Raw genomic sequence first — 72,089 nt, forward strand, 5'->3', positions numbered from 1 at the left:
GAAAACTGCACAGCCCACGGACTCAAATTTTTGAAAGCTGTTTTCTCCCACTCCCCCCGACCCACCCCGAACCCTCCCCTTCCTCCCTGGCCCCTCAGTTCCTGTATTAGAAAAGCCCCTCCCTCCCCGCTCCCACCAGCCACCCGAGGTTAAATAGATAGTGCCACATTCTAAGAGTCATGCATCGCCGCATTTGGGATTGCACACATTGCAGAGAAGGAGACGGTTGTGTGTGCGCCCCCTCTCTCTCGTCCCCTCCTCTTCGGCCCTCAGATTCCTGTGCTCTTCCCACTCTGCCCTCTCCCAGCCTCCCCCCATCCCAGACCCGTCACTGGTTATGGACATCCTCCCTGCGGACGATCTTGTAGATGATCCAGTAGAACATGTTGAAGATGAGGAAGGCCATGGGGAAGCCGATGCGGGAGATTTTGTCAATCTTCTTGGCCCTCTGGATGAAGAGTTTTCGCATCTCCTCCGGGGACTTAGATGGCGCAGGAGGTGGGTTGGTGGCGGTGTTGTTGTTGGCGCCCTTGACCGAGATGCCATCCTTGGCCTGAAGGCAGGCCGGGCCCATCCCATAGGCAGAGAAGTTGAAGCGGCCCTCTCCGGCCTCATCCTCCTGAAACAGATTCAACATGGGGCTCTACTTAAAATAAGATAGGGGCTGGGCACCCTCCCTGCAAGGCACTCCCCCGGGGGGCCAGGCCATGCCCATCTGGCTTTCCCTGCCTCCCGGACGGCACCATTCCAGGCTCCTGAAGGCTCTTTGGCTGGCTGGGGAGTTATGCCTTATAGAGGGGCGCCACTCACGTGCCGAAACAGATGCAAACCAGGGGATAGGAGTGCGGCGTGGAGTCTGGAGACCTGTGTTCAGGTCTCTGCTCCATCACTTGCTGGCTGTGTGACCTTACGCAAGTCACTTCCTTGGAAGACTTCCTTCTGTGACTCTCAAAGAGTTTTTTAATTTCGTTTTTTCCTTTAAGTGGGGATAAGATTCACTCCACTATTTCAAGGTGTTTTTCGACCATCAGAGGTTATAGGTGAGCGGATACTCTGAACGCTGTTTTGTTAGAAATCCAGGGGACAGTTTGGAGAGATCCCCTGCTTTGCCTCTGTTGCCTCCTTGCCCTCTTCCCCCCACCCCATTCCCCAGTTAATGTCTTCTGTGCGTAGGTTGGGGGAGGGAGTGAACGGCCCAGGAGGGAGCAAGGGCTGTGGGCCTCACCTCCACTCACAAGCCAGGGCACCACAGCTGCTTCTTACCTCCATGTTCCTGTATCCCTGCCAGGTGTGACCTCAGACATACCTCTGGATTTTTATCAAGTTATCATTCAAGCCCTTCATCATTTGGCTCCGACTTAACTTTGCAGATTTCCCCCTCTCCCCCACCCTATGCTCTGCACCCCTGCCTGTTGTGTTGCATGTTCCCCCCTCCCTGCCTCATGCTCACTACCCAAATGTCTGCTTCCCTGACCCGCCTCGCTTTTTCTTTTCCTCATCTGGATCGTGGAGACACTCTTGTCTGCTCTCATTATGTCCGGCTTTGTGGTCCTTCCTTGTGAGTTCTGAGGCACGCTGAGAGTCTCAGCTGGGCTGCTGGTTCAGTGTGTGGCTCTGGGGGGTTTTATCGGCTCACTCTGCCATCCTAGAGAGCGAGAGCTCTTCGGGTAGCCTCCCTGTCTCCTGCTTGTTCCTGTGAAGGGCAGGGCCGGCAGAGAACAGGAGGCGGAGTCCAGGGGCCCCAGTGCCTGTCCAGCTCTGCTCTTGCCACTCCATCCTGGCTCCCCATCTGGGCTTGTTGTGATGACGTCTAGCCTAGTTTCCCTCCTGCCTCCCCATCTCCCCCTGAGCCCCCTCCAACCCATCTGGGTTGTTACGACATAAATCTTATTGGTCATCTTTTGCTTAGAACTTTTTAATAGGCTGCCACTGACTTGAGGATAATTAAAACTTTTACATGGTGACAAGGCCTTAGACGATTTGGGCAGTCCTGTCTGCGTATCTCCGTCTGGCATTCTGTGCTCCAGCCACCCTGTGATATTTCCATCTGTTGGAAAGTGCTGCACTCCTCTTTCACTCTGGCCTCTGGGAAGGCGGGTCTCTCTGCTGGAACACTCTCCCAGCCGCACCCCTGCTTCCATCTCCTTCTCTTTCCCTGAACTAATTCCTACTCAGAGGCCTTCCCTGAGCCCGAGGATAGGCTAGGTGTGCCTGCTGTGTGCTCCATAAGCTCCCTCTACATCCCTCCTTCTTTTTCCTTTTTTGTATTTTAAAGCCCTTATCCCATTGTTTTCCTTGATTAATGTCTGTCTCTTCCATTAGACTGTAAACTCCATGAAGTCAGAGGCAAAGTCTGTCATGAATATATTTCCTGGGCAGAAGTTCAAAACTCTGCAAATGTTTGTTGACTAAACGTTTACTTGTATATCCTCTCCAATCCCAGCTTCCCCACCCCCCACCCTTTTTTTAAAATTTAAATGCGGTTGTATTCCTAGCACCAGGAGGATTTTTTTTTTTTAATTGGAGTATAGTTGCTTTACAATGTTGTGTTAGTTTCTGCTGTACAGCAAAGTGAATCAGCTATACAAATACATATATCCCCTCTTTTTTGGATTTCCTTCCCATTCAGGTCACCACAGAGCATAGAGTAGAGTTCCCTGTACTGTACAGTAGGTTCTCATTAGCTATCTATTTTATACATAGTAGTGTGTGTATGTCAATCCCAATCTCCCAATTCATCCCACTCCCAACCTTCCCCCCTTGGTATCCATACGTTTGCTAGCACCAGGGGGATTTGACACATATGATGAATGCTCAAGAAATCTTTTGCAAATGACTGAATCTGGTCCAACACCCATGTTGCAGAAGTGAGGGAAAGAAGATGGGCTCCAGTGCCTGGCAGATCGGTGCTCAACAAATATTTGTCTATGGGCAGGACAACTAGAGGGTTTGTGCCAGAGCCGAGGAGAGGAGTTGGGGGAGGCTGGCCAAGTCACTGGACCCTGTGCCTGGAAGTGGGCTGGCTCCGACTCTGTTGCTTATCAGTATAAATCGCCCCCCCCCCGCTGTGGTGGGGTGGGTGGGAGTGGGTGCTTGAAAATGTTTTCTCGCAGGGCTCCAGTTATGCAGGGGGAGGCCCAAGTTAACTCTCTGTATAGCTTTGGGAAATTATTCTCTGCCTTCTTCATCTATTAAGCATGAGAGGGGATGGGATGGAGGTGTGGAGGCCTCATCTGGTGAGAAGATGATCAATTTCACATTGTATCCAGGAGAAAGGAAATTCCCTAGAAGTGACTGGACAAAAGCTTGCTATTCCTATTTGAGCCAGCAGATGGCAGGAAATGAATGCCCAACTGCACCTGGAGCTGCGTGGGGCTGGAGCAGGGGAAATCTGATAGTTACTCTAGAGCCCAGGGAGGTTGGTAGTGTGCCTGCCCAGTGAGGCTCACAGAGGTTTCCTAATAATCTGACTAATGAGGCTGGCCAGGAAATTCGAGGACCAGATGCTTTCTGCCCAGCAAATGAGGTAACATGGGAGGATGGTGGGAGTTGAGGAGCCTGGCCAAGAGCACAGGCTCCGAGAAACTCGGGCATATAGCTAGTTCCTCTTCACTCACCATCTGGGGCTTAAAACCCCCTAGGGCCCTGCGGTCCTAGCTTGTACACTGCCAGTGTACAAGCCGCATCCAGAGGGCCTTACTCCAAGGAACCTCTTCTTTATGGTGAGCCCAATTCTGCGTCCTTGTAGTTTCTGACATTTGTGCCAAATTCAGAGCCCATGGGCACAAGGAAGGTCACGCTAATTAAGATGCACACCAGGGGCCAGGCAGGAGAAATGAGTGATGAAGTGAGCCTGGGGCTGTGGAATGCATTCCCTACCTAAAGGCATTTGCAGTGCACTTGTACCACGTGGGATTGTGAATCCAGTGGGACCAGAGGCTGCCATGTTTTGAGTGAAACTAGAAGGGTGACTTTTGAATGCTGGCACTCACTTCCAGATTTTTAAGACAGTGCTTAAAAACTTAAAGATATTTGCGTGGCAAATTTGACCTTCTAGCTACCAGTTTTTGACCTCCGCCTTGGGCTAAATCTTAGTTCCTATTTAAGATCTAATAAATGCAGGACTATTTTTATCTGCTTCAGGATGGAAACATTGATGAACAGATAAGCAGCAGCTGGTGGTATATGGTCAGTGTTTTGAGAATAGCCATGGGTCTTGGAAGGCCACCTTGCCTTTGCCATCAGTGTCTCCAGGATCCTGGTAACTTGCCCTTCCTCTTTGTTGTCACCTCACAGGAGGAGTAGACGGGATGCTCTCTGAGAGCTCTTCCAGCACCAACGTGCTGTGAGAGAATGAGGAAGGAACCAAGCAGAGGAATCTGATCAAATCTGCATAGTGGCCTTAGGCACACTTTACCTGGCCAGAGGTAAAACAAAGCTTTTGTTTTCCTCTAGTGTATAAAACTGGTAGGCATTTGGCAAGGGTGAAGGCAGCCCTTGGAAGTACTGTAGGTCCTGCATATTACATATCTGCAAGGAGCTTCATTCACATTTTCATCTCTGTAAATGCTGCCCCCTGGAGTTGTGCAGGGCACAGTCTAGTGGGCTGGTGCCAGTCAAATATTTTGGACGTAGTCTTCCCAGATAACTGTCTCTGCAACAAATTTTTGAACTTCTTTTAGCAGAGGGAAATGCAGAAAACGCTAGCCTATGGGGGAGAAAGGGAAAATAAAAAGTAAATCCCAGAGATAGTTGTGTTTGGTCAGTTCCTTGTTTAGACTATGTTAAGAGACAGAGGCTAGGTATCTGGTGGACAGTAATGGAAGGACTAAAACTAGGGTCTTTCAAGAAGTCCTGTCTGGCTCGCTGCACCCAAGATGGTTTCCTCTTCCAGCGCAGGTTATATCCTAACTCCCATGGGCATCTTCTGTCTCGGAACGTCTGCCTGCCGCCTGCGGTTAACTGCTAGAAGTTAATTGAATCAGATTGCTGGTGTTTAAGAAACATACTGAGGGAAATTTGTGCCTATGGAATCATTTTAATCCCTGACACTTGTGTGGCAGGAACAAAACTTAAAGCTACTTTGGCATCTGATTTCATCTTCACCACAGTCCCCCATTATACCCACTTAGTCCATTTTACAGATGGAGAAGCCGGGCCCCAAAAGAGGCTAGCTGAAAATCACATACCAAAGAGGCAGAGTCCTTTGTCACAGCACCTTGTAACTCGGTAGACAGCTGTTTTCAGTAGGTCAACCTAAAGCAGCTAGGGCCTTGGTGTGTGGCAGGTATGTGGTGTGGCCTGACAGGTCAGAGTGTATGAGCCCCTGGTTTTCCTTAACCATTGCTGGAAACACTTCCAGGTAACCTCTGTGACTGGCAGGTCTCCTCTTTTTTCATTAGGTTTTTTATCCCTTTGTCCATTTGTTCAACAAATGCCTATTGCATGTTCACTGTCTATCAGGCCTTGTGTTAAGCACCAGGGATGTAGCACTGAGCAAGAGGAGACAGGGTCTCTGCCCTGAGGGAGCTTATCATTCAGTGGACGATGCGCATTAAACAATCACATGATTGAGTGCATAATTATAACCCAAGATAAATGTTCAGAAGGAAAGAAACCGAGTTCAACTAGAGTATGGTCTTCGTTGGCATAAACAGTGTCTTTGTGCAAATTAGAAGAAAGGCATCCGCCTCTTGGGGTGTATGAATCGAGATCCCTTCCTCTGGCTGATAGAGTCCACGCCGGGGCAGGATTTAGAGAAGAGCACCTCCTTGGCTGGGGGCCCTTGTAGGATACAACCTGCACGACCATACTTAACAGCCTGGCATACACACCTCAGTACAGGACCTAACCTTGACTAGGATATCAAGGAAAGATGCCTCAGCCGAGAACTGGAAAATGAGTGGGTTCATAGCAGGCAAAGTACACTGGAAGAGCAACCCAGGAGGAGAGAACCAGATGCCTAGCGTCCTGTGCGTGTGCTTGAGGAACTATGAAAAAAGCCAGTGTAGATGGTGCTCGGAGAGCAAAGGAGGAAGTGATGTGAAGGTGAGGCTGGAGAGAAAAGCAGCTTCTCTGATCTGCAGGAGAAAGTCTCCTGGGGAAGTAGTTATGGACCAGGATGTGGAGCCAGTTTTCTCCCACAGGCTGCATGCTCCCCAGTGGCGCTTGTTGGTTGGGACACACACAACCTCTGAGTTAACAGAGGTTGGTGACTTTTCAGAGGTGGTGTGCCAAGTATTTCTTTATTCAATTCCTCATAAGGTGAGAGGATCCACTCTGGGGGAGAATCTTGCTGGATGCCCTTTTCTTGGAAGTAGGAAACAAAGGCCTGGAAACTGGACATTCTACTCTAAGATCTCACCTTTTGTGGTGCAAATCCCTTCTGGAATCAGGCCCATTGAAATAATTGAAATGTTTTCCACCCTGTAGAAAACACCAACAGACACCCCCTCTGCCTGCCATGCTTTGGGTTTACAGCTAGTTTCTATCTTGACACGGTCAGTGTTTGCTCCATCAGTTCTGTCTTCGGGTGTAACCTGATAATTAGTGTTACTATCTGCCTATAGACCCAATCAGGGCATTGTGTGTGGGAGGGGAAGCTAGGACTTCCAGAACTTTGACCCCCTATTTTGTGCCTGCTTTACCCACTGAGAAGGATGGTCCAGTGAAACAAGTATCACAAGACAGAGCTGCCTGGCACTCTTCCGTTTGCTGCCAGCAGCGAGCCAAAGGCCTACCTTGTGATGTCTTCGCTTCCTCCTGAATCGGAGCAACTCTTTGTGCTGCCGAGACACAAAGTTGACAGCGGCGTACTCGAGCAGGGCTGAGAACACGAAGAGCAGGCACACGGCCATCCAAATGTCAATGGCTTTCACATAGGACACCTGGGGTGGAGGTGGGGGAAGAGCACAGGGGAGTGAGGAGAGAGCAGAGGGAAGTCTTGAGTACCAAGGAATGTTTGCTGCTCCTTAGGACCCCCTCCCCCATCACTCACTCACTGCTGTCCCCTCTCAGCTGGGATATTAGGGTGGAAGGTGCAGAGGGAAACAAGAGAAATGCATCAAGAAGACAGGACAGAATATTGGGGAAAAAAGAACATGGTGCCTAGAAGAGCACTAAAGAGAGGGGGACGGTGTGTCTAGCATGATTGTTAAGTGGAACAGAATGTGGTATTTAGACTAAAGCTCTAAATAGGAACAGAATTTGTACCTAGGGTTAAAAGTAAGTGGAGGATGTCAGTGCGAATGGCAGAGTAAGATCTTCAAAAACTCTCTCTCCCCATAAAAGCAACTATCAAAAATGGTCAGAACCAGCATTTTTTCAGAACCCTGTTAAGTAATCAAAGTCTAACAGCAATCCTGTGAGCATTTATTTAAGAAAATCAGCTGGATCTCAGCAAGAACATCAAGCTTCATGGCATTAAAAAACCCCCAGCTTTATTGAGATATAATTCACATATCATACACATTTAAAGTGTACAATTCAACGATTTTATACATTCACAGATATGTGCAATCATCGTCACAGTCAATTTTAGAACGTCTTCATCACCTCAAAAAGAAACCTGCTATCTTTTAGCTATCATTTCCTTATTCCCCCAGTTGTCTTCTTCCAGTCCTGGACATTTCATATGAATGGAATCATACAATTTGTGGCCTTTTATGACTGGGTTCTTTCACTTAGCATAATGTTTTCAAGACTCATCCATCTGGTAGCATGTGTCAGTATTTTATTCTTTTTTATGGCCAAATAATATTCCATTGTATGGATATAACACATATTGTTGATCCATTTATCAGTTGATGGACAGTTTGGGCTGTTTCTACCTTTTGGTTATTATGAGTAAAGCTGCTGTGAACATCAGTGTGTAAGCTTTTGTGCGGATGTACGTTTTTATTTCCCTTGGGGCTTTGTGGTGTTTTAAGTTGCCCTATTCCCATCCTCTCATCCCCAGCTCTGTGCTAGCTTTGAAATCCAACAGCCTGCAAGCATGGTGAACACGAGTATCCTGACAGCCACTGCATGGGGCAGAACAGAGTAGGAGCTTCTTTAAAGCTGCATTCTCAGGGAATTGTTATTTGACCAGTTTTGTGGTTCTCTGAGAGATCCCACTCACAAGGCTGTTTTTATTTGACCTGACTTGGAGCTGGTCCAGTGTGAACAGCTTTTTCCTTGAGGGCATTTGTTGAAAACAATCATTGGCAAGTGTTGAACATTACATCAGCCCCAGGCAGTTGGTAACAGTTGAGGCAAACAATAGGTTGATCAAAAAGTATAAAAGGAAAATCTGGGGAATGAGCTGTCCATAGAGGGCTTTAGGAAGCTATGATATATTCCTGGGAATCTATGCACATTCTTAGGCCTGTGTGTATGCTCAGGGAAGACCCGAGAAGGCTCTTAGCACTCAACTCTGAATAAACAGGAAGTAAAGGCTAAGGCAAAGTTGTAAACTGCTTGGCTGAGTGTTGAAAGTATATCCTAACACACACAGAGCCCCTAGGCAAAGGCTGGGAGATTTATTGGGTGCAGGCATTTAAGGAAATCTCTTAAATTCGTAGCTAACCACTAAGCTAACTGTAGAGACTTCAGTGGTCCCACACAGCAAAGAATACAGACATTACAGAATTAGTTCTGTAAAGTTATTAAACAAACAAACAACAACAAATCCTGAGGAGGGAGGAGAATCTGATTTCCAGAGATGCCACATTGTATAATGTAAAATGTATAATTTTCAACAACAAATCTAAGACATACAAAGAAACAAGAAAATACAGTGAATGCAATGGACTGAATGTTTGTGTCCTCCCAAAATTCATATGTTGAAATCCTAATCCCAATGCGATGGTATTTGACGATGAAGCCATTGGGAAGTAATTAGGTCATGAGAGTGGAGCCCTCATGAATGGGATTAGTGCCTTTATAAAAAGAGTCCAGAGAGCTAGCATACTCTCTTTCTGCCATGTGAGGATACAACAATACGTCAGCAGTTTGCAACTGGAAGAGGATACTCACCAGAACCAGACTATGCTGACACTCTGATCTCAGACTTCAAGCCTCCAGAACTGTGAGAAATAAATTTATGTCGTTTATGAGCCACCCAGTCTATGGTACTTTGTTATAGAAGCCTGGACTGACTAAGTCAGGCCCATACATAGGAAAAAAAGCAGTCAAAAGAAGCTGTGCCTGGACTTCCCTGGTGGCGCAGTGGTTGAGAATCTGCCTGCCAATGTAGGGGACATGGGTTCGAGCCCTGGTCTGGGAGGATCCCACATGCCACGGAGCAGCTAGGCCCGTGAGCCACAACTACTGAGCCTGAGTGTCTGGAGCCTGTGCTCTGCAACAAGAGAGGCCGTGATAGTGAGAGGACCGCGCACCATGATGAAGAGTGGCCCCTGCTTGCCGCAAGTAGAGAAAGCACTCGCACAGAAACGAGACCCAACACAGCCAAAAATAAAAAAAAAAAAAAAAAAAGGAAGCTGTGCCTGAGGAAACCCAGATGTTGGACTTAACAGACAAAGACTTTAAATCAGTTACATTTTTAATATGTTCAAACAACTGAAAGAAACCTTGTCTACACAACTAAAGTATGAGAGGGAATTCCCTGGCTGTCCAGTGGTTAGGACTCTGCATTTACATTGCAGGGGCCACGGGTTCAATCCCTAGTCAAGGAACTAAGATCCCACAAGCTGGGCAGCCTGGCCGAAAAAAAAAAAAAAAAAAAAAAGTGTGACAACAAAGTCTCACCAAGTAGAGCATGAAATAGAAGTTACAAAAAAGAACCAAATAGAAATTCTGGAGTTAAAATGTAAAATAACTGAACTGAAAATTTTACTAGAGAGGATAACAGCATATCTGAGTAGACAGAAGAAAGAATTAATGAATCGGAAGAAGAATCAATGAACTTGAGGTTATCCTGTTTGAGGAACAGAATGAAGAAAAATGAACAGAGCCTCAGAGACATGTGGGGAACCATCAAGTGCACTAACGTATGTTTGATGGGTATTTCTGAAGAAGAGGAGAAAGAGGCAGAATATTTGAAGAAATAATGGCAAATATTTCACCAAATTTGATGAAAAACACTAATGTACACATCTAAGAAACACAATATACTCCAAGCAAGATAAACTCAAAGAGATCCACACCTAGACATACCATAATCAAACTGTGAGAAGCCAAAGAAAAAGAATCTTGAAAGCAGAAAGAGAGAAGCAACTCATAATGTACAAGGTATCCTCAGTAAGATTAACAGCTGATTTCTCTTTAGAAACAATAGGGTCTAGAAAGCAGTGGGATGAAATTAAAGATGACCTAAATGAATGGGAAGACATCCTGTGTTCATGGGTTGAAAGACTTAATATTATTAAGATGGCAATACTCCCCAAATTCCTATATAGACTCAATGCATTTTTAACTAAAATTCCTTTTTACTGTTGTTGCAGAAATTGACAAGCTGATCTTAAAATTTATATTCATGTTCATATGGAAATGCAAGTGACCCAGAATAGCCAAAACAATCTTTAAAAAGAGCAAAGTTGGAGGACTCACACTCCCCAACTTCAAAACTCACTATAAAGCTATGGTAATCAAGAGAGTGATACTGACATAAAGATAAATATACTGGGGCTTCCCTGGTGGCACAGTGGTTGAGAGTCTGCCTGCTGGTGCAGGGGACACGGGTTTGAGCCCTGGTCTGGGAAGATCCCACATGCCGCGGAGCAACTAGGCCCGTGAGCCACAACTACTGAGCCTGCGCGTCTGGAGCCTGTGCTCCACAACAAGAGAGGCCACGATAGTGAGAGGCCCGCGCACCGCGATGAAGAGTGGCTCCCGCTTGCTGCAACTGGAGAGAGCCCTAGCACAGAAACGAAGACCCAACATAACAATCAATCAATCAATCAATCAATGAATCTTTAAAAAAAAAAAGAGAAGGGGAGAAACAAATTACTCAATAAAGAAGTTACTCTGTGTAAATGTGCTGAAAAAAAAAAAAAGATAAATATACTTATCAATGGAATAGAATTGAGAGTCCGGAAATAAATCCATACATCTATGGCCAATTGATTTTTGAGAAGAATATAAATTCAGTGGAGGGAAAGAATAGTCTTTTCAACAAATGGTGCTGGGATAACTGGATATCCACATGCAAAAGAATGATATCCCTCCATATACCATATACAAAAATAAACAAAAATGGATCAAAACCCTATATTTAGAGCTAAACTATAAAACTCTTAGAAAAAAATGTATGTGTAAATCTTCATGATTTTGGATTAGGTATTAGTTTCTTAAGTACGATGCCAAAAGCACAAGCAACAACAGAAAATATAAATTAGACTTCATCAAAATTATAAACTTTTGTGCATAAAGAACATTATCAATTAAGTAAAAAGACAACCCATAGAATGGGAGAAAATATATGCAAATCACATATCTCATAAGGGTTTTAAATCCACAATACACAAAGAGCTATTACAATGCAACAATAAAAAGGGAAATACCCCAATTAAAAAGTGGGGCAAGAGATTTGAATAGATTCTCCAAAGAAGATACAGAAATGGTCAATAAGCACATGAAAAGATGCTCAACATTATTAGTTATTCAGAAAATGCAAATCAAAACTACGGTGAGATACCACTTCTATTAAGATACTTATAATCAAAGAGATAGAATAATAAGCGTTAACGAGAATGTGGAGAAATTGGAATTTGGCAGGATTGGCAGGATTATAAAATGGTGTAGCCACTCTGGAAAATAGTTTGGCAGTTCCTCAAAAACTTTAGCATATAATTACATATGACCCAACAATTCCACTCTTAGGTATATACTTATAAGGGTTGAAAACATATGTCCACACAAAGACTTGTACACAGATGTTCATAGCAGCATTATTTAAAATAGGCAAAAAGTGGCACAACCCAAATGTCCATCAACTGATGAATAGATAAACAAAATGTGAAATATCCATACAATAGAATATTATTCAGCCATAAAAAGAAATGAAGTAGTGATACATTCTACAACATAAATGAACCTTGAAAATATTATGCTAAATGAAAGAAGTCAGTCATAAAAGTGCACATATTGTGTGATTCCCCTTAGCTGAAATGTCTAGGATAGGCAAATTCATAGAGGTAGAAAGTGGATTAGTGGTTGCCAGGGGCTGGTGGGAGCAGGGAACAAGGAGTGACTGTTGATGAATGTGGGGGTTTCTTTGTGGGGTGATGAAAATGTTCTGGAATTAGCACTGAGGGTGTACAACTTTGTGAATATATTAAATGCCACTGAATTTTGTGCTTTAAGAAAAGCGAAGGGGGAAGAATGTCATGTTGAGTGTAATAGCAAACGAAGCCAAGTATCAAGTCTAGTGTTAACAATGAGTGGAGTAGAATGTTGAGTCTAGTGAGGGGGAATGTGGCGTCAACTATTAATAGAGAGTGGAGCAGTATGTTGAGCCTAACATAAGGAACAGGAAGCAGAATATTACTCCTGCTGTTGCAAATGAACAGAGCAGAAAGTGTTGTCAGTTGGTAACAGTAAACAGAATTTGGTTTCAAGCTTTTACAGTAAATGTAGCAGAATGCAAAGTCTAGCGTTCATAGTGCATAGGGCAGATTGTTGAGTTTTCTTGTGAGGATGAATAGAGGAGAGAGTGGTGTCTAGTGTAGATGGCAAGTGGAGTAGAATGTCATGTCTCACATTAAAAGTTAATGGTAGAGGGACTTTCCTGGTGGTGCAGTGGTTAAGAATCCGCCTGCCAATGCAGGGGACACAGGCTCGAGCCCTGGTCTGGGAAGATCCCACATGCCATGGGGCAACTAAACCCGTGCACCACAACTACTAAGCCTGCGCTCTAGAGCCCACAAGCCACAAGTACTGAGCCCGTGTGCCACAACTATTGAAGCCCACACGCCTAGAGCCCATGCTCCGCAACAAAGAGAAGCCACCGCAAAGAGAAGCCGGTGCACTGCAAGAAGAGTAGACCCCACTCACCGCAAGTAGAGAAAGCCCATGAGCAGCAACAAAGACCCAATGCAGCCAAAAAAAAAAAAGTTAACGGAAGAGTCATGTCATGAAAAACAAAAAACAGTGGGGAGACTGTTCTAGATTAAAAGAGCAACTGTATGCAGTATGAATGTTTATTGGATCCATGTCCATTGATGACAGTTTTTGGACAATTGGGAAAATTTAAAGGTTCTATATTAGATGAAATTATGGAATTATTTCTAATTCATTAATACTTATTCAATTAATGTTAATTTTTTAGATGTGATAATATCATTGTGATCCTTATTCCTTATTTAGAGGTGAATTGTCATGTCTGTAACCTTCAAATGATGCAGCAAAAGTTGCATCTATCTACTTACCTACCTACCTACCTACCTATAAATAGAGATAAAGTAAATGTGGCAAAATGATAACAACTGGCATCGAGGTGAAGGCTTTTAGGGTGTTTGTTGTATATTCTTTCAACTTTTTCTGTATCAAAACAATGTTAAGTGCAGTACTGCATTGGAAATGGCGCAGAATGTTGCACTTAACATGAGGCTGAAGGGAGCAGAGTATGGCATCTGGTATTAACAGTAGAGCAGAATGTTGTGTCTGGTGATGAGTGAGTAATGGGGAATGTGGCTCCAGCAACTATAGTGAATGTAGTGGAACACAGCACCTAGCATTAAAGGAGAGTAAAGCAGAATGAGGCATCAAGCGTTCATATGACAGAAATCTCTTGAATTGAATTCCTATACACTAATGATGAAAAATCTGAAAGAAAAATTAAGGAAACACTCCCATTTCCTATTGCAACAAAAAGAATAAAATACCTAGGAATAAACCTACCTAAGGAGACAAAAGACCTGTATGCAAAAAACTATAAGACACTGATCAAAGAAATTAAAGATGATACAAACAAATGGAGAGATATACCATGTTCTTGGATTGGAAGAATCAACATTGTGAAAATGACTGTACTACCCAAAGCAATCTACAGATTCAATGCAATCCCTATCAAACTACCAATGGCATTTTTCACAGAACTAGAACAAAAAATTTCACAATTTGTATGGAAACACAAAAGACCCCGAACAGCCAAAGCAATTTTGAGAAAGAAAAACAGAGCTGGAGGAATCAGGCTCCTGGACTTCAGACTACACTACAAAACTACAGTAATCAAGACAGTATGGTACTGGCACAAAAACAGAAATATAGATCAGTGGAACAGAGTAGAAAGCCCAGAGATAAATCCACGCACATATGGTCACCTTATGTTTGATAAAAGAGGCAACAATATACAGTGGAGAAAAGACAGCCTCTTCAATAAGTGGTGCTGGGAAAACTGGACCAGCTACATGTAAAAGAATGAAATTAGAACACTCCCTAACATCATACACAAAAATAAATTCAAAATGGATTAAAGGCCTAAATGTAAGGCCAGACATTATAAAACTCTTAGAGGAAAACATAGGTAGAACACTCCATGACATAAATCACAAGCAAGACCCTTTTTGACCCACCTCCTAGAGAAATGGAAATAAAAACAAAAATAAACAAATGGGACCTAATGAAACTTAAAAGCTTTTGCACAGCAAAGGAAACTATAAAAAGACGAAAAGACAACGCTCAGAATGGGAGAAGATATTTACAAACGAAGCAACTGACAAAGGATTAATCTCCAAAATATACAAGCAGCTCATGTAGCTCAATATCAAAAAGCAAACAACCTAATCCAAAAATGGGCAGAAGACCTAAGTAGACATTTCTCCAAAGAAGATATACAGATTGCCAACAAACACACGAAAGGATGCTCAACATCACTAATCATTAGAGAAATGCAAATCAAAACTACAGTGAGGTATCACCTCACACCAGTCAGAATGGCCATCATCAAAAAATCTACAAACAATAAACGCTGGAGAGGGTGTGGAGAAAAGGGAACCCTCTTGCACTGTTGGTGGGAGTGTAAATTGATACAGCCACTATGGAGAACAGTAAGGAAGGTCCTCAAAAAACTAAAAATAGAACTACCATACGATCCAGCAATCCCACCTCTGGACATATACCCGTAGAAAACCATAATTCAAAGAGTCATGTACCACAATGTTCATTGCAGCTCTATTTACAATAGCCAGGACATGGACACAATCTAAGTGTCCATCGACAGATGAATGGATAAAGAAGACATGGCACATATATACAATGGAATATTACTCAGCCATAAAAAGAAATGAAATTGAGTTATTTGTAGTCAGGTGGATAGACCTAGAGACTGTCATACAGAGTGAAGTAAGTCAGGAAGAGAAAAACAAATACCGTATGCTAACACATATATGTGGAATCTAAAAAGAAAAAAAAACATGGTTCTGAAGGACCTAGGGGCAGGACAGGAATAAAGACACAGACATAGAGAATGGACTTGAGGACACGGGGACGGGGAAGGGTAAGCTGGGACGAAGTGAGAGAGTGGCATGGACATATATACACTACCAAATGTAAAATAGATAGCTAGTGGGAAGCAGCCGCATAGCACAGGGAGATCAGCTCTGTGCTTTGTGTCCACCTAGAGGGGTGGGATAGGGAGGGTGGGAGGGAGGCTCAAGAGGGAGGAGATATGGGGATATCTGTATACATATAGCTGATTCACTTGGTTGTACAGCAGAAACTAGCACAGCATTGTAAAGCAATTATACTCCAATAAAGATGTTAAAAAAAAAAAAAAAAGAAATAGTGACTAATTCCTTGTGCTCGCCTTATCTCAGGCAGGGAAGGGAGAGGTGTGTCCTCCTTACCTGTCCTGGTGTTCCGTGCTCTTGGGCGGTAGGACTTACCTTGGGCAGGGATGCTCGGGAGCCTGAGCTCTGGGTGGTCATGGTGAGCACGGTGGTGATGCCCAGGCCCACGCGGGCTGGGGCGGCATCCATGTTGATCCAGAAGGAAATCCACGAGAGGATGACAATGAGCAGGCTGGGAATGTACATCTGGATCAGGTAGTAGCCCATCTGTCGCTCCAGGTGGAACCGGGCCTCGATGCAGGTGAATTTGCCTGCAAGAAATGATAGCGGGAAGGCCAGGTAGCCTTGGATAGGAACAAGGCTTTGAGGTCAGAGCAACCTCGACCGGAGTCCTGGTTCAGCCTCACACTAGCTGTGTCCTTAGGTGAGTGTTTGCATCTTTCTGTGTCTCAGTTTCCTCATCTTTGGTAAATTGGGGATAATGATAATGATGATAATAGTAATGATAATAATAATACCAACCTCATATGGTCACTCATGGTTACTGTGATGGTAAAATGAGATGATGCCTACAAAGAACTTAGCACAGTCCTCACAAACCATTAATGCTCAGCATGTCATTTGCCGTCATCGCCGTCAACACTATTTTGTTGCTAAGAGTGGGCCCAAGTGGATCATTCTCTATCCTTCTGCCAGTTATGTTCCCCAGAAGTGACTCATTTCTGTTACTTCCTCTTGTAGAACCTTTCTCTCCTTCCACCTCTACCCATACAAGAAAGTCCCCATTACCTACAGGGAAAAGTTCAAACTCTTTAGTCTGCCCTTCACGGTCGAGCTCTAGCCTGTTTCCACCCCATTTCCCTTGTTTCTTTACTCTACTCATGACCCCCTACGCTCCATCCCTTGCCTTGATCATCCTCTGTATCTTCACACTTCTGAGTTTTTGAGCCTGATAATCCCTCTGCCCGGAAGGCCCTTCTTCCGCCCCACAACCAGCCAAAGAAATCCTCCCTCTCCTTTATGGCAGTTTAACTGTGAAGTCTCCCCTAGGCGGAGTGCTCTGTTTTTCCTGTGTCCCTTCAGCTCTCTTCACGTGATCATCAGAGCCTTTAAGGCATAGTACACTGACTTAGTAGGCAAGTTGATCTCACTCTCTCTCTCTCTGTCCTCTGCACCAGACTGTGGACAGCTCGTCTTCTCCCAGTCTGTGAATCCCTGGAACTGGGCTGGGCCATCCCGTGGTGGCATCTTAGCTCCAGTCCACTGATGCACAGTTACCAGGGAATTTTCTACAGCTCCCTGGACAGCACCTTCCATCTGGACAGGGCCTTGCCAGTCTTCTCTCCTTGAATCCACAGAGCTAGCCCAGAACTCAGCTCTCACTTAAATGTGTATAGTGAAGGGCAACTGAGATGATGAATGAGAAAACGCTGTGTAAACAGTAAAGGGCCGTGGTATGTGAGAGTCTGTTGCGATTATTTGATTCATGGGGACTCACTGCTAATGAGAGTACAGTTGGCCCTCTGTATCTGTGGGCCCTGCATCCTTCAGTGAGTAGGGCCAACTATGGTCTTGAGCATCCCTGGATTTTGGTAATTTGGCGGGTCCTGGAACCAGTCCCCCTTGGATACTGTCTCTGAGTCTCAGCTTGCCCAGGGATGAAGAGAGTATTTTTGAAGGTTCTAAGATATCTCCGAGGTCACTGGAGATAAACAGACCAGCACCCAGGCTGCCTGCTTTTTTTTTCTGGGCTTTCTACTTGCATCAGAACCCACAGTGGTTTCTCTGAACCCCTCGCCTTCACCTCCTCTTCTCCTGGGCCCCTGTCCCAGCCTGTCATGTGCCTCCACTCCACTCGGCTGTGTTCAGACAGCAGCCCCCGGCCCAGCTCCCCAGCGTGGCACACTAACTGACTGCTGTTTGTCCACAATGTTCCATGAGCTCCTTCCCAGCCTGAAACAGGGCAGGCAAAGCCAGTCTTGATCCGGCCCCACTTCATCCCTGTGTTCAACCTTCCAATAAATGCCGGGCTAGGCATGGGAGATAGAGAGCTGAGCTAAAAAGTGGGGTTCCCTCCTCATAGCTCAGCCCAGGGGACCCTTTCCAACTTCACTATTTACTAATCCTCAGTGCCAGCTCCCAGCTCCCCACTGAGGTCTAATGTGAACATCCTCTGTGCTTTTGCCCTCTCAGAAATGCCAGTCCCGGGACTTCCCCAGCGGTCCAGTGGTTAAGACTTCCCCTTCCAATGCAGGGAGTGCAGGTTCGATCCCTGCTCGGGGAGCTAAAATCCCACATGCCCCGCGGCCAAAAAAACAAAAAACAAAAAAACAAAACCAGAGCATAAAACAGAAGCAATATTGTAACAAATTCAGTAAAGACTTTAAAATGGTCCACATCAAAGAAAAAAAAAATCTTAAAAAAAAAAAAAAAGAAATGCCAGTCCCTCTGTGATAGACACTGCTAGATGTCCTCCCACTGTCAGCTCTCCCTTCTGCCTTAGGGACAGGGTCCGTCCTGAGCTGGACATACTGCTACCTGGAAAAGAGACTGTATCTCCCAGCTCCCCTTGTAATGAGATGTGGCCCAAGCTCAAGTTACTTGTCCCAGAACTCACAGGAAGAAAGCGTGGGAGCCACTGTTTGGTTTCAAGGGACATTCTCTTAACCACTAGGTAATAAATACGGAGATAGATCCACCACGGGTACCTCGGAAGATCCGTTGGATCACTGACTGAATGAATGTTTGCAATGACCTCTGGCCCTGGCTGGGTTGAGGTGGGCCCTCGCACGTACCTGTGTTGTAATGCTTGGTGCAGTATCTCAAGTCCTTCTCCTCCTTCAGGATAAACTGGGGCAGAGTCAGTCCATCTGCCACCTGCACAGCCCCCTGCTCCTGCCACTCAAAGATGAGGTCATTCATGGTGTATCCAACTGGGAAGGGATCAGAAGAAGGAGCAGTCACCGCCCGGAAGCTCTTATCTGAAGCATGTCAGGGGTGCTTCAGGAAGGGCGTCTAGCATGAAGCACGTTAGAAGCAGAGAGGCATCAGACACTCAGTGGAACTCATGAGACTATGTTGCTGCTGCTGTTTTTTTCTCCCCACACGAGAGGTTAAAGCTGGTTTCACTGTTGACATCTACCCCACAGCCCTTCCACCTCTCTTACCGCCCCCCTCCAAGCCTCCCACCTTAGCTTGTCCTCTTGCCCTCACGCCTCAGTCCCATGGTCAGATTCAGCTGCCCTCTGCTATTTTTGCCTGTGCACCACCCTTGCAAGCCCCCTCTTGTGCCCCCAGCAGATTTCCCTCTGGGGAATAACTGTATGATATGCTGTCCTGGCGGGGCTATCAGTTGGGGGCCAAGGTGTGAGATGGTGACTCAACTAGGCCAATCAGACTCTCTGCCCCAGGACTTTGACTGTTGAGTAAAGTGACAAAGGGTTCGGAGTTGGCTGGTGCAGACTCTCCTCAGACGTGGTGCTCCAAGGGGGTGGTCTGTTAGTTGCCTAAATGCTCTGGCCTGGTTCTTGTACTTTAACTTTTCCTTCAAGTCCATGTGGAACCCCTATGTCCTTCCACTTAGTTCTATTCTTTACATGAGTCAGATTGGTTTCTGTGTTTGCAATCAAAGAAGTGAGCTACCCCATCTGTTAAAATCTTGGTTCACCTGTGATCTCCTCCATAAAGCCTTCCCCATACCCTGTCTCCTTCCCAGTCAGAAGGAAGTGCACTTTCTGCCTTGAGGCCACAGCATTTTGTACGTCTAACCACACACTTACCACTTGCTGCTTGCCTTAGAGTTATTTGTGCGGAAGACCTCTCTCTCCCCTGCTGGAGTGAGCATCCCTGTGAGTTCAAGGACCATGACTTATTCAAGCTATTGCTCCTCCATTCCTGGCGAGCATGTTCCCGGGGGACATGGAACAGTGCCTCTTTGGAGAATGCTGCTGGCTCCAGAGCTGAACTTCAGTCAGACAATGTTAGGGATGTTATATTTCTAATGCGTTTTCTAAGAGCAAAGCTCCTCATCTGGTATTTTGGGCTATTACAGTAATCTCCTGGGGTTCAGTGGTTAGGAGCAGCTGTGTGGGAATTTCTGCTGGTCCCATGGGGATAGGAGAGTCTGGTTCTTTTAGAGGCCTCATGCAAGGGACTCACAGCTTTCCAGTTGCATAATGCACGTCTGGACGTCCATGGGGAAATTCTTCAAGTCCATGGGGCAGGCCAGTGTCAGGGTGATTCTGGGAAGAGAAAGGAGTTGTATGATGCTGGATCCACAAACCAGAGAAGCTGTGCCTCTGTTCCAGTTACTCCTGGAAAATCAGTTATCTAGGAAAGGCCAAGGAGGCTAGGGAACCAGTGTTTATTGAAATAATATATGTATATTTCCACATCAGAGAGAGAAAATAGGTTGCCTAAAGTCACACAGAGTCAGTGGAACTTCTGGGCTTCTTTGGCGTCTGTCTGGCTTCTAGAAACTTGCCTTTAGCAAGTTGCCTGAAGGCCTGTAGGCCATGGGCTACCTCCATCCCTTCTCTTCTGTAGAGCCCTCAGGTAGGGCAGAGCCTGAATTTTAAATTGAGCACCACCAGGCCTCAGGTATCCCCAGGTGCACCTGTATGTAGCAGGTGCGCAGGTGGTTCTTGGCTTCTCCCTTCACACACTGGGCTCATCAAAAGTGATTTCCAAGAGGCTCCCTGCACGTTGGGTGTCCAACACAGCTGACTCGCGTCTACGGGCTCCTGCTGGGGTCAGTTGGGGAGTGGTGGTTGCTCCAGGCGTCTGGGCTAGCTGTTTATTTTGGGTTGTTCAGCCCTGGCCGAGACTGCAGCCTCAGAACCAGAGGGAGTCCCCTTAACAGAATCCAAGGTCTGCAGCTCAGCTGCGATGCAAGGCTTCAGCTTGAAAGGCTTTGCCAGCATCTGAGCCCCTGCTGCAGGGAACAGAGAAGAAAGGCTCGTGGAGGCCAAAGAGACTTAGATCATCAGCCAACTCCTGAACTGGACAGGTGAGAAAACTGGGATGCAGAGAAGGTTAGGCAGGGAGGCATGTCAGGTCACAGCCAGCTGATGGCTCAGCCAGGGTTCAAAACCACGTCTCCTGGCCTTTGGATTTTGAGCTTGTGTGTTTGCTGGCGGGCTTTCTAGCCCTGCTATCCTGAAAAGCCAACCTCAATACCCGAAGACCCCTAACTGGTGGTCTTGTGGGGCTTAGCTGCTGGCACTTCGGCCCCATGTGGTGAGGCCCACGGCCTGGCGCGAGCTTCCCCCTCCAGCTCTCACCCACGGCTATGGATGCGGGTCCTTTAAGCACAAGGCAGAAGCAGGGAGGGAAAGGGCAGGGAGAGGGAGGGGAAGAAGAGGGGAAAGAGGGAGCGGGAGAAGGAGGGGGAAGGGAAGGGAAAGTGCACGCAGTTGAATTTCTGGAGATAAAAGCTCCAAAGTGGGGCAGCCGTCACACTGGGTGAATTTCCTGAAGTTGAATGACCTTGGAACATCACTTTCTGCTGATTTGTCCTTCTGTCATGCTGCACTGGGGCTTAGCTTCCTGGAGATATGAAACTGAGCCTGGCTGCAGCAGAATCCAAGCCAGCCAGGGCCTCGGTGACCATCCTGAGCCCGGCACCCTTCCAGTCTGGATGCGCGCTGGGTGGGGCGGGCAATGGGTGAGCAAGGCCATGTTGGCCTCGGATTCCTCCCAGTCTGCCCTTCCATGGTGCCTCCTTTACCTGCTGAGGTCCCTGAGTCCCCTCTCCCACCCAGCCTGCTCTCAGGGGAGACTCTGAATCCAGTCACCTTTGGGGATTAGGATCTGTGCGGCCTCTCCAATGGGCTTGGACACGTAAAGCTCATCTCCTAATGGAAATAAAAAGATATATTCCCCTGCGGGACTGGAGGGGCAGGAGAGTCATTTAGGACCAGTGTCCCCCCCTTTTTTTTTTAACTTTATTTTATATTGGCGTATAGTCGATGAACAATGTTGTGATAGTTTCAGGTGCACAGCAGAGCGACTCAGCCATACATATACATGTATCCATTCTCCCCCAAACTCCCCTTCCATCCAGGCTCCCACATAACATTGAGCTGAGTTCCTTGTGCTACACAGTAGTAGTAGGACCAGTGTCCCTTTAAGCTCTTTGAAATAAAAACATATTCATTCATTCATCAACTATTTGAGTGCCTAGTGAATGCTCTGCACTGTTCTTCTAGGCTCTGAGTGGGCATTAGGTGCACACTAACAGATTAGAATCTAGGTTCTGCTACTATGTAGCTGTGGGAACTCTGGCAAGTTGCTTAAACTTTCAGATCCTCACTTGTCTAATCTGCAAAGTGGGCATATTAAAGCCTACTTCATAGGGTTGTTAGGAGGAGTATAAATAATACATATAAAGTCTGAGCCTAGTAGGTAAATTCCCAGTGAATGGTACATAGTAAGGATATAACATGGACATTGGTCCTTCTCTCCATGCCTTGGGGGAGGAGACTGAGAATTAGGTGGGTTGGGAGGGGTGCAGAGTGTGGCAGGAAGCTCTGAAAGTTTGCCCATAACCAGTGTATGCAGGATATCCCCCAACTGGGGAAGGGAGTCCCAGCAGACTCAGTGCAAGGAGTAGAGGATAGAAAGGCTTTATAGAAGGGAAGGCGCAGCCCTGGCTTATACCTGTGAGCAGCACCGTCCACCTGGCAGGCCATTTATGTTGAAGTTGCTGTGATTTTTCACACTTTGCGCCTTTGCTCGGCTATTTTTAAAAATTATGATAAAAATGTTTAACATGAGATCCACCCTCTTAATAAGTGTTTAAATGTACAGTAGAGTACTGTTAACTGTAGAGTATCGTTGTACAGCAGCTCTCTGGATTTTATTCATCTTGAGTAACCGAACGTTCCTGGGGTCAGCATTGTCTTTGAATATTCTTTTCCCATCTTGCTTTATTGAAATTCTGGGTAAGCTTAGGGGCCTAACTTTAACCTTCCCTCTCTAGGATGCTTCCTTGGTCCCCCTGGTTATAATGAACTACTCGCTTCTAGGAGTTCCCGTGGTATTTTATTCTTACTTGCTGAGTGTAAGCTGCAGAGCTGGCTCTGCCTATTCTGTAAAGGTGCTCGGTTGCCAGGGCCTGTTCACCTCTGTTTGGCCCTCCTCTGAGTGTCTGCTCCCACAAGGTGTGTCCTGAGGATGGAGGGGACGAGCCTGTACAGAACTCACCTGATGCTGTAGAGGACATTCCCATTCCGGGAGATCCTCAGCAATTTGTTGTCCGTGGTGATCTCGTGGAAGTGGGCCCCCTTCTCATTGGCAAAGAACAGGTCAGGTTTCCAGATGGAGTCCAACATGGATGGGTCCAGGTCCAGAGAGTCATCCGGGTATTCGTTGTAGGCCAGCCGGGGGTCGTTCCACTGCTGCCGTAGGAAGATGTTGACCCTATAGTCCTACAGCCAGGAGATAAGGAGGTGGACTCAGAGTTAGGCCCTGGGATGTCACATCTTGGAGGGCCCAGGTGCTTTCGGTCCGCGCTTCCCAAAGCCCCTTCTGGGGGATGCTATCAGAGTGTGGTTGCATCTTACATGGGGATGAGACGTAAAGTCTGTGCATCAGGCAAAAATCAGGGCAGTCATAATTATCCCTGAAAATTCTCTAGATGCCCTATTAAGTATATTCAACTTTGAACTGAGATTATTTAAGTGTTATTCTTTCTTCTGAAACATTTGAAAAATGAAGTTCATACTGATGTAATAAACACCTGTTTATCATCCTGTGAACATTTTGTTGTGTTCGCTTCAGTTTTTATTAGATAAGAGAAATAATACATCACAGATAAAGCTGAAGTCCCCCTTTTATTATCAACCCCATCAGTGCAGTAATTCTTATGCCCACTAAGGTTTGAGAGTCACTATTCTAGACAGATTGAAGGAACAAAAGAAAAGTCTAAAAGCTGATGCCTGAGCATTCACACTATTTTGCCCAATTCCCAAGCAGTGAAGGAAAGTTGGGTGGAAGGATTTTATAGTGTTCTGCTGGTCTTAGGGTTCACACCACTCTGTTTTAATACCGGCCTTCTGTTACCTTCTATAACGTGTTGATTTGTTTGTTTGGGGAGGACTAATAGATGCCACATCTTACTGGAACCCAGCGCTAAGTTAAATGCTCTCTGATGGGACAAAAAAAGTCACGATCAAACCAAGTAGGGATATGTTTGATTAAACCAAATGTATCAGATTTCTTTATGGCAGGACTTCTCAGAGACCTTAATATGCTAAGGAGTTGTGTGCATCTCCAAGAGGGGAATAGACTATGCAACATTTCCTTGATTTATTTTGGCCATAGAGCTCTTTTATTTTGTGCATGATGCTCATCTTCTACAGAATGTGGGTTAGAAATTGCTGTCCTAGTCAAAACTACCCCCTTCCCCACCTTTTTTTTTCCAGATGAGGAAACTGAAATCTAGAGAGAGTTGAGACTGGCTGTGTCTCTCTGAAAAGGCAGAGCAGAGTTGATTTTGAAGCCCAGGTGCCTTGACTCCTAGCTGAGGATTTATTCATTGGGTCTTAGAGGGACTTAAATAATCCATTTAGTTCCCATTCACAACCTGAGAAGCAATTTGTGGTAGGTCTCCACGGTGGGAAACTGGGTAATGAAGTTAAGAAATATTTCCATTAAGAAAGGTTTTAAATTTTGTTAGAGAGACATTGTAAACTTGGGGCCCATGGATATTCCATTGCAAGCAGAATTTGGGGTGTATTTGTGTTTTCCTATGAAGAAGGGTATAGCTCTCTCTGTTAGATTCCCAAGAGGGTTTATAGTTCCCTAGAAGATTAATAACCTCAGTTGAAGTCCAACTTTAAATGTTCTCCTTCAGGGAATAATCTCTGCTTGGAAGCACCTGCTGCTGCTTTTTCTCTGAAGGTGCAGGATAAAGGAGGTTATGCTATATTTTCTTTTGGGGTGCTGCCCCTAAATCCTGATCACCCTCAATCTGTCATCAGCAAGAATGGACTGAAGCAAACAGCCCTTCTGCCCCCCACGCTCCCCGCCCTGCCACTTCCTCCCACATTCTGTTTGCCTACAGGAATATCAGTAGCTTCCTGAAATGTTCCAAGACATCTTATGGGACTGTTCTATAAGTTAGTTGAAGCCTCTCCCTCCAGCCCCATAGAAAATGACATTTGGTCTCGTAATCAGGAATAAAGACGCAGACGTAGAGAATGGACTTGAGGACACGGGGAGGGGGAAGGGTAAGCTGGGACAAAGTGAAAGAGTGGCATGGACATATATACACCACCAAATGTAAAATAGATAGCTAGTGGGAAGCAGCCGCATAGCACAGGGAGATCAGCTCGGTGCTTTGTGACCACCTAGAGGGGTGGGACAGGGAGGGAGGGAGGGAGACGCAAGAGGGAGGAGATATGGGGATATATGTATATGTATAGCTGATTCACTTTGTTATACAACAGAAACTAAGACAACATTGTAAAGCAGTTATGCTCCAATAGAGATGTTAAAAAAAAAATTTCCTATCTTATAAGTCCCGCGGTGGAGGGGAAACTTCAGGCCAGACTGGAGGTTGATTCTTTGTTTTTCCTGTTGATTGTAATAGCTCCCAACCTGGCCCCATCTCATCAGGGATTAGAAACAGCCTCTGTTTGTCCTGTGGATTTTACATGAAGTGCGTGTGTTTGTGTGTGTGTGTGTGTGTGTGTGTGTGTGTGAGAGAGAGAGAGAGAGAGAGAGAGAGAGAGGGACGGAGGGAGGGAGGGAGAGATGAGGCACTAGGAGTCATGTCAGAGTAAACAGACTATGAATGGTTGGACAGAAAAAGCCTTCAGTCCCCAAACCCCAGCTGTACTTCTGATGTTCTTGCCAGCAACATGTCAAGCCAGTTTATGTGGCGGGAAGGAAGAAAAGAAAGTGGCATTTCTTAAAATGGCCTGTTAGGCACCAGGCACTGTTCTAGATACTGTCACATACATTTAATCCTTACAAAACCCCTGCAAGCTAGACATTCAGATTCTCATAGTGAGGTTAAGGAAACTGAGGTTTGGAAAGGTTGAGCTAGTAAGCAGCAGAGCTGGAATCTGAATCCACATCAGCCCAACCTTCTAGTGAGCACTTGTTGATTACGTCCCCTGGCTGTGGATGGCCGGTTCTGTGCTGGGGAGCGTCTTCTCTCACCCCCACTGCCTGCTCAGTTTAAGCCTTATCTCCTGCAGGAGGCTTGATGCCCCCAGGCTTCCCTGATTTCTTCCTTTTCTGATCTCCTAGCAAAACGGAATCGCCAGAAACGTTTAATTTAGCACTACCTCGCTGTGTGTGTCTTATCTCCTCAGCTTGATGGGCAACAATTTGAGAGGATAAACCTGACCTTATATTTCTCTTGCACCATCCTACCTACTCACCCAGTCCGTGTACCTGGAGCTACCCAACACCCAGGAGAAAGAGGAGGAGGAGCAGGGGGAGGCAGAGCCGGAAGAAGTTGGAGTAGGAAGAGCTTTCCCCATTTTATAGCTGGAGAGACTGAGGATCAGAGAGAGGAGGCATTGTCCAAGGTCACAAAGCAATTCAGAAAAGACCTGGGATTAAAATCTGGATTTACTTCTCCGGGCCCCACTGTTAGAAGGAGGAGTTAGGCTAGATGGTCTCTAAGAACCCTTCCAAATCTAATAGGTGATCGTTATTAGTTTTATGTTTTCCAGCGACATTTAATGGAGCATCTAAGTGCCAGGCACTGTTCTCGGCACTGGAGAACACGCTGAGAACAAGAAAGACATGTTTATGCTGTCACAGAGCCTACAGTGGTGTAGCGCTTACACCACACAGAGATTGGGCTCTGCTGGGGATTAGGTACAGGGCACTCGGGAGATACAGAAGTCAGGCTCCCCATCTAGACTTGGAGGTGGCGGTCAGGGAAGGTGCCAGGAAGACGTGATATTTAAGGTGAGACCAAATATGGCAGAGCCAAAAAGGAAAAGCATTTTGGGCAGTTGAAACTGCACCTGTGAAGGCCTAGAGACAAAGCAAGAGCACGGTGCTTTGGACAGAACAGCAAGTAGATGAGTGAGGGCAGGAGTGGGGGGAAGTATGCAGCGCTGAGCAAGCTGTCCTGGGGAATGCGGACTCCATCCTGGGACTAATGTGGAGTCTTCGAAGAATTTTAAGTAGGGAAGGACATTGTTACCGTTGCATTTTACTACTGATATTTAAAAATACTTTATTTTTCTTATCACAGAAGTAATGCATGTCGATTATAAAAAAATAGAAACATACGTCACCTAAAAGGAGAAAAACAAAATGAAAACCATAGGGTCTCGCTTTGGAGCGATTCATGAGAAGTGAGGGTAAGAACTGTGGAGACTGTGTCTGGTGTCCTCAGGCAACTTGTCCCCTTCTCCCAGTGCCCCCTTCTCCCCTCAGCACCCGCTCCCCAGACAACCTGCTGCATCGATTTTCTCCTCCCCGGTTGGTAAACAGCAGCGGGAAATGCCGTTTGGAAGGGACCAATGTAACTGTTGTAACAGGCTGAAAGCTAAATGCCGTTTTGCTTACTTGGCTCTACAGTCACTCTGGTCAGTGTTCGACCTGCTGGGGGTGCACGTTCAGGTTCAGAGGCTGGAAGAGCAGCCCTGGAGTTCTCCAGCTGAGAACCTCAGGTCCCACCTCTGGTAGCTGGCTTCCAGGCCTTGACCCTCAAGGTGGCCCATCTTCTAAGTCCGAGGGGGCGGGACTGGCAGAGCTCTGGCTCAGCAGGCTCTAGCACCCACTCTCTCTACTCTTGCCTCTGAGATTCCCTGATGGCTTGATTTCTGGAAACTGGGCAGCTTCCACGCTTGCAAGACCAAGGTAGAGTATTAACTCATTCATTCGTTCGTTCTATCATTGAACAAACATGTATGGAAGGCTTCCTGTGTGCACCGCCCCCCGCCCCCCGTCCCTGCCCCCGTTATGTCTAATTTCAGACTCTAACCTCTCCCAACAAACTCCTCTAAACTCAGTATTGTGGTGAAATAGGAAGCATGAGGTGCTTTAGTAGGAAAGAGCTAAGAGCTTGGTGGGTGTGTTGGTGGGAAGAGGACGTGGAGGGCAAGATGTGTGCCCACAGCAGTCAGAACCAAGAGCCATCACCCAAGAGGAGGATGAAGAATCAGATTCTTATACCTTCCTAAGTCTCAGCCTTCCAGCCGTTAAAGGGATGTTTCTTCTCTAAACTTGATTCAACTCTATAAACACTTATGAGGCCCCATGGGAGAACGGTGAGAGCAGAGGCTCAGGTCTTGGCTTCTACCCTCACAGAGCTCAGATTATCTAGCAAGCAAGGCAAGGTATGGACACAAATCTAACATACAAAACTGAAAGTGATAAGGGTCAGAAGCGGTTCTAACAAGTTGCTATTAGATATTGCTTTCAAGTCGTTGAGATTACTTCCAGGCAGGTTGGGTGAATCTGGAAGTGATTTTGGGGAGAAGGTGGCATTTGAAATGGCCCCTATCAGGTTGTTTCATCCTCCTGAAGTTAGCATCTCTAGATCTGGTGGTGTTCTGAGATATGAATAATATCTAATTTTGGCTGGAAAGGAGGCCAGTGATGTGTGAGGAGGAAGGACAGAGGTGAGGAATACAGGTGTGGAGCAGGACAGGACGTGAGGACCAGGGCTTCGGCCTTGGTGTATTTAGGATTAGGATTTGTGGAGTCGGCGGGGGGCGGGGGGCAGGTTGTCAAAGGAATTTCATGTGGAAGGAATAACACAAGCAAAGGTGTATAGGCAGGGGCATTCAAACTGTTCAGTTTAGCTCAACCATCAGCTGCATAAGTAATAAAAGTCCCTCTTACTGAGGACCTACTAAGTACCAGGCATTGTGCTAAGCATGCCACAAACTTCCGCTCATTTTATGTTTAAAACAATCCTATGATTATAGGTGGTTTCACTTTAATTTTATAGATGAAGAAGGCTCAGGGAGATTAAGTAATTAGTCCAAATTCACACAGTAAATAATGGGCTTGGAATTCAAATCTGGTTTGTCTAATTATATAAAGCGCGTGCTCTTAACCACTCCGCTGGGATGAGGCTGTAGAATGGATGGATTTGAAACTGTGGGTATCCTCAACTGCCAAACCAAGGTGTTTGGATCTTATTCTGTAGCCAGTTGGGCACCACTGAAGTCTTAAGCAGTGGAGCAATATCCCAGTTTGACTTCAGGAAGATCAGCTTGGGAGGCGTGACCATGAAATGCTGAAGTGAGAGAAAACGGGACCAGGGAGACTTATTTTGAGGCCACTGTGACAGTTCAATGAAAGATAAGGAGGAGCTAAACTAAGATAGTAGGGGTGGAGAGTGGGGCAGAGGAGAGAATCATTGTTCTTTGTCATCATCATCTTATTCTTCGTCATTTTCATCACCAATATTACAGGTAGACGTCTGTCTCAACTCCTTCCTTTTACACACAGCCCAGAGAGGGAAAGAGACTTTTCTCAGGCCACACAGCAATTCAGTGACTAAGGTGGGACTTGCATACAGAAATCTTGACCCCTTTCCCACTACTTTTCCTAATCACTTGTACACCTTTAAGGGCAGGAGGAGGAGAACCTAGCTGACTCTGCCATCAGGCAGGCTCTGCTCTCCTTGGAGAAACTCTAACTTAGCTCTGACAGGATTTGGGATTAAGATGTGTGAGAGCTGGAGCAGTCTGCTGAGAGCCAGAGACCAGGGGGCATTCAGAGTGGAGGGACCCAGGCTTGGTTTATGAGCTGCTGTTGCTTCTCAAGCACTTTCCCAGACCTCTGAGAAACACTGTGGAATCAGAGTCAAAGATGTTGCCTTCAAATGTGAGAAGAGTCAGCCCCAGTCTCCTCACTGTCCTGCGAGAGTATGGACCTGGCTCACCGGCACATGGAGAGTTTACTGAATCTTGACTGAGTGCCAGACGCAGTGCTAAGCGCTTTAATGATCCCTCTCCCCAGCTTCTCGCAGGGATACCATTTTATGGATCAACTGAGCCTGGGGATACTTAATGCTTTTTCTAAAGTTAGTGACAGAGCTGAGGCTCGAATCCATGACTGGCTGACTCCAAAGTCCTGTGCCTTTAAGTAGTACACTGTGTTCGCTTCTTCCTTTCTTTCTTTTTTTTTTCTCTTTTGTGTCAGTTCCTTTTATTAATAACGTCTCATACTTATTAACTGCTTTTTACTTTACAAAGCACCCTCACATTAGTTTTGTTCTATTAAGTTTAGCGTGAAAGGGCAGATTCTTATCTCCGTTGGATAGACGCGGACACTAAAGCCCTGAAAGCTCAAGTTCCCAGCACTAGTTACTGGCAGATGCAGAATTGATAATAACAATGCACATAATACATTGAGATGTTACCACATGCAAGGGATGATGCTAAGTTCTTTATGTGCGTTATTTTATATTCACAATAATCCTGTGATGTAGGTTCTATTGTTCTCATTTTACAGTTAGGCAAATTAAGGCATGCAGAAGTTAAGTACTGTTCCTGACGTCACACAGCTAGTAAGTGGCAAAGCTGGGATTTGAACCCAAGATGTTAATGCCAGAGCCCAAGCATTTAGCTACTAGACTACACCATCCAGAATCTCCCAGATTTGTACTGAGTGACAGTTTTGTGATACCTCAGTGCCATCAGCTACTGCCTCTGGCTGCTGTTATGTTCCTGTGGGTTTGTAGATACCCACAATTAGCAGGAAGTATTAAAAAAGGGCAAAGGAGGGGGGTGGGATGAATTGGGAGACTGGGCTGGACATATATACACTATTGATACTATGTATAAAATAGATAACTAATGAGAACCTACTATATAGCACAGGAAACTCTACTCAATGCTCTGTGGTGACCTAAATGGGAAGGAAATCCAAAAAAGAGGGGATATATGTATACGTATAGCTGATTCACTTTGCTGTACAGTGGAGACTAATACAACATTGTAAAGCAACTATACTCCAATAAAAATTAATAAAAAATAAAAACGGGCAAAGGACAAAAGGCTTCTGCCCCAGGTCCAGCAGTCTACTAGTGCTCCTACATTGTTCCTGATTTGCCCCTTGAATTTTTTTTTTTTTTTTGGTCACGTCGCACAGCATGTGAGATCTTAGTTCCCTGACCAGGGATTGAACCTGCACCCCTTGCATTGGAAGCACAGAGTCTTAACCACTGGACCACCAGGGAAGTCCCTGCCCCTCAGATTTGACCCATTGTCTGCTCTACACTCAAGTACAGAGCTGGCAGACTCCCCGGATCCTGACCATTGCCTCCTTGGCTTCAGTTGCCTGCTCCATGCCTTCAACCTCTCCTAAGTCGCCACCCTGCCTGTTGCATTCTCATTTGGATCGCACATAATCAGGGCTACATTTGTTGTGAAGAACTGCTGATGGTTTGGACCAGTGGAGCGGAGCCTCTTTGTTTATCTTCAGGGGATCACTAAAGCCCAGCGTGAGTTTAATAATTACGTAAAAATGCTAATTGCAGCCACTTTTGTTGGATGTCTAACATTTGCTAGAATTTTATATGCATTGTATCTCTAAACTTTTCATCAACCTAGCACACTGAATATTATTATACTCATTTTACAGGAGAGGAAACTGAAATTCAGAGAGGTTAAGCAGAGGTTAAGTGTCTTGCCCAGAGTCCCATAGCCAGTAGGTGCTAGAGCAGGAATATGAATCCACGACTGTCTGGCTCCCAATTTCACATTCTTTTGACAATTGCATGCTGCCTATTTCCTTTTTTTTTTTTGGCCACGCTGTGAGGCATGCGGGATCTTAGTTCCCCAACTGGGAATTGAACCCATGTCCCCTGCAGTGGAAGTGCGGAGTCCTAACCACTGGACCACCAGGGAATTCCCTCTGTTTCCTTTTTTTGAAAACCAAGTTCCTAGATGGGTAGGTGAAAGAAACATAGTAGACATAGTATACTGGGATCTCACTGAGCCCGTGTGACAGGTTGGCTCATACATATCCTCATAGTCAGTGTCAGATGGAGAACTTTGTATTGTGATGCTAAACTGAGGTGGATTTGTAACTGGTTGCCAAAGGATGCAAATTGAAGCATGGATATTAACCTGAAAAGAGGAAAGAGGACAGTATTGGCAGTACAGGGCATAAAAGTGAGACATGCCACTAGCGAACTTGGAAATATGGAAAATAAGTTTGACCTCTGCGAGTTAAACTAACAGATGAACATGCAGCAGAGAAATTTGGCAAGGCTCAGCATCAATCACAATGACCCATGTGTAATCTCAATGATTTAGAACAGGCCTGTGCTTGTAATTTATTAAGTGGAACCCTAATTTATTGTATTATGTCTTTTTTTTTTTAAGGATTTTTGCAGCTTTGGAGCTTTGTTTTTTTTAAAAAATTATTTATTTATTTATTTTGGTTGCCCTGGGTCTTAGTTGCGGCAGGCAGGCTCCTTAGTTGCGACTTGAGGGCTCCTTAGTTGTGGCTCATGCGTTTCTTTGTTGTGGGTGGCTGGCTCCTTAGTTGTGGCATGTGAACTCTTAGTTGTGGCATGCACGTGGGATCTAGTTCCCTGACTAGGGATCGAACCCGGGCCCCCTGCATTGGGAGCGTGGAGTCTTAACCACTGCGCCACCAGGGAAGTCCCTAGTGTGTCTTGTTTAGAGAACTATTTTATAAACATATTGGAGACATTCATTCGGTAGTATAAGAAAGCGCAGTTTGATGAGCAGGAATTTGGCAATTGGTAGTCTAGCATCATCTGAAGGATAGGGTCACACTGCTTGGGGGAACACCAACTTTTTTTGTGTCTGAAAAGAGGATTTCTGTGTGGTGAGGCAGGGATGGTTTCTTAGACCTCTCTCCGGCCTGGATGAGATTTTCCTCAAGACTGTCTACCTTCTTTTCCTCCAGTTTGGTATGTCAAAAGCAACTTTTGATTTGCTTCCCTGGTATTCGGCGGATGGCAAGGGAGTGCTTTCATGGAGGACACAAGCATGCTGTTATTGGAATGGAAAGCCCCATTATAAATTAAAATAACTTGACGGTCTTATTTACCCACTTCAGTCTTTTGGGGCTTTGATTGTCATTAGTCAGCCTTCCTGAATCTGATCTGATGGAGAGCCAACCCTGGGATGCCATAAATTCACGACTGTGATGCTTCCCATGGTGGTGTTTTGGAGAGAGTCATCCAGCAGATGATACCAAGACTGCCTATAACCCCATTTTCTGCCTCTTAACAGACTCTATAGCATGTGTGAGGGCTCTCTCCTTGGCTTCCTCTCGGTCTTCAGTTTACCAAGGTTTTGTGGAGTGTCGAGATATGTCTAACTGGATGGCACTTAATAGACTTTTTCTTGGATTTCCCAAATCCCAGAGTGTAAATGGCCTATCCTTAGCTGTGTACACAGACTGAACGTGTAATGGAAAAAGCAACAACAAACAAGGATCTCATCCACAATACTAACCAACCTCACACAATATTCAGTAATAAACCTAATGAGAAATGTGTGACTTGTGTGTATATATATATACACACACACATACACACACAACGAAATGATTCTAAAGCTTTACTGAAAGGCATAAAGGAATACCTATATAAATGGAGAGACATACCACATTTACATAATATTGTTAAGATGTCAGTTCTCTACAAGTGAATCTATAAATTCAATGCAACCTCAGTCAAAATCTGAGGCAATTTTTATAGGCATCAACAAGCTGATTCTACAGTTCGTATGGAAGAGAAAATGGACTGGAAATGACAAGAAAACCTTATTAAAGAAGAAAACAGAGGACTTTCTCTACCAGATATAGAAATATAGTGTTAAGCCATAGTAATTAAAATAGAGTGGAAACAGATAATAGAGCAATGGGACAATAAACTGAGACTAGAAAAAGATATATGTATATATGTGTGTATATATATATAATAAACTGAGACTAGAAAAAGATATATGTATATATGTGTGTGAGATATATATATATATATATATATATATATATATACAGATTTAGTTTATGAGAAAGGTAGCATTTCTAATCAGTGGAGAAATAATGGCTACTTAAGTATAATGCTGGAAAATTACTATCTAATCAGAGAAAAATAGAGTTAAACCATCACCAAATACTTTACAGCAAACTAAACTCCAAATGGATTATGGAGGTATACGTAAAAGAAGAAACTTATAATATTATTCAAAATGCCCATTATGCAAAAAAAGAAAGAAAAAAAGCAAAGATACTCAAATTCACTAGGAATCTGGAGTGAAAATTAAAAGTGACAATGAAGTACCATTTAAAAAATCCCATTTGGTAAAATTAAAAAGCTTGATAATATCTTGAGTTGGCAGGGATAAAAATGCTGTTGTGGGAACAATTATTGAAGCTTCTTTGGGAGCAAGTTGGGCAATAATATTTGTCAAAATAGTGCAGGTCCTTTGATAAAGTAATTCCACTTCTGTAATATATCCTAAGGAAGCACACAAAGAGTCATGTCCAAGACTATTCATTGTGGCACTTGTTTGTAATAGTGAAAGCTGCATAAACCTACAGGCCCATCAGGAGACAAGTGGTTAAATACCATGAAGTGATGTTATGTCCAGAGCATGGAATTTTACAGGCGGGCCGTAAATCTGGAAATACTGATTAAAATCATTTTGTCACATACTGAATGTAATAATAATAAACCATTGTTATGTTTCCAAATTTGAGGGTGTGTAGAACGTTGAGAATGAGGTAGACCTGTATGTAGTGATGTGGAAAGATTCCAAGACACAGTGAAGTGAAAAAAGCAAATTGTATTGCACAATCCTATTTAGACAAAGATGTGTAATAACGAAGGGATGTATCGCTACATTCAAGGAAAGAAGACCAGTAAGACATACACTAAAGTGTTTTCTGCAGTGGTTCACTCAGATGGGCCAGGGGGAGAGGGCAAAGCAGGGGCATTCCTGTTTCTCTCTCTCTCCTCTTTTTTACTGGACTTACTACAAAACTTGTTTTCATCTGTTGCTCATATACTTTAAAAAAAGTTCCAGAGTTTTGCTGTCCATGAGCATAGTGTCAGTCAACATTGTGACTTGTTACCTAAACTGTCTTTTTTTTTTTTTGGCTGCACCTAGTTCCCTGACCAGGGATCGAACCCATGCCCTCGGCAGTGGAAGCTCAGATTCTTAACCACTGGATTGCCAGGGAAGTCACTAAACTGAAATGTCTTTGAGGTGGTGTGTGTAGAAATGATTTTAGGGTTCTGACGAGGTCCCCAGAGCTACCTTGGGGAGGCCGATTGAGGAAAAGGCCAAGGCATTGAGATTCCTGGCTTCTGTTCCACTTCCTCCAGAACAGCCCATTTTCAAAAATCAGTGTGTTAAAGTGCTGCATAAGATTCACCTTAAAAATGGACTGTGGTGGTGGGCTGCTGTTAAAAACAATGCTTTGAAGCCCACTAACCCAGAGTAAGGATGAGCATGGCCCTGGTGCGCTCCGCTCTAAGCACTCCTGAGGGTCTGGGTTCATTGCTTGGCCTTTCAGCTCAAGGTGGAAATTGACATGCTGGCTTTACTCGGCGAGCACCCTGGACGGGAAAGGGACTGAGAACCAGGGAGAATGGCCAAGGGAGCCAGGCATGGCCAGGGAGCGAGAGGACTGACCTCAGTTATTGAAAGGGCTGTCAGGTGCAGAGATTGGTTCTCTGTGGCCCCAGGATCAGAATGGAAATCCATGAGCAAATGGAGATGTCAGAGGTGTCCCAAGATGAAGTGGGCTGCCTGGGGAGGTGCAGGGGTACCCATCACTGGAGGTGTGCAAGCAGAAACTACAACATTTGTGGCAGAGGTTCTGACAACAGATGGGGGTTCAAACTGGAGAACCTCCAATGTTAATTCTCTCTACAAATATTGATTGAGCTCCTATGTCCAGGCAAAGTACTGGGCACTGGAAATATAGGGATGATTGAGAGAGACAGGGTCCCCACTCTCAATAAAAAAGCAAACAGAACAACAAACTAACAAGCAATACCTTTTACTTTTTAGGTATTACTCCGAAGATAATAGTACATAATGCGACAGTGACTGTAAGGGGGGACATTTTTAGATAGGGAGTTGGGGAAGGACCTTCTGAAGAAATATCTGAGCTGAGACCTGAAGGTTGAGAAGGAGCCATTCATGCAAAGATTTTTCTGGGCAGAAGGAGCTGAGCGTAGTAAAAGGATTAAGCAGCTGTTGCAGGATTTGAAACAGGGGAATGCTGTGATGTGATTTAGGGTTTAAAAGGCACTATGGGAAGTGGTAGAGAAGGGGAGGAAGGGAGGCGGGGAGGCCAGTTAGGAGGCTGTTTCGGTCAAGCAGGATAGAGATGGTGCCAAGTTGAACTAGAGTTGACAGCAGCAGAGTTGGAAGGAAGTAGATGGATTTAAGTTTTATCTTCTATGATTCAAAAATCAATTTATTCAATCAGCTGATCCCAATTCATTCAATCAGTTGATTCGATTTAGTCAATTGATCCCAGAAGTAGGCTGGCCTTCAGAAGTGACTGCTTCCTAAACAATGTGTTAACTTTTATGGTTGGACATAAGGGGCATTTAACCTCCTCGCACGGTAGCTGTTTTCATAGATCTTGAGGTCTTATTTGCAAATATCCACAGGGATGGATAGCCAATGGCTACTCTCAATACCAGTTCTGATAGAATTGCACAGATCCTACTTGTTAGCTGAACCAGAGTGCAGGAGACCAGGATGAAGTCCTGTCCTCCCATGACCCTGACATCCCCTTGGCTCTGCAGCCTCTCCTCTTGCCCCACACTCAGAAGGTGGCCTAGGCCAAGAGCAGGGCACCAGGTTTCAGGCAGCCTGGGGGTAATAACTGGTGATGGTGTTTATTGGCTGGAAAAGCTTGGGTGAATTAAGCCTCTCTGAGCTTCAGTTTCCTCATCTATAAAATGGGATTGTTGTGTTATATGAAATGATCCCCGTACTTTGCTAACCACGGATGCCTGGTGTTTAGAACCTTGCTCAATAAATGACAAATGACGCCACCACCACCTCACCTTCTCTTTATAGCAGAGCTTTTTGAAAGAATTATCTTCCCACTGTCTTCACTTCCTTTTGTCTTGTGCTTTCGTCGTGCCCGTGAATCGCATTCCCTAATTTCATACACGCTCCCCTCCCCCATCCTCCATTGCCAAACCCATTGGATGCGATTCTCTTTTCTTACTTGACTTGTCTCCTCTTTTACTGCTGTTGAACACACACCAGCTTTTAAAACCCCTCTCCTCTCTGGGTCATTCTACAATGGCATTCTCTCCTGGAAGGTTTTATTTTATTTATTTATTTATTTTTAACATCTTTATTGGAGTATAATTGCTTTACAATGGTGTGTTAGTCTCTGCTGTATAACAAAGTGAATCAGCTATACATATACATACATCCCCATATCTCTTCCCTCTTGCATCTCCCTCCCTCCCACCCTCCCTATCCCACCCCTCTAGGTGGTCACAAAGCACCGAGCTGATCTCCCTGTGCTATGCGGCTGCTTCCCACTAGCTAGCTATTTTACATTTGGTAGTGTCTATATGTCCATGCCACTCTCTCACTTCATCCCAGCTTACCCTTCCCCCTCCCCGTGTCCTCAAGTCCATTCTCTACGTCTGCGTCTTTATTCCTGTCCTGCCCTTAGGTTCTTCAGAACCTTTTTTTTTTTTTTTTTTTTTTTTTTAGATTCCATATATATGTGTTAGCATATGGTATTTGTTTTTCTCTTTCTGACTTACTTTACTCTCTATGACAGACTCCTGGAAGGTTTTAACATGCAGAGAACCATGATCAGATTTCTACTTCAGAAAACTTACTCAAAACCACAGGACAGCATTTTCACAGCACCTGGCACATAATACATGTTCAGTAAGTGTTGCCTAATATTGCTGTTGGTCGCTGTTATTCTCTGTGTTCCATGGCATCCTGTGCATACCTCTGTAATCTCACTCATCATACTGTGGTATTCTCGTTGGTTTCCTTGTCCACCTTCTCCAATAGACTCCTTGAAAGCAGAGACCTACCTGGCTCCTGTTTACTTCTGGGGACATGGGAGGATTTTACTTTTCTTCAGGTAGGGCCATGTGGCTTCCTTTGGATAGTGAAATGTGAGCAGAAGTGGTATATGTCACTTCTGGGTGGGAAGCACTTACTTGCCAGTGTGCCCCCCTTTAGTGCCTTCTTCCTCTCATGGCAAATGTGAAATCGCATGTTGATGTGGAAATGCAAGGCTCAGCCACGACGTGGAGGACAGTAGTCCTGGAGAGTCCCCCAGATCTGTAGCAGACTTTAGGTGAGTGATACATCAGTCTTTGCTGTTCTAAGACCCTGGGATTTCAGGGGTTGTTTGCTGCTGCAGGAAAGCCTAGCCTAATATGAGTAAAAACTGATCTATATCCTTACAGCCTATTCAGCACATACAGTATAGGACCTTAAAAACGGAGGTGGAAACAATAAATGAATAAATAGGGAGCAGGAGGAAAAAAAAAAACTAGAAAGACATTTCCTTAGGCTTATGTGTTGGAGTCCTTGGCTGATTAGTTCAATAGTTAATAATCCTTTACATTTCTGTAGCATTCATAAAGAGCTCTCATACCCACTTCTTGTGTATTCCTACACACCATTCTTAGAGCCAGGTGCCAAGGGGGACCTGAGTCTCAGTGGTATTAAACAGTGGCAGAGCTAGAGCTCAAACCTTGGTCTCTTGTTTCCTGGTTCAGGGCTCTGTCCATTGCCCCCCTAATATCGACAAATAAGGCCAAACATGTGGACGGTAGTTGCATAGGCCATTGCCAATCGCCAGGGGTCCTGGCCACAGTGTGCCTGTCTCTGTGCCAGGCTAGCCCAGCCCTTGGCAAGAGAGGCTGGAGCACATGTCCTCATAATAGAAATGCTGAGATTCATGCCCAAAGGACGTCAGAACCCACACACACAGACACTCACACACACATGCACACACTCTGTCTCTGTCTCACATCTGTTGACATTTAGTTCCACATGAATTCCAGCTGTGTGCATGTCCCCACGTGTGCACACTCACGTGTACACCTGCACACATGTATCGACATACTCGTACACACATACTGTTACACATTAAATATTCTTTCACTTATTCACGTGTTTTTGTATTTACGCACATTCACATGCACATGCATACAGACATATTGCTGGCTCAGATGCTGCTACATACTTAAACATGTGCTTCACAAATATCCACACACAATTACCTATGTGAAAATAATACCCTTCATGTGTTCTCACTCTTAAGCACTTTCACGTATTCTTACATATGTACGCAGATACATGCACATCCTCACTACATGTATTCACATGTGCATTTATAACCACAGAAGTACACATACTTATGTTCATACCTGTACATGGTCAGATACATCTCTCTCTGAGGTTACCTGTCTAAATCTGTTCAAACTAGCGTACACATATACACAGGCCGACGTGTACATTTGCACAAACACATGGTCCTACAATATACACATGCACACACATGCTCCATGACGTATAGATGCTGCAGAGCACACACTTAGGCGCACTCGTAAGCACACGTGTCCAGACAAGCTGGATGGTTCCCTCTAGGTCCTAGCTCCAGATCTTTCTCTTGTAGAGTGCCGAAGGTGCTGCTCTAGGCCAGGACTCCCTTCCCTCTTCTCCCTCGTGCATTCCTGTCCCTGCTTCTACCTTCGTCTCACTGCATAGACTCAAAGAGAGTCGCTGGAAAGGTCAGATGAAGGCCAGCCAGCCTCAGCCCTCCCCTCATCAGGAACGGATAGAGACCCCTGCTGCTTTGCTGGCTGCCTTCTCTGCTCTCAGCTCTGGTGAATAAAGCCAGGCTCTGGGAGGCAGACAGTCAGGCCTGGGGACTCCAGCTGTTTACAGAGTGGCTCTGCACTCCTGTTGCTCTTAGAGAACAGACACAGCCTGGAAAGTTTCTGACATTGGGACGACTATGTCCATATTACCATGGACCCAGGGTGCACGACCAGCTCTTTGCATGGCTGGTGAGGCAGAGCCCTGGGATGAAAGTCTGGGGGCCTGAGCATGTCTGTTCAATGAAGTTCCCCTTTAGCTCTAACTTCTTTATGATGAAAAGAAACAAGCAAGGGCTGGGTAATCCCAAACATCCGGAAATTAAGTGTTTATATTTGGCTCAGGAGAACGTGGGGTTTGGGGTGGTATAGATCTGAATTCAATTCCCACTTCTGCTACCGATTAGCCGCATGTCCTTATGCAAGTGACCTAACCTTTCTGAGCCTCAGTTTACTTATCTGTAAAATGGGGATAACATGTCCTGGCTCATGGGGGTTGTCGTGAGGTCTAAATGAGATGAAACACGTGGAAGTGCTCTGCATACTGCCTGGCACACAGTAGCATTTAATGTGTGGTTGTTGCCCTTGTTACTACATTAATGCGAGTCCACTCTTGCTCTCTAAGCGTATTCTGAGTGACAAGGAAACAGGCTTGAATGGGAAAGTGGTCCAGAGGGTTTGGTTGGTGGGATTTAGGGGAGAAAGAAGCTGAGGGGGAGGGGAACTTTGGCCACTGCAAAGAGCACTGGACCTGGGTTTCTCTCACACCTGTTCCATGCTGTGTGACCTTGCTCAGGCGACATCACCTCTCTAGCCACCAGATTCCCTCTTAGTAAGGTAAAGGTCTGACTTAGATAGTTTCTTAAGGTTTTTTCTAGCTCTGAGATTTTAGTTTTTTCCCCTAAATCGTCTGCAATGTAAATTAAACACATATAGATAATTAAGAACCCAGTAGAAAAAAATCACATATTATGGAATATGGAAGCAGGAAAATGACAACTCCTACTTTTGATTAACTTTAGTTAATAAGGACAAAACTGTGTCAGCTGTGGACCATTCCCAAAGAAGCACCTCATCGCCAATCCTTTATGTTCTGTCTAAACATTATTGATCTCCACTCCAGGGGGGGCCATCTCTCTGCGCTCCCCTTGTTGGTTATCTCCATTTTCATTACTTACTATTTTCTCCTGAGGCATGCTGAGCCTAGCATGATTTGAGGTTGGATTTCCACTTTTGATAACGCTTAGGTTATTGCTTAAGTGTGCTTTGTGGGTCTGGGGTCCCTCAATTTCCCCTGTCTGTGTTCTTCAATGTTCTGGCAGTTGCAAGGATTGGATCTTAATCCCTGCTCGGTCAATAACTAGTTCTGGGATGTGATGTCACCAAATCTCGGTTTCCTCAGCTGTAAATTGGGGAACATTGTGTCTGCCATGTCTACTTTGTAGAGTGGTCGTTACAGTAAGTATTTGGTGAAGGAATCAAGTGAGAGAATGAGTGTGAAAATGTGTTGAAAGTTACGAGTGGCATTTAATAATAATAACTGACATTCATTGTGTGTGTACTATGTGTCAGACCCTGCACTTAGCACTTCTGTGCCTTATCTCCTAATCCTCACAACAGGTCACAAGGTGGATGCTGTTGGTCCCCTGCTTCTGCAGATGAGGAGGCTAACGTAGGCTACCTTGTCCAAAGCCACAGAGCTGAGCCTCAGATTTTGTCTGGGCATGGAAGACTGTGTCCTAATTGCTATACTGTCTCTGTAGAAAGCAGTATGCAGCAGGAATGAAGTCTGGAAAGGTAGACAAGAGATACCAGAGAAGGGTAAGGCTCAGAGAAGTCTAGAAATTGCTCAGGATCACACAGCTAATCAGTGGTGGCTTCGGGGCTTCAGTGCCCAGAGCATCCATCATCGCCACCATCATCACCATCATCGAAAACATTAAGAGCACTTAACGAAGAATTTACTGTGATAAACACTTCCCTGCACATAATTTCCATCCATAATAACTTGAGGAGGTAAAAAAAAAAAAAAACTTGGTGAAGTAGTATGATGTTAATCACCCCTGGGATTTTACATACAACGAAGCTGAGGCTTAAAGATACGAACCAAATCAGCTGCTTACATATAGTGAGTGAACCCAGGTCTACGTCACTTCAGAGTCTCGGCTTTTAACCACCACACAAAATAAGGGCCAACCACTACGCCGTTAGTAATCCGTAACAAGGAAATAGATCTCTGTGTGACCATTACAGGGAAACAGGTGGGAGTGGTGTTGGAGTGCAGATATGTACACCTGTCCTCAGATAACCAAGTTCTTAACATAACTGGGTGGCCCCTGACTTGGTGTGATAACTCTTTACCGTTTCAGAAGAAGAGAGGAAGTGTCAACACCCACCTCACAGAGACTATGAATAATGCAGATGTCAATGCACTTCTGATTTGGGAGGGAGAAGAAGAAAAGCAGAGAAGTTCATTAGAAGCTCTAATAAGATATCCATTCACAGAGTGGAAGGACTTGGCTTTCGAACCTGGAGGCCCAGTGAAAAGCAGCCATGCTGGTTCCTAGTCGACAGGTAGGACCATCTCCATATGGAGATAAAAGGCCTATGAGTTTTAGGGAATTGATCGCTTTTCCTTTGGATGTGGGCAGGGTCTCTTGACCATATTAAGACAGACCTCTTTGCAGGAGCATAGATTTTGGACCATTTGCCCCATGACATAATGGAGCTCAGTGATTTTTGCCAGTCTGGGACTAGAAGGTTAGATCTAATCTCCATAAATGTTGAGGACCAAATAATGGTTTGAATCAACAGACAATATATCTGATTTGGCTTATTTATTTTAGAAAATGACTGAGACCTGTTATTAGATCACTGTGCCAGCTGCCGAGGTTACCACAGGAAATGAGACAAGATTCTGGCCCCCAGAGAACTGACATTATAGTGAGAGGAGGGACACATGAGCAGACTGTGAGAGTGTAAGTGCAGGTGGTCAGTGCTGTTATGGGAATTGTAGCACGTGTCACGAGAATGGGTAGAAGGGACCCATCGCAGGCTTAGGTCAAGCGCACACATGAACTCACACGCGTGTACACACGTGTTAGAGTGTGAAGGCTTCCTGGGGAGGTCATTCTTTTTTTTTTTTTTTTTTTTTAAAGAGTAGCTTTATTGCTTTGCCAGGCAAAGGGGGACACAGAGGGCTCCTGCCCTTGAAAACTAGATGTCCCCCTGTGCAGGTCATTCTAAGCAGAGAGTTAAGGGAGCCTGGAGGTTGGCAATGGAAAGGAGGCTGGAGTGGGTGCCCTGGGCAGGGGCCTCACCAGCATCAAGAGAAGGCTGAAAACCAGAGGGCGAGCACGGCCCGTGTGGAGAACGCCGGACAATTCCACTTATCCAGAATGGGAAGCGAGAGGGAAGAGATGCAGCCGAGCAGAATCAGAGGGGCCTTCCAAGCTTAATGCTGAAGGGGAGGGGGGGTCCACAGGGAGGCGTTAATGCAGGGGACTGGCGTAGTTAGGTTTGTATCTTAGAAAGACCACGGTGTGAGGAAGAATGGATGGGAGGCGGGCAAGATGCAAGTCTTGGGACGCTTTGCAGTAATGTGGGCCAGGCACCATGGAAGCCTGAGCTGGACCAGTGTCAGGTGGACACTTGGGGATGGGTGGTTTAGAGGATTTCAAGGCAGTAACAGCTACAGGGCTTGGTGATTGACTGGCTGCTTCTGCCTCTGCTCATGAAGAGATGATTGAAACCGCCTCAATTATTTTCTCACAAGCTAGATTGCTCCCTTCAAAACAAGTATAATTGATTTTTTGTTCTGTAAGGATTGAGAAAAAGGAATTGAAAGTAGCATTACATTTATTTATAATTAGTAATGTATGATTTACTCTTTGTAGAGATCAGAAAAGCATAGAAATACTGAAGGATGTGAAATCATGCATAAGTCTACGATCCAGGGATAACTGCCGTTAACATTTTGGTATTTTTCCGTCTAGTCTTTTTTTCTAGAGTAACTGATCTACTTTAAACTTTTTACTATGGGAATTTAAAAATACGTACAAAAGTAGAGAGAAGAATCAATATACCCATTTCAGCTTCTGTAACCAGTCTTCTGCTATTCCGCAGTTGAATTTTAAACTTAAAAGCAGGTCTTTACATTTGCTTTAATCTAAAACTTTCACCTGTTGATAGAATTTTGCTTTTGTAATCCTGAGTGTTGAGCATGTGCTAGCCCTGCTAGCTCTTTGGCCATTTTCAGATGTATGTCTTCACCCAAAACATTGACTAGGACAGTAAAAATGTCCAAATCCCATACTATACCACTGAAGAGCTGAAAAAACACCTGATTTTCCACTTCCCTTGGGAAGACCAGCGCAGAGGGTAGATATTTCAGGGAGAGAGATATCCCGAGCAGGAAATAGCAGCTTGTGTTTTGACTCACTCACCATAGTTGTCTCCGCAATGGAACCGAAGCTGTTGATGAAAATGTTGCAGCTCACGTTCACCGGGGGACCTGCCAATCAAGAGAGATTCCTGCTTAGTTCCAAGGCCACAGAGAAATCCCCAGGATAGGACCAGTTCGTGGGATTTTGACTTCAGGGATGGATCCCCCTTGGTGGAGGAGACCCTTGCTTGCCCTGCACCCCACCCCCGAGCAGCGGGGACTCCCAGCCACATTGCTGTGCCAGATTCCCTGGTCCCCAAGTGAGCACCAGTTATAGAACACCAGAGGCTGAGCCGGGATGTACTCTCATTAACAGGATAACTCATCATCCTGCCATATGGTTGAAATCCCTTCCCCAAACCCCATCGGCTGCCTTCTAATTTGTGGCCGAAAGGTTACAGCTACAACATTTGGAGGCCATCTTGGGAATCGCAAGGAACAGCAAGTTCCTTGCCTTGAACTTATGAACCAAGAATGGGCATTGATGGGAATTACCAGCTGAGGCATCCAGAGGGAACCTCAAAGGAAGTCCATAAGTCTTTGTTAAATACTTTCCAGGCAAGCTTTTTGAATACTACTGCAAGGGCAGGAAGGAAGTGGAGGAATATTTGCTCTTTGGAATCTCATTGCTAGAGGGACCTCTGTCCAATTGACCTCTGTCCAGTCTCTTCATTTTATACTATTAATTACAGCAGCTACCATTTACTGAGCAAGTTTTGCTGTTGTGCTGAGAGTATTACTAACATTATCTCATTCTATCCTCTCAACAACTCCATGAGAAGACATGGTTATTCCCTCTATTTTACAGATGAGGACACAGAGGCTCAGAGAGGTTATTTGTCCACGGCTACACAGCTAGTAAATGGTCAAGCTTGAGCTCAGATTGATCTAATTCCAAAGCTAGTGGTCTTAATGGCTATACTTTTTGAAAGAGGTTCAGAGAAAGGAAGGGGTTATGCTCAAGGTCACAGAGTGGCAGGATCCAGGATTTTAAGCACTGGGCTTCCACATGTGCAGATAAGAGGACTGGCATAAAATAACCAGGGAGGAATGTGAGACCGTGGGTAAGGGTCATAGAAGCAGTAGGAGTCCAGATGTGAGAGAGGTTCTGAAGAGTGAGGCATTAGGGAAGACGTCATGAAGGTGATGACCTTGAGCTGACCTTGAAGGTGGGTAGGACTTGGATAATAGGTCATAATCCTTCACTTGAAGATTGTGACATGCCATTTGTGAATTTTTTCAGGTCCACTTTCTTGTTGATCCGCATGAGGTCCTGAGGTTGGCAGGGCAAAGTTACTGTCCCAGCTTCGTAAGTGGAGCACAGAGAGTTTTAGTAACTCACCTGGGCTTATTTACCCAGCAAGTGGTGGAGCCAGGACTCAAACCCAAGTTTTCTGATACCCTCTCCTCTCTGTTCCTCTTGAAAAAGTAGCCCAAGCATTTCACCCAAACTCAGCCAAGACTTCCTTCTTTTCAGAAATCCTGGTGTATAGAAAGGGACTCAATCCTGCTGTGAGAATCCAGGTTTTCCTTCCAAGGGATTGCGAGGATTCCTGGGTTTTAGACATAGCCCCAAGCTCTCCTTGGCTGTTTGCCCTGAGACACGCCCCTTCCCTTTTCTGGGTTGCAATTTCCCCGACAATTTGGTAGAGTAGATCTTGATCTGGGCAGTCATTCTCAGCTCCATGGGGTTGGAATTCCCTTATGGAAGCTACCCATTTGAATTATGATGTTACTGTATAGAATTTCAGGGCTGGAAGGTCTCTCTCTCTTTCTTTTTTCTTTTTTTAACATCTTTATTGGAGTATAATTGCTTTACAATGGTGTGTTAGTTTCTGCTTTATAACAAAGTGAATCAGCTATACCTATACATATATCCACATATCTCTTCCCTCTTGCGTCACCCCTCTAGGTGGTCACTCGGTGCTTTGGAAGGTCTCTTAAAAGTCACCTAATCTATTGCTTTCCAAACTGAGGTGCAGACGGGATTGTCTGCTGTAGCATCATCTGGGAAACTTGTTAAACTACAGATTCCTCAGCCCAGACCCAGACCCAGTGAACCCAAACCTGTGAGGATTAGCCCAGAGTTTATTGTTTAATGAGCGACCTGGGTGATCCTCATGCAGAGCCAGGTTTAGGAACTGCTGCTACCCATTCAAGGCTTAGCGCTTGATCACCTCCAGCAGTGGGGGACTCATTTCGTCTCGAGCAGCCCTTTCCATAGTCGGATGGCTCTGCTTGCTAAAAACTTTGTCTTTATGCTGAGCGGGAATCTGCCTCCTTGGTCACTTTCACCCAAACAAAGGCCCACTAGGGTTTTTTTCCCCTCATTTAGACTCAGATCCAGGTTTTTCTTTTCATTTAGCTTCATACCATTAAGATGCCCCAAAGAGTTACTGCCTGTGCCTTGAAATGACGTGCACAGAGTTCCCACCGAGGCCCTGCAAGTGTCTGGTGCTGTGACTCCCATATAAATTAGATCCTGATTTATGTGTGCGAGAGGACGCCAGCCAAAATGATCCCATGGGGAGGTGTGGTTCATTGAAATAAATCTGAAATTAAATTATCCTCAAGAAAATTACAGTCTGGCTGCCTTTGGCAGCAGCATAATGTATATATTTCATTAAATGTTAAAGTTTAATTTTGCTTTTGTGTATATGTTTACATTGGGCTGTGCCCCTGATCCTGGGAGCCATTGTGATATGCAAAGTCTTAGCGAAGATACAGAATACCGAGGCTGACAGGGCCTGGTCCTACTGGACCATTGTACAGGTGCAGAAACAGAGGCCCAGATGTGTCAAGTGATTTACTCTGGGTCACAGATATCAGGTAAATAGTGGGAGGGTTAGAATCCAATTTTCGAGCTCTTTGCTTCAGTATTACGAGTTGCATTGCCACTATGTTCTGCAGACCGAGGCTGCTCTCCCCGGCACCCCTATCTTCAAGAGAGTCAGGAGGAGGCACAATTTCCAGTGCTTGAAGGGACCTGCTGTGTGATTAATCACTCTGAGGAGTTTTCAAAGCAGGCAGGCCTCTTCCTGTTGTGTCGGGGTCACTGGGCCTACTTGGCCTGGCCTTTTCAGGAGCTCTGTAGTTTGCGGGGGGCTTTTGGGAATCTCACGTGTGCCTGGGTGGAAGCGTGAACGAGGCCATGGGGCTCAGGGGCAGGGGATCCCCTGCAACCAATGTTTCAGCCCTCACCGCAGGGAGAGTAGAGAAATCTTGCTCCCTGTCTCCTGGGGTGAGGTTCCAAGAAGCTGCATTTGTTGCACAAAGCCCACATCGTCGTGGGGATTGTAGGGGTTAGAAACAGCGCAGGGTTGCGAGAGGCTTAAGAGATTATCTAGTCCTGTATATTTTGGGCCCACGTGCTTGGAATAAGGTTTTCAAAGCGAGGAGGGGAAGGGCCCCGATTCAACGGTCTTACAGTCTGGGTGAAATTTTATTTCTTAAACATGTTCACTGCTAAGTAAGTAAGTAAATAAATAAATGACTCAGGAGATAAGCAAATAAATAAATCACTAGCATTGGACAGAGAATTGAGTCAGAGCAGCTAGCTGGGTTAAAGTCCCCAGTCTTGGCAGTGTGACTTGGGAAAGTCACTTAACAGCTCTACTTAGCATATTTGTGGGGTCATTCGTTCATTCATTGATTTATGACAGGCTTATTGAGGGCCTTCTTTGTGCCAAACACAGTGGTATGCACAAAGGATAACTAACACATGAACCCTGGATGCACCCACGTTCAGCAAACCAGCAAGACCAAGGCACTTCCACTCAGGCTGGAGTTCCAAGAGATCCCACCAGGGGGCGCAGTGGGATGGAATTCCTGAAAACTGCTGCGGATGCAACCTGGTGGTCAGTTCTCTGATGTGTTCGATTTGGCCAATGGTGTTTCAAAGGTGTGATTTAGCTGCGAACTTGGAAGATTTCACATAAATCCCCAGACTTAAGTCTTATCTTGGAAGGTCCGATGCCCAGGGCCTGCATTCCTATCTGGCAGCTCTGGGCAGGAGCTGAGAAGTGGCAGCCCTTAGAGGGGCCTGTGCTTTCTGGTTTTCTCTGCTTATCCCCAACCCGCTTCAATCATGTACCATATCTGCCGGGCCCCTCTGGGTGTTTGGGGTGTTTGAGATTGTGACCCTGGTGAAGGGCTTGGATGCCGACTTACCTGTCCTTGAGGGAAGAAAGGTTATGCTAACGATCCTGGAGGATAACAGCCTCAGGAGCAAGGCACCTTGAGGTAAACAGGGGTGGGAGGTGGGCCCCCAAACAAACCTCAGTGCATTTCCCAGACTGTTTTCTGTTTGCAGAGCGCTCTGAGAAGGGGACTTAGAAGGTGGGGGACAGAGTGAGCAGATACTAGGAAGCCGTTACCAGCTGTCGCAGCCCTTGTTTGGTCTTGGACTTGAGCCAAAAGGAACAGTGAGGAAGGGCATCTGGAATCAAGAATTGATTAGGAGGTTGGCTGTGGGTCTTTGAAATAAGATTTTTGCAGGGGTGCTGGGAGGAAGGTCAGGGTCACAGACTCCCAAGGAGGTCCTTAAGACTGTGCCTGCAGAAAACCTGGCCAGCAGTTAGAGATGGTTAGAGCGTCCTAAGGCATCAGTGGACAAAGGGAACTGGTCCACTCTTGATGTAAGGCATTAAGATCTCATAGGATTGTGAGCTGAAAGAAACTTCTCAAATCACTTCAGGTATGGTTTGTAAACTGGCTACCCACAGGGCATATCTGGCTCCCAAACGTGTTTTGTTTGAATTTACATGTTTTAGGATTCAAGAAGTTTCACGTAAATCTTGATTTCTGGCTCTCCTTGGACTTTTGGATGGTCTGGCAGCACGGGACCCACATTCCTGTAGGGTAACTACGCGCTGGGGCTCAGGAGGGGCCGCCCACTTTCGAGGGGACTGCTCCTCTATTTCTTCATAGTCTCTCCCTATCGCCTTATTAGGCATTTGAGATTGAGACTCTGATTAGGCAAGAGAGTTCCAAAATTATTTGTTAATCCAGGGGAAGCTTTCAGTGGATGAATGGTAGTTGGAAGCTTCTCATGTAAGACGAATACAAGTGCAGCTGCTTGGGGGAGAAGCAAGGGTGGGCTTGCTCATCCCGTCCTCTGTTTCTCCCTTTTGGGACACAGGGTAAAAGCCCCAGAACTCCATGAAGCATAGTTTAAAAACCACAGAGACAGCCAACTCCATGCCTGCAGAGAAGAGGAGACTGAGGCCCGGCAAAAGCAAGAGGCTTATCTAAGCTCAGAGAGTAATTTTGTGCCTGAAGCAAAACTTGAACCCATTTTTCCACATTCCACATTAATCTTTTGTCCATTATACCGGAGCTAAGCAAGTAAGTTTAATTCACGTACTGACTCTGGTAACCAGAGATACTGTTGAGTTGGGCTCTCCGAGCCTTTGTTTGGTCTCTGTGAATTGACTAACAGTATCTGCCTCGGGTAGAGGAAAGAGTCATGGAATTCATACCCTGCATATACCATCTGCATACAATTCCCTGCGGCTCGCTGCCACAATCTAGGAAAGCAGATCCCTGGGGCTCTGAAAGGCAAGTTTATCTACCTTTAAAATTGGGCCTGATCCTGGCATCGTATCCAGAGGTCCTCCCCATTAGCTTATCCAGGAAATCCGAGGGTGACATAGGCTTGGATGCAGAACGGGCAGCTTCGGCCTCCTTAGAAGCAGCAAGGCTAAGAAAGGAGAGAAAAAGCAGAGGGTTAATGACGGCCCTTTCTCACACCGTGATCAGATCCCAGTCTTGCTCAGCCCCTGTCGCTTACCCAACCATAAGAGCCGCTAGAGAAATAGGTAATAGGAGTCCTTAAGGAGGTAAGGCCCTCGCTACCTTGTTTACCCAGCCTAAGTATTAGCCAGCGTGGGATCCTGGCAGGCAGCCGAGTGTCTGATTGATGCTGAGAAGCTGCTGACTCTTTTAAGGCTGCATCTCTAAGGTTTAGGGCAGTCACACTTGGCTGCCGGTTTCCCTGGGAGAGGAGATTGAAGGGTTAACCTCCCACTAGGCCCAGCCCTGTGCTTTGGGTGCCTGCACTTTCATAGGTCCGTGGAACAGTGCAGCCAGGAAGAATGTTAGAGATCAAATAGTCCAGCCTTTCCCCAAAGTTTCTCTTCAGAATCAGTTACTAATTTTCTAAAAAAAGATGCCAAAGTCAAATGCATTTGGGAACACAAATTGAATCAGGCGTCTTTACCTCGGGTGTTCCCAGAACCTGCAACAAGCCTAGATCCTGTACTTATGGGACTATCTCGTATACTTTCAAAAATGCTCAGTTGGGAAAACTGAGGCACAGCTAGTGAGGGAACTGACATAGGTCCCAGAGTCGATCAGTGGCAGCTTGCCTCAGCGCATCAAGAGTTGGGGGATTTGAAATCCGACTGCTGGGGATGCCACACGTTGTTTCTGTCACCCCTCCCCGCCCCCCCCCACTCCCCCCAACAAAGTAGTTTTAGGTCTTCATTCGTGCCACAGTAAGAAGTACTGATGTCTGAGAACAGCGGCCCTTCCCCTGCCACACTCAGAGGCATGCAGATTCTTAGAACCGTCAAGACTGGAAGCTTAAGGGTTGAGGATCAATTATTTCTGTTGCTTTGGGCAACTGAGCTTCCCTGTCCTGAAATGATACCCAGGAGAGAGCTGGAAGCTAGTGCAGCCCCGCTGTGCGTGCTGTAGGGCTGGTACGTTGGAGGAAGTGCATGTATAGAGAGATGCCTGTGTGTGTCGCATAAAATGAGAGCTTCTGTCACCTAGCCAAGCAGGACGTCGTGTCCCCCAAGGGTTTGTACTGCCTCTCTTGTTCTTTGCCTCGGTTCCTTTTCTGATCTCAGAGTTGTAACTGTTTATAAGTGATCCCCCCTAATGGGTGGCTCTCAAATCTCTCCACCCTGGCCTCTCCCTTAAGCCCCCTTTCTTCATTTGCAAACGCCCAGGGGGGGTGGGTGTCCATCTCGATGTCCTGCCAGGCCTCAAGTTCATTCCAAACCAAATGCCGCAGCTTCCTTCCCAAACTTGTTTCTTCAGACCACAGATGCCCAGGTGGCACCGACGTCGTCTTCCCATTCTCTAGGACTAGACGCTTCAGAGCCGTCTAGTCTCTGTGTCCCCTCTCCTCTCGCGTCCCCTCACTCAAGGGGGCCTTTCCTGTCTTGCACATGTCATGGCCATGCTACCTCGTCAGGTAGTTACTTGTGTTTGTGTTCCGAGACCAGCAATCATGGTGGTTGTATTTATTGTTTGTTTATTTAATCTCCTACTGTGTCTACCACAGTGTGTCTCCCACATAATGTGCTCAGTAATTGCACAGTGAATGAACAAATGAATAATAGGCTACTTTAATTAATCAAATGTCCTGGTTAGTAGAAGTATTCATAAATATACATGCATGGACTAACAATTTTAAAATAATTAGACCATTATACCCACTAATGAAAAATAGTGAAAATAATCTGTTATTCCTTTGAAGGTTCAGAGGTATTCCAGGATGATTTAGACACTCACGCTTAGTAATCTGAACATTCCTTATTTACATCCTGAAGGGCTCGTTTTGATGAACAGAATGAGGGACCAATGCATTTTCCTGTTTTTGTAGGTGTGAATATGGATATTTGTGAGTTTGTGTGATGTGGGTAGGTTTCTAGGTGTCATGTGTATGCATGTTATGTGAATAAATGGATGGATGTGTATGGATGTGTGTGGGGACTAGAGCATGCATGGGGGCATCTGTGGATGTACAGTGGATTGTGTTACAGAGATTCAGATATGCAAAAATGTGAAGATCTGTGTTCCTGTCAAAATGTGTTGTTAAGCTTGGTATTTAGTGTGGGCATTTTTGTGTGTACATGTGGCATGTATGTGGACATGGGGTATAGAGTGTGAAAGTGTCAAATGCTTTCGTGGCTGTATGTATGCGGTGGGTATATTACGTGTGTGTTACTGAAACGTACTGTCACATGTAATGGAGAATACTTCAAAAAGAGTGGAAAGAACAGGTGATTTGGAATCAATCCTGTCTCAGTCATTTACTAGCTGTGTGACCATGGGAAAATTACCTAACCTCTCTGAACTTGAGTTGCCTGATATGTCAAAGAAGTTTTGCACAAGTAGTAACTGAGATAGCACAGGTAACAAACGCCAAGGATGGTTCACCGTGTGTGTGTGTGCGTGTGTGTGTGCGTGTGTGTGTGTGTGTAGCAGCTGAGATTCAGGCTGGAGGTTCTTCTGGTCTCACTGCTGCTTTCAGCTGCACCATAGTCCCCACATGACAGGGAAGTCCTGCCAGATGCCTTCCATGGCCCACGGTTGGTACCACAGTCCCAGCCTTTTCTCCATTCAGCACCACACCCATGGCCGCTGTGTGGCTCTGGTGTGGCAAAGGGGACCACAGGCATGCAACTGGTGATTTATGACTTTGCTGCTGCTATGATTCACTTCTCAAACCACTCTGGAGTGGCAGTTATGAAGCTTTCATAAGCTCCTGTTCTCTCTAAGCCCCTCCTCTCAGATAATAAGATTTGGGAACGTGGTACTCCCTCCCAGCAATTACTACAGCACAGCCATCTCTGGCCCTTAGGCCTCTTTAATAAGCCTGAATCCCATTAGGCAGTACAGTGAGAGAATGAATTCACCCCAAATTATCTGCTGCCCTTTGCTATTAGCAAAATATGCCATTTAATATCTGAATACTCCACAAAGCTGAAGCGTCCTCTGGTTATTCTAGCTCACACATCTGCAGCAAGGTGTTTACAGTCTGATCACCTGGCCATTGCCTCACTAACAACCCTTGCATGGGGATCTGAATTGGTGGGAATGGAGACTCCGAGAGGTTAGGTAACTGGCCTCAGATCACACAGCACTTTAATGAAAGGATTAGAACTCAAATTTTCACGTCCTGCCTCATCCAAATGCTACAATGTATAGGAAAAAACTTTTATAACTTGTGAAGGGTATAGGTCATGATAGTAGCTATTATTACTACTTGTTTGTGAAGCTCGTCGTATTGTTATCCAAGAAAATCAAAACATGTATCCGACTGCCGGCAATCCCGACATACACAACTCTGAATCTACCACATTTAAAAATGGGGAAGAAGTAGTTGAAGAAGAAGTCGAATGGTCCTCTGTTTTGTCAGGTGATTCACAGCAGAATTCTTGGAAATTTTGAGATTCTCTAGTCTAGCCTCTCCCACGTAACATGGACCAGTGGTTTCTTGGATATCACGTTCACAATTTTCGCCCTGTTTCTTGTACCACTTCTACTATTAGTCGCTTAAAAGTTTTCATTGAATTGTCTCACTTCTTTAAAAAAAAGAAACTTCACTCTTCACAAACGAAAAACCAGTATTACTTGCCATAATAGAGGACAGCTATAACAGTGAGTACAGTGAAAACCAAACAGAAAGAGAAGTGTTTAAAAATCCTAGTTATATCCTGTTTCTGGCTGAAGTCCCAAGCCTGAGGCCTCCCCTCAGTTCCAAAGGAAGATCAGCTACTGTAGGAAAGGTGTTAGAGACATAGTAACACCTAACTGAGACTTTTCTTCCCGAGATAATGAGAAGGACTGAAATAATCGTTCTATGTTATTATGTGTTGAACGACCTAAAATCATCCCCCCATCCCTTACTGCCCTAGTCCAAAATTTCTCTAATTCTTTTTCAGATAAATCCTCCATTTGAATGTCAAAATAGCCATGCCTTTCTACTTGATGATCATTGTACATTTCTGGCTATATTTAGACAACACATTTTGCACAGAATTATTTCTAAGGCCCTCTCAAGTAAATCTGTGCTTTGCACCTTTGTGCAGAGAAAATATGCATCCAGGGGCCCTTCATGCACATTTGGAGCCACTGCCTCTGGTGAGCTGAAGACTTTGCTTATACACAGTAAGGTACTGGGCACAGAAGCTGGGAATGAGTCCGAGAAATGAAACGCGTGATTGTTAGAATTTGCTGACCCTATAAAAGTATTTGGAAATGATGCAAATTGTTTCAGGGATTACTGAAATGTAATGTGGTGAATCAGACTTGATTTAGACAGATTTGATTACTAGTTATTTTCAGAAGGACCGTAAGGTCTCCCGGGACCAAGCATTGTGTCCCTCGCTGAGAGGGCTTATGGCAATGGCTGCACTGACTGGACAGAGCCTTGAACTGTCTGTCGCCTTTTAGTGGGGGCATTTGTCACACTAGGAGACTTTGGCACTTAAAGGACCATCAGCTTTCACTCCTAATGACAAGAGACTGTGGAAAAGTCCAGGGGCCGGTTCCACAGTGGCACTGGAGGCAAGGTGACAGGGTGCAGTGGGAGCTTCAAGACCTTTGGTGAATCACTTCCCTTTTCAGCTTTCAGTTTCCCAAGCTCTGAAATGAGGGGATTAGAATAATCTCTAAGAGTCCTTCTGGCTCTACACCATCATTCTAGTAACCGTTAATATTCCCTCTCTTGTTTTTTTTTCTTCTTTACGCATCTGGTCTTGGGACTTGAATTTGTCTGGACCCCTTTGGCGGAGTATGATTGTGTTCATGTCTTGCTTCCTCCCCACGCAGTCTCCACGTTTCTCTCCAGTGGGACAGCTCATTTCTCAGGGATTTGCTGGAAGACCGGCCAGATCAATGCTCAGATTCTCATTCTCTAGTTGCAGCATCGTTTGGAAATAGGGAATCAATATGCAGCTGTCAATCTGAATTTCAAATGAGCTGGGGTTGGCAGTGAGGCTGGGGAGAAACAGTTTCAGTTAGACCCTTCGTGGCACCACGCACCCGAGGACCACTCTGGGTTAGCAGTGGGGGTCCCCCCAGCAGACTCCATCTCCTGAGTTCACCATGGGCAGAGAAGTCAGGAGGTCAGGGGTGGGAACAAGGGAGGAAGGACGAAGTAAGGGGCAGAAGAGGGACTCCGAGGCTGAGGATAGCCAAGGGAGGGATGCATAGGGCTGGGGGAGGGAGTCGGAGGTGCAGAGAGAGAAGCGAAGGGAGGTGGGAAGGAGAGAGGAAGAGGCAAGTGGAGGTGTCTGAGGTGTGGCCAGTACTATAACCGAGGAAGTCTGTGAGCACAGAGGACTGGCACCCAACTGCACTTGGCGGGAGTGGGGTGGTTTCCAAGAAGCTTTGTGGAGAAAGTGGCTTTTACAATAAAACTTGAAGGTTGCGTATGGAATTGGCCTGGAAGAAATAGGGAAGGAGAGTGTTTTGAGTAGAAGGAACAGCATGTGTTCTAGAGGTGAGTGAGGACTTGGAGAATTAAGAGGAGTTTAGTGTGCATGTGAGGAAGTGAAGGGGGAGTGAAGGAGAGAGAGAAAAAGGGAGAGAAGGAGAGAGAGAGAAAGGACAAAGATGAGAGATGAGGATGGAACACTGAGTCTGCAAGGTTGGGAGTAGCCAGGGTTTGACCCTCTGTTCTATGTCCATATGGTGCATCTGAAAGTTAATGAAGATTGTCCCTCCTCAGTGCCTTTACAGGAAGAATAATCCATCTGGATTTCTCAGCTGTTCTCTGGTTACATTGACTTGTGGCCTGGCCAAGCTTGGGAAATGCACTCTCCAAAGACACCTCCAAATGGTGGGTGTCCAACTTGGTTTCCAGGCAGTGTGTCCTCTGACTTGGGCTAGAACATCCCCTTTGCCTTGGCAGGGAGGTAATCTAATGAGCTGGTATTCATTCTGTGCAGAAAGTATTGTACCAAGTCAACTAGTTGGATGTTGTCTGAAGGTCTATTCTTCCATGAGCATTTACTTAAGACAATTATAAAGGTCACTGTGGAATAGAGGGAAAAACATGAAGGTTGGGCTGGGAAACCGGGATATAGTCTCGGCTCTGTATCTAACTTTCTCTCTGGTCATGGGCTAATTCTTTTTCTTTTCTTAGATGGTTCCCAGTTTCTTCATCTGTGAAATGGAAGTTTTGGATTAGATCAGGCATGGTAAACAGTTTTACTTTAAGTGATTGCTCAGAGATGGGTTCTGGGGCCTGACCCGGCTGGGAAGGGTAGCAGGATGGATTATCAGTCTCTTTCAAGGGACTAGATTGTGGAGTAGGGGGCTCCTCTGATTTCTAGGGGTCCTCTTGCTCTACAGTCCTCTCATCCATTTAATTTATTACACACCCACTATCTGAATAAGGCACTGTGGAGGAGAGGCAGATCAATATGTCACTGCCCACAGACAAGGCCCTCCATGTGGACTGGGTTTGTGTCTGTCTCATTCAGTGCCTGGCAGGTAGTAGCAATCAATGATCATATCTTCTTTTCTTCTTGCCCGTGCAGTGAGGCTTGTGGCATTTTAGTTCCCCGACGAGGGACTGAACCCAGGCCCTCAGCAGTGAAAGCACGGAGTCCTAACCACTGGACCGCCAGGGAATACCCAATGATCATTTGTTGATGAATAGCTTTTGTCCTCTTGTTGTTTATAGTTCAGCAGATAGACTAGGCTAGGTACGTATAAACAATCATAAGAGGTTGCCACCTAGCCTAGGGGCATAATTGGAGTGCCATAGTGCTTCAGAGGAGGAAGGCAGTATTTGGGGGCAGGTGGGGACAGGAATCAGAATTTTTCTGAGTTTTATGAATTTTTGCCTCTGTGCACTGTTGGAAAGACCTGACATTTGTCAATGTCCACTTTGTGTATTTTGGGGGAGAAAGCTTTCTTCTGCCTGTAGGCTGTCCTTGGAAAGGAATGGAGAGATGGTGGGAGGGCTGGGTGTCCTAGACTCCTGGGAAGGAGTGGGGCTGAGTGAGGCTGGCGCTCTCTGGCCTTATGGGCTGAGCCAGTTTCCTGTCCGTGGCTCTGACACCGGGGGCTTGGGCCTTGCTGGTCACCGTCAGCTTTGCCTGGGTTGCATCCTCAGGTCAACAGCTGGCTTCCCCTGGCCAGCTGTGCAATTCTGATTTTATTTGATTGCAGTAAGGGGCTTAGGCTGGCCCGGGAGTGCTTGACATTTTATTAGTCTCACTTCCTGATCTGCTAAGCACCCCTGGGAGCAGAATGACACAGTTGGCATGCCCTGAGCCCACTTCTCCCCAAGGTCTTGCGGAACAAGACACCCTTCTCCCTTCCTGTCCCACCTCCTACTGCTGTATCTGCCTCTTTTAAGGAACCGTTATCTGGGTAAGAAGCACAAGTATTTGAACATGATTCTCTCTGCAGTAAGATAAAATCTTGGATCTTTGGAGCTGAAAGGAACCTTGAGATTCCATCTGGTTCTTCCCCTGCCCCTAGGGAAGTCTGATTCTCTAGGGATGTCTCTTATTCCTTATCATTGTTTCCAGTGTGTTCTTCTCCATAGCCTTCCCTCCACAAACTCTTCTGCTTTATTTAAGTATCCCCACGAACCAGGGTGAGACGAATGAGGCTCCTGGCAAAATTTAAGGAGGCGCTCACTCTCAGGGTTGTGTACGTTCCAACCTTGCACTTGCGGAGACCTGAGGGTGAGCGCCTCCTTAAACTTTGTGCCCTGGGTGCCTCACTTGCTTCACCCCAGTCCTGGTCCTCCTAGAGCATCATAGCTCCTTAAACCCAGTCTATCTAGGGTAGCGTTTCCTGTAGATGATCAAGTGTGTTCTGGAGAGGGAGTGTCTACCGCTCACACCATCTCATTTTATTTTCAGAAAGCTTCGTTTTAATTTTTCTTGTCCGGTGGCAAAAAACAACATTACATATTTTATCACAGTTTATCCTTTCAACAACCTGAGAGGTAGGGATGTCTGTCTCCATTTTACAGATAAGAAAATTAAGGCTTAAGGAACATGTGGCTTGGTTGTCTAACTCTGGCGTACCGCACTGCATTTGCTTAAACTATGTTGATGTTTTCTCTTTTCTCACTTCCCTTCTTCTTACCCCCTGTGCATGTTTCAAGGCTGGAATCATGGCAGCCCTTGGTGTATTCTGGTTCAAGCTCAACCTTCAGCTCTCTAACCTTCCTTTCCCCCAAATTGGGGCAATCAGGTGTTATGTAGACAAGACCCCGAGAGCATGACTTAGGCAAGCTTCTTCCGTGTGGTTTTCATGAAGTACAGAGCCTGGCACATGGTCAGGGCTCAGTAAATATTTGTTAAATGGATGATTATACACCTGGCACTTCAGAGGAAGTGGAATTTAGCTGTGCGGGTACTTGGGATCAATGATGTGATTTGACTGGAGTCAAAAAGCCCTGAAATCTTTAATCAGTCCCTGGGGAAAACCCTGATGTCCTCTGGGAAAATCCAAGGCAAGAAAATAGAAGAAGCCATCCCATTTTCTTTTAGGAACATCTACAGCCCTCCCACAGAATGACTCAGATCAGTGTCCAAGGTCAAACCTATGTCTGCGCATATCTCCTCCCTTAGGTCACTAATTATAATTCTACAACAACCATCTCACTTTGCCCTGACTGTCCCTGTGTATCTCACTTAGGGAAGTTTTCCTGTGCCTCTGACCTTCAGTGTCATTCTGCAATCTGGTTCCATGGTTAAAGAATTCTTGCCTTAGGGCTGTGGGCATAAAGTAGCCTCCCGGATGAGTTACAATGAGAGGAATTCGGGGCTTGGGGGGTGGATTCTTCAGAGGCTTGAGTGCTGAAGAACAGGCCTGTGGGGCTTACTCTGCCTGAGTCTAAGCTCTTATCAGGCCTTGGGTAATCAGCACGTATCCCACAAATCGGACAGGAGAGCAAATGGCTCTCATTACCTTCAATGCAGTTTTTTTTTAATCAGATAAATCTCCCTGGAAAAGTATGTCTTTGCAGAGAATGGAGCTCAGGGATTCTAGACAAAAAGTTTTGGGAAAAAAGATTGCATTGATCAGCAGGTAATGGTCATTGGATGTTGCAAAGACCCAGGAGTATAAATATTGAGGAGAAATAGTAATATGATAAAAACAGATAAAGACATGATATTAGCTAAAGATAGTAATAGCTACTACTCACTAAGTACTTACTATGTGCTGGGTCCTTTACATATGTTACCGTATTTAATCTTGTCCACAGTCCTATGATGATGACGGCATTACCTCCTTTTTGTGGATGGGGAAACTGATGCTTGCATTTTCAGAAATTTAGCAGAGGTCGTATAGCTTATAAGTGTCAGAGCCCAACAGTCTGCTGGTCTCTAAAGCCCACACTACTCTGTTGACTCTCCCAAATGATAGAGATTTGCAGAGTCCCTCTGAGGAGCTGCTCTTGTTTATAATAGAAATGTTTATATGATTCTTTGGAACTATGAGTGAGAATTCATGGAGCCCTGGGAATTGGAAATTATGGATTGAGAAGAATATGTTATTTGTGTGAAAGTGTGATCACTTTCACACAAATAACACTTTCGGTTTACTTGGCACTTCCAATTCATTTGATGCCACCCCCATGACAGCATCTCCATGTACAGGTGATGACATTGAGGATCAACCGAAAGGTTAAGAGACCTTCTCAGAGTCTCAGATGGCAGAGACCTAACAGGACCAGGGTCTGGGGCATCTTCTGCTTGACTATTTGGCCAGTCCCAAAAGACGGGAAGGGGATGGATAAACCCTTCTTGACGATTTATTAAATTGTCACTCAGAATTTCTCTGTAGTCAACTTGTCTTTCATTTTATTTTTCTCTGTCTCAGTTTCACCCATCTTTAAAAATACCACCTGCCTTTATCAACTGCAGGTGTCATTTGAATGGCAAAAGGCCATGGTGCTTAAAGATGCTGTGGGCATAAACTCTTTCCCTTCTTAGGTCAGTGAACTTTTTTCATTCACTAGGTACTTTGAGATAGTCATCTCGTTTGAGATGGCATTCATTTATTACTTCACTTATTTACTTATTTATCTAAAATAATTAGGAAGTGCCTACTGTATGTCAGAGACTGTGCTAGGTGACTGAGCAGAATATAAATAATAAAAATATAACAACCCTTATTGAGTGGTTATAAAGTACCAGGCCTTACACAAAGAGCTTTGTCTGCAATATTTAATCCTGAATATAATCCTTTGGGTTGGATATCATTACCCCCATTTTACTCATGAGGAAATTGAGGTTGATAGAGGTTAAATAACTTACCTAGATACACCTGACCCTGGAGTCTTCTCTTAAAAGTATCTCAGTAATAGATATGCCATAGCCCTTGTTTTCCAAGAACTCCCAAATTAATAGAGAGAGTGTGAAGACAAATAAGTACTTGAATATCTGAGCCTATTAGAAAAATATATCACTTCTCCCTCCGAGATCTATACTAGTTCAAACTTATAGCGGAAAATAAGCCAAGGTGCAATGAACCCATAGGAAATGCATCAGCAAAAGGGATCTGTTTGTCCCAGAGAAAAAAGAGGTTTTCGTAAGAGTGAAGCTTGGACGTGTGTGGTCTTCAAGCATCCAAGAGACTGTGATTCAAAGGAGGATGTTGAGAAAATAGTAAATAATCTTCACTGGGCACTGAGGAAGAAATGACCTTATATTGTAGAAAAACCAACTTGGATTAAAATCTGCATCTGCCTTTAATAAACTGAGTGACTGGTCTTCAGAAAGAGAATACTTTACTGTGAGTTGAGAGGATTTAGTTGAAGTGGGTATTTGTATGTAAATACAGAGTTTTACAGAAGCTCCCGGGCTCTAATAATGCTCTAAATAGCCCTCCTTGATTCCCCTGTATCCTCTAAGATAGAGAGCTGCAGCTATGCTCAGCGGGGTGGAACTTCTTTGTCTCACTCAGCAGGTTCCAACATCTTGGGGAAGAAGTGGGAAGAAGAGTCATAGAATTATGGGACCGGGACATCTTGTGCATTAAGAAAAGATGTTTTTTGAGCACCTGCTATAAATTAACGACTGTATATTAAGGCTCTGCAATGTCCGTAGGGATGATCATCTTCGTTTATAGGTGAGGAAATTGACTCAGAGATTAACTAACAATGATAGCAATGGCTACCAATGGTCAAATGCTTTCTGGGTGCCACGCACAGTGCTAAGAACTTTCCCATACATGCTTTCTTTTTTTTTTTTTTTTTTTTTTTAATTTTTTTTTTAATTTTATTTATTTTTATGGCTGTGTTGGGTCTTCGTTTCTGTGCAAGGGCTTTCTCCAGTTGCGGCAAGCGGGGGCCACTCTTCATCGCGGTGCGCGGGCCTCTCACTATCGCGGCCTCTCCTGTTGCGGAGCACAGGCTCCAGACGCGCAGGCTCAGTAGTTGTGGCTCACGGGCCGAGTTGCTCCGCGGCATGTGGGATCTTCCCAGACCAGGGCTCGAACCCGCGTCCCCTGCATTGGCAGGCAGACTCTCAACCACTGCGCCACCAGGGAAGCCCCAGCATACATGCTTTCTAATCCACCCAACCACTCTATGAGGTGGAAACCATTTTCTTCTCTAGTTTTCACTTGAGGAAACCGAGGCTTGGAAAGTTTAAATGACGTAATCAAGGTAATTTGGTGGCTGAGTTGATATACGAATCTAATTGAGGTGGAATTTTGCCATATGTTTTGGAGCAGCTGTTCAAACGTGCTAATACAGCTCACTCAACTTTAATATATGCATTGTTTTAAGTTCCCGCTCCTCTGTGGTTTAGTATAAACTTCTATAAGGAATATTTACTGAGGAGTGTTGAGGAGAAGACGTGTCAGTGAAGCCTGTGGGACTCAATGAGCTGAAAGCAAGGAGGTGGACGATGAGGGAAGGACAAGGTGCCGTGGCTAGGGTCCCTTCTTGATTTTAGGAGGAAGGAGGACTAATGGTGAAAGGATGGCAAGGGTCATTACTGAGACTTCTTTTCCTTCTGGGATTTCCTCCCTTTTTTCCCTGTACCTTCAGGATCCTCCAGCAGGGTCACCTCCCTGTAGCTCATAGGAGGACAAAACCGGGGGCCCAAATTCCACTGCCCTCTGTTTCTTGTTGCACGGCTCAGAGGCAAATGGGACAAGCTGTGTCTGTAGAGTCAGAAGTCCTAGGTTTGGCTACTACCTGTTTCGATTCTTTCTTCTGTGATTGTGAGCATGTCCTTTAGTATATTGAAGCATCACTTTCCTCATCCATAGAGTGTAGATCCCTCCTATCCGAACTTATAAATCACTATTTGAAATCATGTGGGACTTCCCTGGTGGTCCAGTGGTTAAGAATCCACACTTGCACTGCAGAGGGTGCGGGTTCGATCCCTGGTCGGGGAACTAAGATCCCACATGATGTGCGGTATGGCCAAGGGAAAAAAAAAAAAGAAATCATGTTGAAGAGAGCATAAGATACTACACAAATAAGAACTCATTTCTGGATTGAAACAGGAGCATGGTCCAGGGTTAAGCACACGAATTCTGCCAGGCTCTGCTGTTTACTAGCTGTGTGGCTTCGGACAAGTTACTTATCCTGTCCGTCTTTGTTTCTGCATCTGTAAAATGGGTAATAGTTGTTGCTGCTCACAGGGTTGTGGTAAAGAATAAATAATTCTTCTGCAGCCTTTCTTTGGTGCCTGGAACATTGTAAATGTTCAATACAATCTTTATTGATTCAGATTTTCATTGGTTGATCTAAGCTCTATGACAAGGAATGAATATATGAACTTCCAGAGGCTTCTTTGCATTTTATGCTTGAATCTACAAGGACCACCCACACTCACACCTAGAGGAGTACCACAGCACTTTCTGGTAATTCTCCTGCTCTGTTCTTAGTAATTTATCTCTTAAGTAGTAAATTAATAGAATTACTTTGACATTTCAATCAATAGGATTAAGATGATCTGATGATAACGGAGTAGTAATTGCTGCTGCACAGATGGAAACTGTCCAGTGACAAAAACTGTTCTTCACAAGCTGGCTGGCAGCCCTCAGACCAGATTCTTTCAATCCTTTAAAAAATAACATTTTCCTCTGATGATAAAAGCAATGAAGAACACACATTGGAAAAATACAGTGCGGTTCAAAGAAAAAAAATAAAACCCACCTGGAAATCCCATTATCTAGATACCTACTGTTAACATATTAGTAAATTTCCTCTAGGTTTTTTTTTTTTCTCTATAGATTATAATCAGTTCTGTTTCCTGGTTTTTTACTGAAGATTCTAAGGAGAATTTTATTTTCTCTTGTTATTAAACCTTTAGAAACACAATTTTAAATGACTGCATATGCCAGTGTGTGGCTGTATTAGCATTCATTTAGCCATCTCTCTTTGATGGCCATTTATATTATTTCCAATTTTAAGCTATTATAATCTATGCTGTGAAAAACCCCCTTGGTCACAAACCTCTGTCCATGCCCTGGAAGCAAAATTGCTGAGTCAAAGGGTATGAATATTTCTGAGGCAGAAAGACTCTACCAGTGTAAAGGGGCCCCTCCCCTCCACAGGACCAGCAGCTTGGCTCCTTTTTGAAAATGAATTCTTCACCAGGCGGAGTCTGCTAGGGGCCAGGGCTGAAGGCAGTGGTGAGTAAGTGAAAGCTGAAGAAGAGAGAAGACCGCTTCTTTTTCTTTTTTCTCCTTTAACTCACATTGCCCAAGAAGCCATAGACACTGGAATGTGCTGGAGGGGAGAAGGAGAGATCTTTGTGACAGTGTAGTTCAGAAGTCCAATGTAGCTTGGTGCCATACATTTCCTTTTCTATTAAATTGCCCTGCCTATGTCTTCTCCCTGTGTCATATTCTTTTCATCCCTGAAAGTGCATGTATATAGTAAGTATCCCATAAACGCTTGAAACGGGAGGTAGGATAGATTGGTGAACTTAAATCTGATTCTGCCACATAGCTGTGTGATCTTGGGCAAGTCACTTAACCTCTTCACATCTGTTTTATTAATTTTTTATCAGTAAAATAAGGGTAATGATAGTGCTCTTAGGATTGCTGGAGTTACAGGAGAAAATCAAGTGTTGATGCAGTGATAGATAGAAACCACTTAGTATCTTAGCCATTATTACAAATAAAAATAAAAATAAAAATTTCTGTTCATAAGATTCAAATATTCTTCACTAAAATTTTACGCCAGTCTACGTTATACCTGATGATTCTGAAGAACTTCAGAAAAACCTGAAGACTAAAAGAAGCAGGTATGGCAGGAAATACTGGATGTGGTCTGTACTTCAAATCTTGGATAATTTATTACTTTCCATCATAGGTTCTGCATCTTAAGAGGGACATTAATAGGTTGGAGCAGGTCCAGAAAGGAACAGCTAGGCTGGTAAACAAACTTGAAATTGACCTGTAAGGAATAATTTGGCTCAGAGAAAACATAGACAGATCATTTTTAACAAATCTCTGTAGGCTATCATGGGAAGAGGGACTCAAATTAGTAAAATAATATTCTTGAATATTTACTATTTGCCAGGCACTGAACTAAGCCCTTTGCAAATACTATTTATTTCTTCTTCTCCAAAAGACTATGCGAGGTACATATTTGTGTTACTATTGTCCAGCTGAAGCAAATAAGGCACAGATGGTGGAAGTTACATGGCTAGTAGGTGGTAGGGGAGGAATAGAACGAGATCTTTCTGATTCCACAGTTTAGGTACCTTCTATAGCCCACTCACTTGTTCCAAGTGACCAGGGAAGGCACATGTATCCCTCTCATATAGGGAGGTGGCTGCCTGATACATGTGAGGAAAGAATATTTTACCCATTAGAGCTACCCGGTAATAGGAGAGGCTGCCTAAGGAGATGGTGAGTTTCTTGTCTCTGGAAGTGTTCACATACAGGCTGAACTCTTAGTATCATATTGTAAGGACGAATCACCTGAGGAGTAGATTAGAATCATGAATTTGCTACTTACTTGTATGACCTTGAAAGTTGCTTAACCTCTCTGAGCCTCAGTTTCTTCATCTGTAAACTAGGAACACTTAATTCTAATTTTAGGTCTGTTGGAGGAGTAAAAGATTCAGATAAATTGCTTAGCCAAGAACCTGGTATACAGAAGTTGCTCATTATATGTTAAGTGAACAATTATCTATGGTCTTTTTAATTTATTTGTACCTGTGCTTCTCATTTTATAGAGTGGTCCTATCTATTTATTTCTTCCTTGAGGTCAATTCCAGATTTGGAGATGTCACCTGCAGAGTGGGTATTCTAGCTCACTTCTGCAGAGGCGGGTATCTGCCAGGCTCTGTCCCCTCAGGCAAATGACAGGTTGGACTTTGGAACAGGGGCAGTGGAGTAAGTAAAAGGAAGGATGTTTGGACTGTAATGTTAAGCAACAGAATAGATATTATTGAGAGAGCGAGAAATTAGAACCATTTTATTCTATTATCAATTATCAGATGGGTGTGAAAAGCCCACTGTGTGCCCAGCACCTGCCACGTGGATTAAGGGTATATTCAATCCGTTGGAAGCATTCTCTTTGTCTTCAAAGGCCTCAATGCCTGGGATGCCTCAGACAACTATGAAAAGATTAGAGAATAGGACTGAGTGTCATTCTGTGCTAAGTCCTTTGGCACAGGGCAGTTAGGGAAGGGCTACTTAGAGGCAGGAGGTTGGAAAGAAATGACCTTGGAAGATTTCTTTCTGGCCTGGGGAATTTTCTCAGTTTTATGGTTCTCAGGATTGCGTCCTCGCAGGCACAGTGTGGTAATGTTGCAGTTGTAGCTCCCTTGGGCATATTTTCTAGTCATTTCCCTAGGACATCTCCCAGAACCTGGGAATATGCTAATCATTTTTGCCCATTGTCAGGAAGGGGCTGTCTTCTTTCTCAGGCCAGAGAACAAGGCAACATCCTCTCTCCTTCCACAGTTCCCTTCAGGCCCCTGTTCCTTAGACATCAGCCATGCCCCCAGCCAACATCAGCCATGCCTCTCACCAACATCAACCATGGCCCCCATGAATATCAGCCATGGCCCTCACCAGCATCAGCCATGGCCCCCACCAGCATCGGCCATGGCCCCTACCAACATCACCCATGGCCCTCACCAATATCAGCCATGGCCCTCACCAGCATCGGCCATGGCCCTCACCAACATTGGCCATGGTCCTCACCAATATCAGCCATGGCCCCCACCAACATCTGCCATGGCCCTCACCAATATCAGCCATGGCCCCTACCAACATCAGCCATGGCCCTCACCAATATCAGCCATGGCCCCTACCAACATCAGCCATGGCCCTCACCAATATCAGCCATGGCCCCCACCAACATCGGCCATGGCCCTCACCAACATCAGCCATGGCCCTCACCAATATCAGCCACGGCCCTCACCAATATCAGCTATGCTCCCCACCAACATCGGCCATGACCCTCACCAATATCAGCCATGGCCCTCACCAACATCAGCCATGGCCCTCACCAACATCAGCCATGGCCCTCACCAACATCAGCCATGGCCCCCACCAACATCAGCCGTGGCCCTCACCAAAATCAGCCATGGCTCTCACTGATGAGACATGGAGTTGGCTGCCTGAGAATACAGCTTTTATTGTTGTAATTTTTGATGTGAAAGTCCTTCCTTCTCCTCTTTCAACAAAATAAGCAGATTCTACCTGCTTTGGGAGATGCCTTCCTTTTTCCTCCTCCTTTCATTATTCCTCCTTAACATTTGCTTCTTCCCACCAACATTTTTCTCCCTTCTGGTCCTCTACCTTCTTCCTTTCCCTTCATTTGTTTCTGAATCCTAGAATGATGGAGTTGAGAGAGATCTTAAAAGTCATCTAGTACAGTCTACCCATCCATTTTACAGATGAGAATACTGTGGTCCAAGGAGGGAAAGAGACTCCCACAGTGAGTTCTTGGCTGAACCCAGAGTAGACCTGTGTTGAGTGGTCTTTCCTCTTTATTATTCTGCATGTCTCCCTCTTTTCTCCCCCTTCTTGTCTTTTCCCCCCTTTTATTTCTTGCCCAGTATTATTTCTTATTTTCTTTAGTGTCTTCATAAACCCCATGGTGATAGATGGAAAGGAAATCAGGACCTTGGGTAGCAGAACTGAGGGGAAGTGTGTTGTCAGGTTCTCCTCACCTCTCTCACTGGGAAAGGCTGTGGTTTGGAGTGAGCCTCTCAGTTTTCTTCCTCAAAGACTCTATTCCCTCTACCCTGCCCCGCCACATCTTTGGAGAGGTTTGTACAATGTCTTTCTGCATATGAAGACTTTGAGCTGGATTGGCAGGGTGGCCTACAGGCATCCCAGATTGGGAAGATCCCTACCTCAGTTTCCTCATCCACAAAAGGGGTATGATAACAGTGCCCACTTCATAGCGTTGCTAAAAAGATTAAATAGTTAATGCATATGGCGCTTTTAGAGAAGTTCCTGGCAACCTATTGGTAGGTTCTAAATACATGTTATGTATAATATTGTTAATTATAAATATTATTATTTAGAGGAATTCCTGTCTGTCAGGCACAGGGTTGGGAGTCACAGATGTCATTCTCACATGAAAAGGGAATGAAGGGGACTTCTCTGGCAGTCCAGTGGTTAGGAATCCGTGTTCTGAGCCCACTGCAAGGGGCACGGATTCGATCCCTGGTGGGGGAATGAAGATCCCACATGCCACGCGGTGTGGCCAAAAAAAAAAAAAAAAAAAAAAAAAAAAAGAAGGGAATGGAAAACTATGAATGTAGCTTAAATAGACACTCGTTGGTGACCTTGTCCCTGCTGTGCTCTGCCTCCAAGTTTGATTTTGTGCCCATGCTTTCTGATATCCTCTTTTTGTTTTTGAAAAAAAAACCCAAAACTACTTTCCAGCTTTCAAAAGTAATATACATTGTTGTAAAACATCCAAGCATTACTAAAATATGTAATGTAGGAAATAAAAAGTCCCCCATAGTCTCATTCTCAAGAGATAATAACAACTATAAACAGTTTTGGGTCCATTTCTCTAGACTTTTTTCCCCATATGAGAACAATAAAACATCAAAAAAAATAAAAACAGGATCCTACTATACATACTATTTTGCTACTTGCTTTTTTCCCCTATTTAATCTTTCATCCTCAGTATTTTTGACTTTTCTGCATGGAATGAGGTCATCTGCCTTTGGCACTTACTGGCTGTGAGACTTTAGATGAATCACTGCTCCTCTCAGAGTTTCAGTTTCCTCATCGGTAAAAGGAAACAGTCCTTTCCCACCTGCTCACCTCCATGTGATATAAGCTTTCAGGGAGATAGTGGGCATGAGTGAAAGTGCAGGCATCCTGTGATGGAGTCCAGGGAACCATTCTCTGGCTGGGTTTGGAGCACTGACCATGGCCTGAAATTCTGTAGTTTCCCAAGTTGTTTCTTTGTTTGTCCCCACCTGTAGAAGTTAAGCTGTGTGAGAGCAAGGACCGCATCTCTTCTGCTCGTCGCTGTATCTGTCCCCAGAATGTGGAAAGATTACTAGCTTATAGTAGGAAGTCAGTAAATATTTTTTGGATAGTGAATAAATTATCCACTCTTAGCCGGGCTTCCAGTTGATAAAAGACCCATTGGGAGAGAACAAGGCTGAGCAGGACTGGGCTGAGCCTAGGTAACGGTGGACAGCTGGCCCATCAGTGTCCTTGAACTCCACATCATCCAGCTTGCCTGTTCTGTAAGCCCTTTTCCTTTGCCTGCATCATCCTCTCTTGGCACTCTTTGCCACCTGGTGAATTAGTCATTCTTTATGGCCCAGTTTAAGTGTCCTGACTCCTATTAAAATTGTCTTCAACTTTGTACTGTCCCCCCACCTCCAGGCAGCATTAGTCAGACTCTTCTTTATGCTCCCACAATGCTTTGTACCTATCCCTTTTTAATAATAGTAATCATGGTTTTCCCGCTTTGCACAATTGCTATGTGCTATAAGCAGTGCTAACACTCTACATGCCTTCTCATATTGAATTCTTAGGGTGATTTGTCAGGGAAGGGTGATTTGTCAGGGAAGGATAATTATTATTGCCATTTTATTTATTTTTATTTGTTTAAATAAATTTATTTATTTATTTTTGGCTGCGTTGGGTCTTTGTTGCTGCGCGTGGGCTTTCTCTAGTTGTGGTGAGCAGGGGCTACTCTTCATGGTGGTGCGTGGGCTTCTCATTGCGGTGGCTCCTCTTTGTTGCGGAGCACGGGCTCTAGGCGCACGGACTTCAGTAGTTGTGGCAAGTTGTGGCTCGCAGGCTCAGTAGTTGTGGCACGTGGGCTCAGTAGTTGTGGCGCATGAGCTTAGTTGCTCCGCGGCATGTGGGATCTTCCTGGACCAGGGCTCGAACCCGTGTCCCCTGCATTGGCAGGTGGATTCTTAACCACTGCACCACCAGGGAAGTCCCTATTGCCATTTTAAAGACGAGGAAAATTGAGGCTTAGAAATCTTAAAAACAATCTTGCTCCAAGGCATAAAGCAGTATACCATAGCAAGTGGTATTACCAGGATTCCAGAACATATTTGACAGATTCCCAAGCCAGAGTTTTTAACTTCTGGGTCTTCTATGAGCCAACATAATTTAAGAATTATGCAATGACAGCTGGAAAGATGTGGAGTCTTTATGTAGTCCAATCTTATTTTAGGGATGGAAAAACTGTGACTCAGTTACAAAGTCAGAGCAGCGCCTGCAAGGAGAGGAAGATCTTTTCTAATCTCTAGGCTGTCCGATTTTGTGGTAGAATGGGGATTGACTCTTTTACTAAACCTTGTTGCCTTCTTTGTCAGGAAGTGTAGCTTTTCATATTTCAAGGCATTTTCAATGAATTCCTCGAAGCCCCTTCTCTCTGGGCATGATGCAGTCTTTTCTTGGCTCCTGTGAAGAGTTTTTCTTTTCTACTAGATGTTTTAGGTCACATCAAGAAAACTGTCTCCAAAGAGGTCCATGTTTTCTGCACGATTGAAAACCATTTTAGAAAGTTTGCCTTGTCCTATGGAAGGGGCCTCTCTGCAGACCCAGGTCATAGTGGGAAGCAGCCTTATCTGCAATGGCTTAGATGTTTTGAGAGGCCCAGAGTTTGGACATGCTCGGCCAGACAGCAAGGATAAGGCTGAACAACTCACTGCAACAGCTCCTGAGCCAGGGCTGAGCTGCACGTCTAGCTCACTCTCACTGTGACTCATTTCTTGGAGCAAAAAGGGGTCGTGGTGAGACATAGCAGTGCTTTGGTTGGCTGGTTGGAAGCCTCCAGTCCTGGGCCTCTGCAGAGTCAATAAAAGAAGGATGGGAGCAGGCATATTGGGGAAAAACAATTCAATTAAATAAGCACTGAATATCTAACATACAGTACATGAACCACTGGGGTGATACTATCTATGAGGGGAAATGGAGCAAGTTGAAAACTCTGGGATGCACCAGGGGATGTGTCCCTTGTCTTTGTGTTGGCCTTTCACATGAACCAAGAAATCCATTAAGTTCCTAGCCTTTGAAGGGCTTACAATCCAGCAGGAAGGTTAGAAGGGCACCCAAATGTATGTAAGGCCACATTGAGCAAACTGACTGCTGAGGGTTAATGCCTACATCTCCCAGGGGATTTAGGAAGGCGAATCCATGCCCAGTTGGGGGTAGTGATGGTGGCAGTCTGGGGTTGCCTCGTGGAGGAAGTGTTGCTAGCAGGGGCTCTTGAGGCGTGGATGGGATCTCAGAGAAGTGGAGAGGGAATTCACTCAGGGCTTGTGCTTTGCTCAGAAAAAGGGCTTAAAGGTGGCTGCATTTATCTATCGGTAAAGGTGTTATCTCCATTTTTTAAGATGAGGAACTTGAGGCTCAGAAAGTTTGAGCAAACTGTCAAGATAATACAGCAAGGAAGTGACAGAGGTAGGATTCAAAAATCACCTGAGCTTGAATCCAGAGTTGGTGGGTGTGCCTTTCAGGGCAGAAATGAGGGGAGGGGTTTTTCTAGATACGTGGAGGGAGAGGGACCAGTGTGAGAAAAGTACAGAGCTGAGCACAATGGGCATGTAGCAGACCAATAAGAAATTCATCTGAGGTGGAATTTGGTTTGTGTGAAGGGAAGGAGCTGGAGGTGGAGGTGGGGTTACATTGTGGCAAAGCTGAGAGCGAGAGCCCACTAAAGCCCCGTGTTCTCAGTGAAGGGCCGCACAAACGCACAGACGAAAGAGATCCATCTGTACGTGCACTGACACAGTATTGCTGAGGGGAAAAAAGGGACGCCACAGAGCTTGGTGTTTAGTATAACCCCATTTTTGTAAAATAGGAACAGCTTACGCCTGCAGCACAGCAGTTAAAGACTCTCTGAAGCCGGACTGCTTGGATTTCTATCTGGCACTGCCATTTCCAAGCTGGCAACCCTAGGAAAACTATTTAACTTCTCTGTTTCCTCATCTGTAGCCTCATCTATACAATGGGATGAATAATAGTATATCCTTGCAAGATTGTTCTGAAGATTACATGGGTTAACACATATTCAACTTTGAGAAAGGGGTCAGGCACACAGTAAGCATTCTTGCCATTATTATGTTATTAAAATTATTTGGAAAGATGAATATTGAATTGTTAAGTGATTTCCCTTAGGGAGTAGGATTTCTGTGCCTTTTGGTTTTAAACATATCTCCCTACGTGGTTTAAATATTTTATGGTGAATGAATAATGTTTATAATGCAAACAAACAAACCAGCAAGTTTATTTCAAAAGTTGACATTAGGAGACTTTATTTCTATTGTATCTTTTCTCCTACTAGCAACAGGCCTGCTAGCGACACATTCAGAAATGTCTCTGGTGTCACTCAGATAGCTATTGGAAACAGGTGTCGGAGACAGTGTTGTTTAGGTTCCCCACAGGCCTTGTCTGGAGTGATGCTCCTGATTATAAAGGAGAACTAGCCCAGTCCTTGCTGCCTCTCCGCATGCTGCTCCCCTGCCCTCATATGGACTGGGTATGTTTTCCTGGCCTAGAGATGTTCTGAGAAGTCCTTTAGGTCTGCTTTGGGAGCAGCAATTCTAGAGCTTGTGGTGAGATCTCCGACGCTGGAGATCGGGCTGCCTCTCCAATCTCCCATACAGAAGATGAAGGGAAACTGGGTACCCTCAGTCCTGTGTGTCTGGGGGTTAGAGCGTGAGGCTTGAGAAGGTCTTTGGTCTGAGTACTAGGGATCCGCAATGAAAAACAATTTAAAAACGGGCCAGAGATTATGCTGCCTTTCTTCCTTGCATCCCCACTCAATCAGACATTCTCTCCCATAATCCCCGATAGCTCTTTCGATGGAGTGATTTGGGGATGAAGAAGAAAGGATGTGCTGCAGGGACCTGTCTCTACCCTGAGACAGAGCTCTAACCACATACTCTCTTCC

The 72,089-nt window shown here is 45.1% G+C and overlaps 1 protein-coding gene across 1 annotated transcript; it reads right to left on the minus strand.

The window, feature by feature from the left end:
* Positions 1 to 328: 328 nt before the first annotated feature.
* GLRA1 (glycine receptor alpha 1) lies at positions 329 to 49,789 on the minus strand. Its single transcript, XM_059919117.1, has 9 exons — positions 49,782 to 49,789; positions 49,564 to 49,691; positions 43,992 to 44,059; positions 22,935 to 23,158; positions 19,887 to 19,969; positions 18,524 to 18,661; positions 15,825 to 16,039; positions 6,741 to 6,887; positions 329 to 619 (listed from the first exon to the last, which is right to left on the minus strand). The coding sequence occupies exons 1-9, from the start codon at positions 49,787 to 49,789 to the stop codon at positions 329 to 331; spliced, it is 1,302 nt and encodes a 433-aa protein (XP_059775100.1).
* Between the last annotated feature and the right edge of the window lie 22,300 nt (positions 49,790 to 72,089).

This window comes from Balaenoptera ricei, chromosome 3 (assembly GCF_028023285.1).
Source record: "Balaenoptera ricei isolate mBalRic1 chromosome 3, mBalRic1.hap2, whole genome shotgun sequence".
In the NCBI taxonomy this organism is placed as follows: Eukaryota; Metazoa; Chordata; class Mammalia; order Artiodactyla; family Balaenopteridae; genus Balaenoptera; species Balaenoptera ricei.

Coding starts and splice junctions, on each gene's coding strand:
- GLRA1 (XM_059919117.1), bottom strand. Junction 18,662..19,886: donor CATTATGCAACTGGAAAGCT/GTGAGTCCCTTG, acceptor ATCCCTTCCCAG/TTGGATACACCATGAATGAC. Junction 16,040..18,523: donor CACCAAGCATTACAACACAG/GTACGTGCGAGG, acceptor CATTTCTTGCAG/GCAAATTCACCTGCATCGAG.